The following is a 72,089-nucleotide window of genomic DNA, read 5'->3' on the forward strand; positions in this document are numbered from 1 at the left end:
GAGGGTGACGCTGTGGCACTGGGCAAGAGGGGACATTCCTTGCCAAGAATAAATGACTTTACTGAGGTCAAATGAAATTTTGCCCGGTTCTTTACCCCCATGGAAAACGAAAGTGTCTAATCTACCCTCCAGATGAAGGGCATGGGAGCACAGAGCAGACAGGCAGATTACCCCTAAGTGTTTGAAAAGACCCGTGCAGATGGCAGAGAGAGCTGTGCTCTCCGGCCCCATGTGGTTTTAGACCCCTGAACTCTTCCCTATCCATAGCCTTAAGCTCATGGCCGTGGAAAGAATCAGAATCAGACTTAACATTTTAATCACATCCAGAGGCACGGTAAGCTGGAACTTCAGCCAGAACAGATCTGATTTCCTTCCCAGACTTGACAACTTTGCTTTATAAAATAAGTTCAGTGACATTTCAAGGGTTAATTAGGAGACTTTAGAAATCCTGGACCGGCATTGATCTTTTAAAAATATTTATACAGCTTCACTTTATATGATGCCACGTGTGTGTGTGTGTGCGTGTGTGTGTGTGTGTTAAGAGCTCAAAGCATTTAAGATTTTCTTTCCAAACCCTAAACATTTGCACAAGTACACAGGAAGGTAAGATTTATTAAGCACATTTGGAAGGCTAGGACGTGGACTCACTTTAAAGTTGAAAGGTAGGAGGGTGGCTCACTTACCCCCAGGCCAGGCAGTGGGAGAGAAAAACTAGAGCTCCTGTTTCCAGGAGTCCTGTCTCCAGGACCCCTGTCTCAGCGCACTGCCTCTCCCTTTCAAACCCATTGTGGGAATCCAGAAGGACCAAATGACTCCTCCACTGCTCCTTTGTTAACCCAAGAGCACCTCTCCTACAATGTTTCCTGGCTCCAGATTTCTCTATAAAAAATGCAACCAGACCACATACTCCTCAGCATCCCAGGATTCTATCCCCAGAGCCCAGCTCTCCTCGGGAGGGAGTATGAAACTTGTAGAAGGCATTGGAGGTGAAGGCAAGCTGAAGGGGGCGGGAGGTGAAGGCTCAGAGAGAATGTGCTGTCCATTCTGTCCTCACAGCTCATGGAGGATTCCTGGGTCTCACCATCCTCCCCTCTCCAAGGCTTAGGCTGTTCAGAGATCACTGGGCCTCTTAACCTATTCCTGGGAGTGGCTTTTCTCAAACAGGCACTTTTATTATCAAATGAGTGATGGGGGAGGGGGAGGTGAGGAAAGATAGGAGAAGCTGATGCAGTCTTCTGTCACATCATCAGTTTGTAATGAAAAACCTATGCTGTCTCATCCTTATGGGGACAGAATTCAGTTTTCAAGGGTTGCGAAGATGCAGTATTAAATCAGTGTGTGCACGCATGCGTGCCTGCATGTGTGTGTGTGTGTGTTTTCCCCAGCATCCACTTCAGCAAATATTTTCTCCTTTCCACTTTGAAATATTTTTCCTAAAAAACAAAGTAATGTAGGTTCATTGCAGAAGATTTGGAAATGTGACCCACAAGAAACTGAAATTCACCTATTAATTTTACCATGTAATTTTATCAACATTTTGGTGAATAGCCACAGTCTGTCCTCTATTCTCCTATGGAATAGAAGTCCCAAGAGGGTAGGGATCTTGGTCACATCTGTGACCCAGAGCTCTGAACAGTGCCTCATGCGTGGCAACGTGCAGATATGTCGGTTGAATAAATGCATAATTGTAAAAGAATAATTTGGATTAAAATTAAAATAGGTTGTCACGATGCAACAGGGAACAGAAATAGAGTTGCCTGGATGTGGCAGACTTGGATCCAAGCTGCAGCTAATAATTTATGGTGGCTCCTTGGATATGTCACATCACCTCTCTGGGCCTGAGTTTCTCCTTCAGTCCAATAATCATAGTTAACATTTACTGAGTGCTCACTAGGTGCCGAGCATTATCATAAGCTCTCTCCGTGTTATTTCTCACTGCAGCTCTGTGAAATGGGTACTTTCTGCCCCCATCTGATGCACAAGGAAACAGGCCTGGGGAGGCCGATTTATCACAGCCGCACAGCCAGTAAGTGGAGAGCTGGGCTTGCACTGTGGCATCTGAGTTCTCTTCTCCAGTGGAATGCCTTGGCTATAGGACCAAGTGACTTCCAGGGCCCCTCCCTGCGAAGCTCAACTGCGGAGCAAGGTCCAGATGATTATTACATGGAGATCAGAGAGCAAAGTTCTTAACTAGAGGACTTGCTCCTGAATGTGAAGAGTCCACATGGGCATTCATTCACACAGCGTAATTAGAGACCAGTCTGCTGTTGAAGCAGCGCTCCATCATTCAGAGGCATTACGAGGGCTCGCGTTTTGTCCTGTTCTGGTTCCCAGGGCAGCTGTCCCTAGGACGGTGCACCTAAGTGAGGCAGGCAAGCAAGTAGGACCTGAATCTGATCATTTCTGATGGCTGGCAACCCGGATGCATTAGGCATGGGAGGAGGAAGGGGAATCTCCTTTGATGATTTCAACGGGCAGGGCTCTGTCCTGTTCCCTCGCCCCCTCCTCCCCAGATGTACATTTGGACAGATAAGTTGTGTTTGCCTATGCCCATGGTAACCATGTCTCTTTTTTGGTGAGGAGGAACGGGCTTCGGTAAATAGATCTATTTGTGTGACTCCTAGTACTCATTTGAAGCAATGTCACTCCTTTTTCCACTGTGGTCTGTGTGTGTGTGAGTCAGAGGGAGCCTAAACAGGCTTCTTTGAATTGATGGCTCACTCCCAGCCTCTCTTGACCAACTGCCAACCTAGCAGGGCGTAGCTTACCAACAAATCTTTTTTTTTTTTTTAAAGGCAGACTGATTCATAGAAACTCCTTTAAAACGCAGTGAAAAGAAACCGCCCATCACACACCCCAGCACACTAGCGCTGGAAACTTATAACCTCGGGAGGCAGGTCCCTCCCCTCACTGTGGTCACATACCTTCAGAAGAGCGGACCAGGCAGCCACCAGCTCCTCAGGGCGCCTCTGTCGCTTAGGACCCTCAGGTAGGACAGCTTCCAGCGCTGCGGGGAAGCTTGGCAAACTTTCTTTCCTTCTCTGCTCTCCTTCTTCTGACCTCGTCACCTAAGCTCCGCGTTTTCTTTTTCCCTGTAGCTATTTGTCTATGAGTCTCTGAATTGAACTCTTTGAAACATCTGGCTGAAAGTGGATACTGAGACAACTTTTTCCATAAGGTTCAGAAAAATGCCTTTTGACCGGGAGTTTGGGGGACCCCGGGGTGGAGGGTGGGGGGTAAGTCTGCGGGACTGGGCTGTGATTATGTTTTGCAGTAACTGGGTCCTTGCTCTGAAATGTGGAGGGAGCAGGGATTTTGGAACACGCCAGGATAGGGCATTCTTCATGGGGAAACACTACATGCCTTTGAAAGGGCGCATCGACTTGCCAGATGCTTTCCAGTTTGTCCGTTTGGATTCAATTGCTTCAGGATTTGGGTTGTTTCTCTTGGTCGTTTGCTGGTCTCTTTTGGATGATAGGTAGATACGTGCTTTTCTGTTTATTTTAGTTGTTGCATTTGCTCCTGCTCTTTTAGCTTGTCCATTCACTTCTGTTTAAATGTGTTTTTTCTCCCCACAGGATGGGAGGAGGGGGTTGGTTTGTTTAAAGAAAACAGGGAGGTGGGGGGGGGGGAGCGGGCGGGTTGGGAATCAACTGGTGTGTCAGAGAAAATGCGGGAGAGTTGCGTTTGGTGGAATCAGCCTGATGTGGATTCCAGAGCTCCATGTCTCCTGGCCAGATGTAGAGGATGGGGAGAGGTGGGAGGGAAACTGGGTTTGCAGGAGAGGGTGGGGCAGGGGAACTTCATCTGGTGTAGAAAAATGGTGAATGGCTTTGTGCTTCCACCCCAGAAACAGCTGAACTTTAGTTCTGAGTGGAGAGAAATAATCATTATTATCAGAAATAAGAAAATAATTTTTTTTTTTAGCTGAATGTGGAAGTTTTCGGCATGGAAGGCAGTGATTGCTTTGGAACATTTTATCTTCTCGCTCTTCCAGAATGTGGTTGTGCAAACGCAAACACTAGTATTAATGGTAAAGAGAGTCTGGAGAAAAGAAGAAGGGTGATTTCTATTTGCTTTTTTTTTTTTTAATGTTTATTTATTTTTGAGGGGGGGCGGAGGGTCAGAGAGAGGGAGACACAGAACCTGAAGCAGGATCCAGGCTCTGAGCTGTCAGCACAGAGCCCAATGCAGGGCTCGAACCCATGAACCGTGAGATCATGACCTGAGCCAAAGTCAGACGCTTAACTGACTGAGCCCACCCAGGCGCCCCTGATTTGTTTTATTTTTAAGTTAGCATTTTGGCCTAGGTGTGGCCCATTTCAACATAGATACTGGTTTTATTTTTCCTCCACATAAACAAGATGAGGAAAATGACAGGATTCAGCTTGTCAGATGAAATTAGGCTTTTCCTTTAGAAATGCAATTCGTTGGAAGAGACGATTTCAATGCAATCAGCTTGTGTACATTGTACAGACAAGGCGCCTCGTAAAACTGCCCTCGAGGGGATGATTAACTAAGTGCAAGGGAAACTTTTCAAGATGCAGGGAACTCCCACATTTGCTTAAAATGTTTATTATTTCCAGATTACATGGATGTGGATTCAAGGAAGCCATTATTAAGTTGATAGTAATGGTATTCTATGAATCCAGCATGAATCTTCTCGTAGTTCTGTGTAACTTAAAGCTATAAGCAATATTTATCCAGTCAGCACATAGAAAATACTGACAAATCTGGGAGTGTCGACCATCACAAATTGCATTTTTTTTGTGTGTGTATTTCACATTACACTGTAGTTCTAGCAGTGAGAAAATACGCTGTATGTTATTTCCTGGAGTTTTAGGGCAATTGTTGAAATGCTGTTCTAATTCTTGCCTTTCCCACTGCCTCTAAGAAGTAGTGAGGGAGCTCCCTAGCTGCAGGAGTGTTTCTGGATTTCAGCTCTAAGTCTTTGAAAATACTGAAATGTGAGGGTTATTTTTTCCCCCTGCAGCCTCCCAACCTCAGAGTCGGATTGAATTCCACCACAGACTCTGAAGAATGGGGCGGGGGTGGAGTGCTGTCTGGAGGGCTGCAGGACATCCGGTCTGGCATCCTGGTCAGAGGACCCCCCAGATTTTACATTGTTTGAGGGCACTAAACTGTCCTGAGAGTTGGCACAAGGCCATCAAGGGCCAACCCAGAGCAGATCGCATCCCAGAACAGATGCTGGCTACTTCCCAGGACTACAGGGCACATCTCTGAGGAAAGGAAAGGCATCCCTTCTACTGGCCGCTAGAAAAACTTACTGTGACTTTCTCAACTCTTTCCTGCTTCCTTCTGAGACCAGCTCAGGCCTATCCAGTTCCCAGGGGCCATCCAGACTCCAGGGGGCCTTGTGAGTGGGCTCCATAAAGACCACCCTGGGATGCAGACCCTCTTGGCTTGGTGTGGAGGGTGCAGTGGGGGGTTGGTTCATGCCAGATGCACAGGGATCAATGGAGAGACAGCAGTCAGCGACCTAGAAGGCTTATAGATGAAGCAAAATGTTTTCCTGTAGACTCCTCAGAGCCCGATAGGAAGTATATCCGACAAATGGCCATAGAAAAGGGCACACGGCAAATTTAGTTACACTTTGTCTTTAATTTTGTTCATCAAATTCTCAGTTTGAGGGAGATTCTCAGTCTGAGGATCAATTCATTCATTCTCCACCATATGCAGAAATCCTATTTTTACACCACCTTGGACAGATGGCCACTTTACATTTCCTTAAAATTTCCAGAATAGGGGTGCTCACTACCTCCGAGTGAGAATCTCCATGCTCCCCCACTACCACCCGCCCACTTTGCCAGACAACTCTAATCATTAGAATTTCTTAAATTCAGCACAATTGGCGTCTCTATAACTTCTATACTGTGCTCCTAGTTCTGTTCCTGGGCATGCAGAAAATATCTCTTCCATTTTTGTTGTCGCTCTACTCTTACTCTCTAAACGCTTAACCCTTAATTAATGTTCAATGGATAAAACTTGATGAATTGGTATTATCATTATTACCTAAGACTCCGAGAGAGCAGGAAGCATTTTTAAAACTTTACAACTATGCACGTCGTCAGCCATACCCACAGGATTTGATTCTGAGGGATTTCATTTTCTAAACACATGAATATGGTTTCTTCTTTCACTTACCACGAGTATATCCAAGGCTGCCGAACACAAAAGCTCAGAGACATTTGGGACTCTCGGATGTACAGACCCAGAGGGGACACACCCAGTCGCTACTTATGGAGGTGATGGTTAAATCAATCAATCTAATACCAGAGGCACAGGCTTCGAACTTGGCCTTGCCAGGGTTATCCCGTAACTTGGTTTATAGTTCACGTAGCTCACACCTTTACATTGTTACCACCTGTCATGATAGCTCCAGGAACACGCTGCCAATCCATTATAACCCCAGACTAATTGCTTGGCCAGCACAATGGATGTCAGTCCTGGAGAAGAGCTCATAACCTTTAGCCAGTGTAGATCTGAAAGTTTCTGACCGTGAAATTCTCTTTTCCAAGACTCTTCCCAGTTCTGCTTAGATGATCCCGGATTTCTGTTCAGTAATCAAGGGAGCCTTGATTGCTTGAATTCACAATACCCCACCCCCAAACACATATGTCTTGAGACCACTTTTTGTGATACATCAGTCCCTGGTGCCCTGAAATAATTTCTTTCAATTTAACTGAGAGATCCACTGACACTGAAGCATAAAGATAAAAGTACAAATCCTTGTGGAGATCTCTGTTTCTCTCTCTTCCTTTGAAGAAATATTTGGGTCAGCATTTTCTTCTGGAAATGGGCATTTCCCTGGAACTAAAATGGACTCCCCCGCTCTTGGTACCATTGACTTGATGTGGATGTGGCAGCTTTCGTATTTCCTGAGTCTGTTTCACGAATTCTTCCCTCAAATGGGGTAGTTAAAATTGAGAACACAGGCATAGGTTGAAAGTGGTGGTAAGAATCTCGGGGCAGATGCAACATGGCTGAATAGGGGAGGGAGGGTTGTGGTCTGGTCCCCACTCTGTCCTGTGACCATGGGCAAGTCACTTGTCTTCTTCATGGAGGGAACAGAGCTTGATGGTCTCCACGGCCTCCCTGTGGCTCTGAAATTTTATTGTTCTAAGGTCTTATCATCCCTTTTTGAGGAATCCCTTGGCTCATGCTGATAGTTCAATCCATAAAAGTTGGGAGAAAAGTTAACTGAGGCATCGTGTTGCATCGCAAGGTATTTTACACAAGGTTGAGGGTCCAGGCAGCTTCCTGGGCTCATCTGCTCTGAGATTCCTTTCACCTTGTCATCAGATAGTAATGATTCACCCAGCTCTTGGAAGAAAAGGAAGAGGTTTGACTGATTACACACAAAGGGCGCCAGCTCAGATGAGAAGAGGCAGGCCATAGAAGCCTGTTAAGACACTGACAACAAAAAAGGATTCACCAGTAACCAAACCAGGTTTAGGAAGAAACTGAGCTGGTCCTGGGAAAGGAGCTCCACCCTCTTGTCTGGGAGGGGGACCTTGCAGCGTGAGGGTGTGGCGGTAAAGGTGTGGATGAGAGCGAATCTTAGAATCTTCAAATTCAAATAGTCGAATAGAACAGTCGTAGAGGAGGAAGAGGGAGCGGGTGCAAAGGCAGGTGTTTCCTTAGGCTTGTGTGTTGAGGGAGAAGAAGAAGTGCCACTGGACAGTTCTAGAAGAGGGAGAAAGAGCGCTGCGGAAAGAGAAAGACAGGGAGAAGTGCAGGGAGGATCCCACCCTATTTCCTTCCCTTCTTGTCTGGGGAACACCCCTCCCCCCCTTCAATGTTTCTGAACATTCCTCAGGGTCAAATATTTTGTTCTCTGTCCCCTGTGAAGAACCTTTGTTGCCCAAGCTACAAATGTTGGTCAATACATCCTTGGTGTCATTTGAATTTCCACTGAAAATTTATGCCAACAGGGCAATGATCTCCCTTGATGTTTTTCCTCTTTTCAGAAGGCTCCGATCAGAGCTAAAAGCAAAATGAAGTCCTTGATACTTTGACTTCTCTCAAATAATCAAAGGCCCCTCTTTGGGGGCGGGGGTGCTGGAGATGGGGAACTGGAGAGAGGTTTGGTATCCTGGAATGGTGAGTTAGGCTGGCGGGTGCGTCCCGGCTTCCCTTTGCCGGATGTGGCTTTGGTGGAGAAGGGACGCTTGTGCTGTGGGTGGGGGCCAGGATGGAACGTTGGAAGCGTGTCTTAGAATTTGCAGTGTGGGGATCTGGTCTTGGACTTTTGGTGGTTCTGCTGTGGGCCTCCTTAGCAACATGACAGGAAGAAGCAGCTGCCCCCGGCACTGTTTTGCTGACCCTCTGATGAACCAGGAGGTGGTGGAAGGAACAGAGTGAAGGGTAGCTATGGTAGAAGGTCTAGAACGTCTGCTGAACCCTGAGACAAATACGGGAGAGAGAAGATCATGCTGGAATGGAGGAGGCCCGGCCTGGAGGGTGCGAGACGGTGGGTTTCAGTTCCCTGTTCTGGTTTAGCTCCGGGGAAGGTGCATTTTCTCCTTGGTTCAGGGACTGGACTAAAGAACCTCCACACCTCTAAACAAGCGCTCTCACAACTCACAAAGAGTTAGGAGGCCTGTGCCGCCCCCCCCCCCCCCCCCCCCCCCAGCACACTTGCCTCTGGCGGCCTCCCTCCCGGCCCTGCGGGCTCTCCAGGCAGCTTTGCTGGTTGAAGCATGCTGCCGCCACCTACTGTCGACCCGCCCAAGTGCCCCTGGGCTGGGCCACACCTTGATTTTCTTCCCAGACCCTAGTTATTGTCTTGGCAACCTCTCCCTCAAAGACATTCTGGTGGCCAGGACACTCCTCTTTTGTCAGAAGCAGAAGACAACCACAGCTTCTGTCCTCACCCTGGGGCCTGTCGCCCCAGCGGCCTGGCCAGCTGCGGTCTGGGGGCGTGGGCTGGTCCCCGCATCACAGCCCAGGTCTGGCCTGAGCCTTTGCAGATGTTGCCAGATCCACCCCCTGCTTGGACACAAAGGAGGACAAGAGGAAATGAGAGAGAGAGAGAGAGAGAGAGGCTATTCTCCTTGGGAGCATCTGCAAAAGCAAGATTCATGCTACTTGTTTGTTTTTAGCATAGTCGTCAGCCCTTGGATTCTGCCAGAGAAGTTGAAAGTCCATTTGGCCGGCCTGAGCCTCTCATCTCACGTAAAGGAACAAAAAGAATCCTCAACAGCCATCTAGCCTTTGCTCTGTCAGGCACGAGCCCCTCAATCCTCACGCTAGCCCTCTGAGGTCTACAGATCACGGTTAAGAAGTGCTGCAGTCAACAAATCACCGCAATGTATACTTTACATGTCTTACAATTTCATGTTAATTATACCTCCACAAAACTGAAGTTAAAAACAGAAGGGATGGAATCAGGATTTGAACCTGGAGTCCATGTTCTTTATCACTGCATACTCTTTCTCTGTAGGAGGCACCAACCAGAGAGGTGATGTGATTTTCCCAAAGTCAGAAGTTAGAGGCAGAATTTGTTGGAGATTTTGGTTTTCTAATAGGTGCTTGCCTTTTCCCTTCCTTCTTTCCTTCCTTCCTTCCCTTTTTTTCTTCTTTCTTTCTTTTTCTTCCTTCTTTTTTTCTTTCTTTCTTTTTCTTCTTTCTTTCTTTCTTTTTCCCTTTCTTCCTTCTTTCCTTCTTCCTTCCTTCCTTCCTTCCTTCCTTCCTTCCTTCCTTTTTCTTTCTCTTTCTTTCTTTCTCTTCCTTTCTTTCTTTCTCTTCCTTCTTTTCTTCTTTCTTTCTTTTTCTTCATTCTTTCTTTCTTTCTTTTTCCCTTTCTTCCTTCTTTCCTTCTTCCTTCCTTCCTCTTTCTTTCTTTCTTTCTTTCTTTCTCTTTCTTTTTCCCTTTCTCCCTTTTTTCCTTCTTTCTTCCTTTCTTTCTTCTTTCTTTCTTCTTTTCTCCTTCCTTTTTTTTTCCATACCATGCTTGTTCCCCCACCCCCACCCCCTGGTTCTTCATCCCTAACTATGCAAGAGTTTGTGCTAGTTTATATCAAGGTCAGTCAAAACACTACTCTTTCTCTAATAACCCCCATTTATTATCGATAGACCACGTTTGGGAGATGGAGCCCCCTTTCCTCCAGGACCATGAAAAAAATAGTTGTTTCCCCTAGAGCATGTAGTTTTGCAGCTTGATTCCTGATGTTTCTCCTGGTCATAAGCTGCTCTGCATGTAAAAACATCAGGCCCCGTGATGATGTAGCTATAGTGAGATATAACCTGAAATTCTTTCCTTCCACACCAAACATCAGACATCCAGAGGCAGGAGGAAATGGCCCTTTGGGATCCTTTCTCTCCACATGTTTCCCACGGAGAAATTAACACCGCCCTCTCCCACCCCTACGTAAAAACAATATTTAGAATGGAAAGTACGCTTGACATAAAACAACAATAACAATGGCCAGAAAAGCTCATCTAAGGTCTCATCCACTCAACCTGCTTTTAATCCCAGCCTTTTCCTCCTCCGGACACATCCTCTCCGACTGCTCCCAAAAGAGAGTGTTTCCTTTTCTGCTTTTGTGTTAAATGGACATCCACTTTGCCAACCCAAATGATCCTCGATGGGACACAAACACATCAAAAACAAACCAACCAAAGCAGAATGATCCTGAGGAGGATAGAAAGGCTTGGTGTTGCCACTCTACACAGTGTCCTTACGGAGGAGCAGCAAGCAGCCACCGTTGGGTGTCACGCTAAGGGAGGTGGCGCAGAGATAGAGGCTGACTCAGGGAAATCATGTGATCAAGGGCAGCTTCATCTTTCATCTTTTCTCGTGCCTCGCGGGAAGTACTACGTCTTTGGTCAGATGGTGTGAGAAAGCTTTCTTCAAAGTTTACAGTTACCCAGAAAGGCACGGAGATTTCACAATCAGGAAAACATAATCCAATGAAAAGACAGAGTCATGTCTAAAGTCGAATAAAATCAAGACCGTATTATGACGTGATTGAGATTTAGGGATCTACGGTGATGTCCTTTGGTTACTTCTTTGATAGCATGGAAATGCTGCTTCAAAGGTGACCATTCTAGAGAATGCCTGGAGGCAGCTTTATTTTTTATTTTGTTAAAAAAATTTTTCTTAGTGTTTATTTATTTTTAAGAGAGAGAAAGAGAGGGCAGGGTGGCAGCAGAGAGAGAGGGAGACATAGAATCCGAAGCAGGTTCCAGGCTCTGTGCTGACACGGGGTTCGAACTCACAAACCGTGAGATCATGACCTGAGCCAAAATCGGATGCTTAACCAACTAAGCCACCCAGACGCCCCTGAAGAGGCAGCTTTAGATTAAGGGCAGAACTAAGATAAGGGGTAGGAGTTGCCAAGAGCAGATTCTGATGCATTGTCAGAAGGACGTTTCTAATGGGAGGGTCTTGGCAAGTAGTGAGCTCCCTGTGACTGGAGGAGTTTAAGCACGACTTAGATAGTTCCATGGTATGGATTTGTAGCTGAGGTTCATATATTAGGGAGAAATTTTAAGGCCCCCTTCTCAGTCTAGAGATTCTGTAACTTAAAAAGATAGAAAAGTTAAATCTGTGGACAAATTAGTCGTTAGAAATTTAAGATATTTTCTTTGCATTCACTTATATCCTCTTAAATAAAAGGCAACAAACACATATATACCCTTGTATGTTCAAATGTCAAAATTACTCAGGAAAATATTCGTATGTTTACATAAGTATTTACATAGGAATATATAACATGGAGCTTGCATATAATAATATGCTCAATACGTAGTTATAATCATGTACAAATGATTTCTCAAATTGTAAAAGACTAAAGTTTGTGTATGTAAAATATATATATATATAATATATATATATTTATATATATAAATAAATGCTATTAGGAAGGCTATATATAGCCTTCCTAATAGCATTTATTTGCTAACTGAATGGAAGTTTACTTGATACCTGTCATAGACAAGACTCTCCTTTTGGAAACTTAGAATCTTAGGGGTGAGAGAGCCAAACATTACCATAAGTAATTTTGTTACCAGGCAGATTGCCCCTAGTGGTTTTAATAAAGAGCTATGTAAGGTTATTACACAGTGGGGGAAAATGACTACTTCTGACTTATGTATCCGGGAAGCCTTCTTAGAGAAGGCAGGATTTGAGCTTCTTTGAAAAAATTTTGATAGGTAGTTCCTGGAGGAAGCACACTTGAAAGCAGGGCTCTTTCTTTGGAAATCAAATCCTCAGGATTCCCAGGGCCGGAGTAAGGCGTTTGGAGCCTCTTTTCCAGTGGTTGGTGGAGGGGGTGGTGAGGTGCTTGGAGGATTTTGAGCAGAGGAGTGACAAGGTCAGATAACGAAGTGGCATAGAAGGTACAGCAGAGAAGGAAGAGCTCAGAAGGAGGACCACCGGAGAGGCTGATGCCGTGGTCCAGGTTAGGATCTGAACTGGGCAAGGACAAGGCGAACAGAAAGTAAGGGGTGGATGAGGGATAAATAATGGAGGAAGAACCCATGACCTGACTATGGTTTTTTGAGCTATAAAATAGGGATGAAAGGAAGGAGAGATGGGGAATTTGGCAGCTGGCCATGATTTCTCCCTTCTCCCCAGAGAAGCTTGGGTTATACAAGGCTGTCAGGAAAATGACCAAGCTGTCTTCGTGCTAGGCAGCTGATTCACATGTTCTCAGAAAGCTCTCTTGCACCATCTGGTAAAGGATGCCTCCCTGTGTCTTTGTCCGGGAGAATCTCACTCACTCTCAAATGAATGGGGGACATTTGACCTCTGTGCGACTCCCTCTCTGCTCACATAGCCTCCGACCTCCCCACCCTCCACCCCCATTTCTGATTATGTTGTACCCCCAAGCTCTGGCTAGTTCTTCAGTGATTGAAGCCCAGGATTTCCACCACTTCCTTTGCTGGAAGAGTGGGTTTGTCATTGTCCTATTCTATTGTGTGGCTCCCAGTTATTGTGACTTAGACCACCACCCTTAAAGAACTGCATCCCCCAGACTCTGGTGGTGGCAGTTCAATAAATACACATACACTGTGGTGGGAAGAACTTATCTGACCCAAGCTTAACAACCATGGAGCCAAATTACCAACATCTAAACTCCTCTTCTGTATCTTTAGAAGTCAATTGTTCTCAAAGTCTCTGCAGTATTACGTACCCATCAGAAAAGGAAAGGTGCCCATAGGAGCCTGATTTGTTTCTCGTGGTCAGAGCATCCTAAAAATTAAGGCAAAGCAGTCTCAATAGCTATGTTCCTTTGATTCTTTCATATTTTTTGGGAGTTGGAGGGCATAAAAGGAAGGCAAGAAACCAATAAAGATTTAAGTGGATGGAGACAACCTGGAGACGACAGTTATCCCCCCTACCCCCACCCCACCTTAGGTAGTCATTTAGAGCTCCAATTACCTTATAGAATTTGTAATTCTCAAGGTCATTTCCACTAACTGTGATAATTTTCTTTTAGCAAAGAACTTAATGCAAACCTAGAATGGTGAGTGTTGTGAGATTTGCATTGGGACTAGGAGCATAAAAAAGACTGCCGCTCCTATGTGGGCTGGGCAATTTGAGAAGAAAAGGGGAAGCATGGTCAGGAATAAAAGATGGCGGTGGTGGAAAGGGAACTGGCTGGTCTGTGTGTTTGGGAGAAAAGGAGAGAGAGCTGCTGTGTGGCTCTAAGTCTCAAACTTCCTTTTCTTTTAATACTCAACTTCTCTCTAGAGTCACAATTCATGCCTCCCATGCTTTTCTCAGTTTCCTGCTCAGCCCAATCATATCCCTGAGCACCCCTGTCTCAAGAAATCCTACTCTGCTTACAGTGATGGGTGGAGAAATATGTTTCTTGCAACTCGCATAGAACAGTCAGTGGATGTCCTAGCCTTTAAGAACACAGTGAGTGCACTAGCTCTGTTGGCTTAGGTTTAAGTACCATAAATAATGTTATGGGAGTCCCCAACAACCAACTGACAAACTTTGGGACTGCCCAATGCACCAAATGCTCTGAAGGTTAGGCATTGCACCTAGTTATTTAGAATTGCAATGCTGTTATTTTGTACTTCCTGGTTTGAGCTGCCCAGCTGTGACTAAGAGTATGCTTTCCACTGGAGAGTGCCATCCAAAGCATTTTAGAGAGGTCTGAGGCAGAAGCCAATTATTGTTTTAGTGAAACCAACTGCCAAGGAAAAAAGTTGTAACAGTCAATACTTCCAATGATATGGATATTCAGAAATAGTTTCTTTTCAGTGCTTTTGTATGAAGTGAGATACATACCCAGGTAGGGAATGAGTCTCCTTGCAAGCTGCACTGCTGGTAGAAGGTGGGCGGAAGGTTTAAGAGCACGAGAACTTCTGTTATTTATTCCCATTCTGCTCTGCTATTAGATCTCCAGACATTCACCCATTTGTAGAATGGTTGTCTATGAACACATCAAGATTTCCTCTGCCACCTCACCTCTGGGTGAGGGTTTCTGTGCTGGGGATACTCTAGTATAGGGACTGGGTTACTAGGAACAATCCAGATGAGAAATTTAAGAAGATAGTTTATTCTGTTTCCAAATGTGTTACAGAGGGCCACTGAAAACAATGGAAGCCCTCCTAAGCTGACAATGGATGACACTAATAAAACCTGACGAATTGGGGGCAGTGAAAAAATGGAGAAGTTATATGTATTATGTGCTATCTCCAGCTAAATACCCCTTACTTCTGGTTGGATACAGCAGCCAAAAGCAGAGGAAATTATGTGTTCTATACACTAAGCACTCTTGCTAATTCAAGACGTTTTGCTCCTTTCCTCAGAGGATAGATGTGGCATGATCACAGGAATGTAAGATGAAAGAGAGTCACTTCTTTGCTTGATTCCCCCACCCACTCCTCCGGCTTGCACAGGCAGGGAAATAATGATCAGGTGGGGCTTTGGCTTAGATCAGGAGTGAGATCCAGCCTTGGTTCTGGTGGCAGTGGCTACAGGTCTCATTTCACAAGCAGACCAGAGCACACCTAGTTAAATCACACCACGTTCAGTCCAGGGAGCAAACAATGCTTACAGCAGGCAAGGAGAGCATCTGCAGATGACTGGCCTGAAGGTTAAAGCAGCCAGGAAAAAACAGCAGAGCATACACAAAACACAAGGGAAGGTACCAGTCCCTGGAGAAAGGGAATACTACACGACAAGGCACTATAGGACCTCTCCTTCATAAGGCCATTACCTTCCAGATCAGGAGAGAGATCAAGAGGCTGAGGGGTAAGTTGGGTGGGCTGAGGTGGATGTGCAGTAGGAGGAGGGTGTATGGAATGCAATAATGTTCAAGTCATCAAAATGGAGAGTGTAAGCTGAGCAGGGATGAAAGGAATCAGACTTACTTCGGAGGGTTACATAGCAACCCAAGGGGGCAGAAATTTCTACTGAATTCCCAACAGCATGCAAGGCAGGGAACTTGTGATGTTTCCTCCACCTCTTTTAAGAAGCCTCATTTGGTGTACTGTATTCTGTTCTTGGCCCCTCAATCTTTTCCCACTTTTAGGAGGAGGGTGTTTGTCAATTAGAAGCCAAAGGAATAAAAAAAGCATTTATAGAGCCCAAGGAGGATTAAACATATGACTCGTTATGTAATAATTTGTAATCCCTTGAAGTCAGCCATTTCCTTTCCCCATGAAGGTCAAGATCAGGATCCAGGGATGGTGTGAGCTTTCTCCTTCTGATTCCTGAGGGTGTGTTCTTAGTGGTCTCCCCACTCACGGGGCAGGTATTAGGCATAATGACAGTTTCTAGGAGCCCAAAATGATCTGCACACACTGCCTTGTGATGTACATAGAAGATATCCTACTACTTGTACTTCTCATAGGGCAGCCTAGTGACTGACTGGTTATATTGGCAACAGCCACTCTCAGTTTCATAGAATAATAATAGGAATACTAATAGCCACAACCAAAGCCGCCCTATTAGCACCTGCCATGGGGCAGGCACTGGGCTAGTTTTACTTTCATGATCCAGTTTAACCCTCCTGTCTCCCTGTATAATTAACATTGCAGCCCCCACTTTATATAAGAGGAGACTGAGACTGAAAGGTCAAGTGATCTTATATGATTCTAATTCCACCTGTTTAATTCGGAAACCTCTTTTCACTGTGCATTAAAGTCAAGCAGAAAATTGAGGAGGTATGCACGAACCTGCGAAAAGCAAAAATAAATTTGAATGTGTAGGAAGATTATTAATAGCAGGCATGAAAGCTCCAAGCTCTCCCCTGAAGCGGCAGGATAAACTTCATGATTTTTGTCATTCACAGTGAAATTGGACACATTCCTACAAAGTAGTCTGGGTTGAAGGGAAGTGTTGGGATTGGGAAGGAAGGCAGGGGTTGTTGGAGACAGTTGGGATGCACGGAGGGGAAGCCAGTGTCTGCCTCTCATTCCTGGCCTGTAAAGAGCAAGTCTCCCTCAGTTACATTAGAACATTCTAGACTTTGTGGGGTTTTGTTTGTTTGTTTTAGAACATTGTAGACTTTGAGTACTGACGAGGAAAGTGAGAGGAGATAAAAGGCACCTGAAGTGTTGGGACGATAGCATCAGTGCTGGCCACGAAATACCTGGGACAGCAGGAAAGTGGCTCAAGCACGCTCAAAGCTTCAATTAAATTAGGTGGAGTGAGAGAGAGAAGCAGGACAATTGCAGGATGTGCACAGCCATCCCCTCCTAGGTGGGGACATCCACATATCCACTCTGCTGTGAATAACCTCCAGCCCTTTCCTTTTGAAGTCCCTTGAGCCTATACTGCATCGTAACTATTGTGGGCATGATAAAGCACTCCCTCTGCAGCTGACATAAATCAGAATAGCCACTCCCGTGTGCATCCTGCGTATTTTCTTTATGATCAGTGGGCTCCCTTTTTCTCCTCTGCGGAGATTATGGCTGAACGCTTTTGTTATCCATACCCATTCTTTTTTTTTTTTTTCCCAACGTTTTTTATTTATTTTTGGGACAGAGAGAGACAGAGCATGAACGGGGGAGGAGCAGAGAGAGAGGGAGACACAGAATCAGAAACAGGCTCCAGGCTCCGAGCCATCAGCCCAGAGCCTGACGTGGGGCTCGAACTCACGGACCGCGAGATCGTGACCTGGCTGAAGTCGGACGCTTAACCGACTGCGCCACCCAGGCGCCCCATCCATACCCATTCTTAATGCATATTACTTCCCAGTCCTCCTAGCACGTGATTTATGCATTTGCCTGTCTTCTCCATTGGGTCCTGAAGGATTGGACTTTGTGTAAATGTCATGCACAAATAGATGGCACCTTTAGTGGTGTTTCAGCCTGCATGCTTCTAAAGCCCCAGAATCGACATCATGCATCAACAGAAATACAGCACTGTGCCCTAGACAAATAGCAGAGTCCCTCCCATGAGCCACACACAGCCCAAAGGCTCAGGTGCAGTAACACAAATCTGAAATGTTCAATCAGTAGGTGATCAGACCATTAAACTGTAATTAGGTTGTTATAATTATTGAATACCAAACAACATTATAATAACAGAAGTTGTGGCTCTCACATTTTATAGCTCACCCGGGATCAAATTAGTGGCCTATTCAGTCTCTGGGCATAGTAATAGCTGCTGTTCTGTAGAAGGAATCCACTTCTATTAATATCACTGGCTGAGCAGTTTGATAGAGGCACGGACCCTTCCTCAGTGGAAAATGGAAATTTATATGACATCGTTGCACAGAGACCTGGAAATTACAACTGTGAAAAGGCCTTTTAAAAATCCAAGTTTTACTTTTTGGTGCTTACACCACAAACGAGATAAAACACCAACGGTGATAAAATGTGGGCTTTTCTTTTTTGAAACAGGCTGTATTAGAGAGAGGAGTATATAAATCCTTGAGAAGCGGAATTATGTTTCTATTGAGGTGTATGTAAGCAGACGAATAGGCACTTAGGAAACTAGGTTAATAAGATGTTTCTAGGAATTTATAATGAAATTGTGATGGTTTTTATTGCAGCTCCTCCTGACTTTAGCAGATAGTCCACGCATGTGGGAAAGCTGAATCATCTTACTGAAACTGACAGTAACCTTTTTTCCCCTCCTTTGCCTTCTGTCTTTTCAGAATTCTCTTCGCTCTTGAAGCATCAAAAAGCCAAGATGCTGGTATTACTAGCTGGTATCTTTGTGGTCCACATCGCCACTGTCATCATGTTGTTTGTCTCCACCATTGCCAATGTGAGTAACGTTCTTTTTTTCATTCATTCACCCAGAAGTTATTTGGATACTTATATAAAGCGCTATAAAAGAAGTTTGAGCCACAACCCCTGCCCCTTGTGAATATACAGTTTAGTTGTGGAAAACAATAAACACACACGCGCACTTCCAACGATTAAACAGCGGGGGGATAAAAGCCAGTGTCAACAGCCAGGGCTCTAGGTGTCTAGGGGCTGGAGAAGACAATGAGACTTCTTCAGGCTCTAGCAGAATCTTCTCCGGAGGTGGAGCTTGGAGGATGGGCAGATGGGCGGGGTCTCTTGGCAGGAGATGAATCGAGGAAGGAGTAGCGACGCGTTCCAGGCAGGAGCGCTAGCCAGCCGAGGTGCCTGCCTCCTTGAGGGAGAACCTTTGTTCAGGGCGGAATGAGGACAGCCATGTATGCAGCAGGAGCAGAACTTCTCTTCCGTCTGGGAACCTTGATTAGAAGGATAGATGGGAGAGAGAGGATGAGAAGCTGTGGTTGCCAGACTGATACATTCAAATTCTGAGCTGAGAGTAGCACGTGAAAGTGGCATTTTGCGTGATTAACCTGGCTCCACGGAATTAACTCACTTAAACAAAACAACATAAAAATATGGAGGTAGCAGGAGCCTTTTCTCTCCGAAGCTTGGGCTACTCTGACCTCTAGTGGTAGTCGATAGCATCACATTTGCTTTTGTTGCGCTTTTCTCAGAAAGAGACAAGACAGCTCCTCGCACACAAAAATCAAGGCCACCCGTCACTAGATGGGCCAACGGTGGTTCCAGAATCTCTTTAGGTCCATGTTACAGTTAAAGAACAAATGGGCTTTAAAGTTCAGATAGAAGAGTTTGCTAACATTGGGGGGCGGGGGTGTGTGATCATAAGCAGGGCTAATTTAAGTACAACTCTGATAAGACAGAATCCCCATCCATGAGGCCTTCTCCAGACTGTAGGTTGGCCATTCTATACACCAGCCCCTAAGTCTCTGAGAATAACGACAAGCCCAGTGAACGACTTCAAACCGCAGAAGTGGAGGCCAAGAGTGCTGAATGCCTGAATTATCAGCTCCTAATACAGGGCTTGGCACCTAGCTGCTTCTTGAATCAAGAGCAGGTGATCACACATTCTTGGACGTGCCCTTCCAGCAATGCTCATTCTAACAGGTGCTGTGTGTGGGCAAGTGGATGCTTGTTTTTCAGAAGAAGAATGGTTTTTCTTGGTCCAGGTGGGAAGGGACACCGGCACCACAGTGAGCCTTGGGGAATACGTTTTGGTCACTCTTCTACTTTTAGGGGCCTCGACAGTCTTCTGTTTAGATGAAAGTGGCTTCTTGACACGCAGCCCCAGAGAAGCTGTGTGATTTGTCTTTAGCCACACACTCTTCCATCTTTCCTCTTGGGACCTTTGTGACTTCGGTTTGAGTCACATCTCATTTCCACCAAGGGTTGGGGGTGCTGAGCCGTATTTGTGGCTCAGTACTGTGTATTGCTTAAGATTCGATCCCGGCCCAAATCTGATTTGTTATTTCTTTTTCTTTTAAAGCAGAGGGTGTTTTTCAACCACTGTTTGTTTCCTTTTGGTTTCAGGTCTGGGTGGTTTCAGATGATACAAAAACATCGGTAGGCCTTTGGAAAAACTGTACGGGTGGCAACTGTGATGGAGCCCTGTCGTATGCCGATGAAGGTATGTATTCAAGGTCTGTGCTTGGTCCTGAGGGTTGGCGTGATCAGAGAAAAGTCCAGCCCATCCGGGACGAGTCAGTCTAATACCCTTGTTCTCCTCCTCCTGTGTCCACAGATGCCCTCAAGGCCGTGCAGGCTTTCATGATCCTCTCCATCATCTTCTCCGTCATCTCTCTCGTGGTCTTCGTGTTCCAGCTCTTCACCATGGAGAAGGGAAACCGCTTCTTCCTCTCGGGGGCCACTATGCTGGTGTGCTGTGAGTATCGCAGTGGTGGGCTCCCATTCGTGCAGGAAATGCTTTTATGTGGGTCTTACCGAGGGTGCTCCCGGCAACTCGGACAGACAAGCACATGGCTCAGTGAAGTCACTTTGGACAGCTTTGTCCCCTGGTTGTTTGTTCTCTTTTTGAGAACCCCTGATCGCTGCTTGGAATGAGTGCTGTCAGTTGCTTCATTGTTTAAACCTTGCCCTCCTGGGGCTGCCCTGTCGCTAGTCCTTGTACAGTGGACACTTGAGGGCAGGAAGCTGGTGGTCCTTAGAGAGCCGAAGCCACTGCCTCAGTGCATGGCCTTAGTGCTGTTCTTATTCTTCGTCCTTCTTCCCAAACACACAGAATTTGGTGAGAGGCTGTGTTCTTTTGTATCCTGGGCAGCCTGCCTACATACGCGGGGGGTCCAGAAGGGAAAGCTGAGTGGTGGACATGAAGTTCTGTGTTTTGCTTCACACTTTTAGCTTCTCAGAGCAGTAGAGATATGAGGGCCCAAACACCTCTAGTTTACCAACAAAACCATCGAGGTTGGTCCAGGGCAAATCATAAGAACAACACTTTGGGGCTAAATGGCCAGATTTTATCCTCCCGATGAGGGAAATAGGATCTTTTAAAAACTATACAATCGGGGCGCCTGGGTGGTTCAGTCGGTTAAGCGGCCGACTTCGGCTCAGGTCATGATCTCATGGTCCGTGAGTTCGAGCCCCGCATCGGGCTCTGTGCTAACAGCTCAGAGCCTGGAGCCTGTTTCAGATTCTGTGTCTCCCTCTCTCTGACCCTCCCCCGTTCATGCTCTGTCTCTGTCTCAAAAATAAATAAACGTTAAAAAAAAAATTAAAAAAAATAAATAAAAATTATACAATCTTTTTTCTTTGTTTTAATGTAAACAAACAAACCAACCAACCTAAACTTTTTTTTCCCCCCTTGCAGGGCTGTGCATTATGGTCGGGGTGTCCATCTATACTCATCATTATGCCAGTGGTTACGGAAACCTTTACATGAAGAGTCACCATGGCTATTCCTTCATCCTGACCTGGATCTGCTTCTGCTTTAGCTTCATCATTGGCATTCTCTATCTGGTCCTGAGAAAGAAATAAGGCTGAACAAATTCATGGGGATCCGGGGGGGTGGGGGTGGGGAGAAGGAAGCCGTTGAATCTGGGAGGGAAGTGGACGATGCCATGCAGGAAAAACCAAGAGAGGGGCGGGGGGCGGGGAGGGGAAGTAAGGGTGGGAGAGGCTGAAATCCAAACCATTCCTGAGGAGGTTCTCTATGGTGGAGCCCCTGCCCTTAGGAGAAAGTAATTGGCTAGTACTCTGCTGCTCCCTTGATGCGGGCCCCAGGAGAGCCTCTCTCCAGCCACCACACTTGGCCTCCAACTGTCCTCAGTTACACACGCTGGGGCCCCATCAGCTGCCACACCACTGGCTCCACTCCTGAGGCTGAATTCTGGGTCTCGCACTGCGGTCCTCAGACCTATTGCATCAAGTTAAAATAGCGGTACAAGTTCCAGCAAGAGCAGATCTTGTTCTGGGGTTGAATATGCTAAGCCTGGAAGCCATTCCGCCTTTCTGACCCAAAACAAAACATCACATTCCAGTCTGAAGGACCTACAGGAGGGTTCTGGCCAGTGAGCCATTATCCCTCTTTAGAACAGATATTTAACTCTGTGGAACTCAGTGGTATTTGTGACAAAAATGGGAGAAAGAGATACAGTCCTAAGGCCAAATGGGTGGATTGCTTAAACCAAGAAAGAGAACTTTTCACAGTGGAAGGCCTGGGGGATGGTCAGAACTCAGACAAGACCTCACGCGGCTGTCCCTCATGGAGACCTCTCGCTATGGACTTTGCTAGGCCTCTTGCTTAAAGCCAAAGCAGCTCTTCTGGCGATCTGTAAAGCCACTAGTGACCAATTCAGTGGTGAAAGTACCACACAAGTTATGGGACCAAGGGGCAGTTTTGTGACAGTGCTACAGTAGGGTTATGTTTTTAGGACCCCCTGTCCATACAGTCAGTATTTCTTTTAAGTACATGATGGGAGAGAGATGGACACGGTTCCCTGTGACACGATTTATTACCCTCCCTCTCAATGATAACTTTTGAGGATGTTTTGTCTAATTATACACATTGGGGATCAGGACTCCTAGGCTCAGCGGTGGCTCTCGCTTTGACTCTGCCTGGAGTAGTCACTTTCAGAGGCCCTGCCTATCCCACTTCACAGGTGATGCAGGGCCGTTCTGGAAGCTTAGTAAAACACACACGAACCAAAACCAAATCGATCCTTGGGTTAAAGGTGCTATATAATTGTGAAGTATTAAGCATACTAGATTTCGGTCGTGGTAAGAATACAGGGCCTGCATTCCCAGGAAAGTTAGAAAATTCCCATGAGATAATTAAAAATATAGGTGATGGGCAGATAATTTCTTTAAGGAAAAAAAAAAAAGCAAAAACTCTTGTGGTACCCAATCAGATGGTAACTGGCTGTCTGTTGCCATAGGAGCATTTCTATATAGGACTTAGTTGCAGTATGTTATTCCTGGTTAAGCAGGCATTGCTCTGGCCTGGAGGAGCTGTTTCAAGCCATCTCAGATTCTGTCTAAAGGGGTTGTTATGGGAAGACACTTCCTCTATTGCCTGAGAAGATCTAGCCCAGGGAGAATCTGAGACATCTTGCCTACTTTCCTTCTCCCAGCTCTCTCCTTATCCCGTTTCTCACATGATTTTCCTCTTTGGGGAGTTGTTATGCCATGACTAGTGGTATTTATGTAAAAGGACTATGACTAAGTATATTTCTCTGTGTTCATTCTGGTTAAGGGAGTATTGAGGGCAGGCCACCAGATTATCGTGGCTGGGGGTAGAGAGACGGCAAGCCAAAACTGCGGGACGATGACCTTTTTAATTGTGACTTAATCATCACATGATTAGAGAAGGCTGTCTTATGTGCAGAAACACACTTACATATTAGATATGCCCAAAAGAGATACTTGCATTAGGTTGGAAAGTCGAACTATGACTGGAGTGAACCATGTATTGCCTTGTCTTTTACTTTATTTCTGTGACATTTATGTCTCATGTAATTTGCATTACTTTGGTGGGTTGATCTAGTACTGTATTTGGCTTCTTCTTCAATAGATTGATATTTCATATACTATAATTGTAAATATTTTGATACAAATGTTTATAACTCTAGGGATATAAAAATAGATTCTGATTCCCTTCACCGTGTGAATGTTTTCTTCCTAAAAAATGCAAGAGATGAGGAATAATCATGACATTTATACCTAATTAAGTTGTCAGTCAGTGCGGTTTGGACCACTTGGCATTTATTGGAGACATTAAGTTACCTTCTGGTAATACGTTAGGCATTTCTACAGCAACTCAGCAAGTGAACATTATTAGGTAGTTTTATCTTGCTTTAATTAAACCTCTTCAAGCAAAAACCAGAATTTTGTAAGCTAATACATTAGAGAGATGTTATGATCTTGAATCAGAATGACTTATGACATTAAGAAGTGAGATACTCATAAAGTTTCTTTGAAACACAATTCGTCTAACGTGTCTTCAAAATATAAAGCAATTCACAAAGATAAGCATCACATACATGCCTTTGCAGAAACCCATTCATTGCATAAACTGGGGCATATCTGTAGGAGCCAGATGAGAAAAGGAAAGCTTTACTGCTTTCTGTGAATAATAAAGACTGGAATTAACAGTGGAAAAGCAGGGTAGATACTGTGTATCCTAGCATCATGTCAATACCCATATCATACAAATGATTTTAATGTGGAGTAGGCACTCTGCCAGTCCCCTGCGGTTTTGGATGAGGTAACAACACAAGGAATACCCAGAGAGTATACACAATGGAACCTGAAAATGCAACTTCAACATATCTTCAAGTCAATTAATCAAAGCGCATTGATTATTAATACTCTCTCAGAGACCTATGTAATTTCTTAGATTATTTCTGGGATACTATCATAAGAGGCTATTTCTCTCCCTTAGCTCCCCCTAGCATTCTTTCCCTCATGTCATTTGCCTCGCCGTGGATCAGACCTCCAGAGCATCCTTTTTTTCCCCTTCCTTCTCTAGATCTTTAATCAGAATCTCCAATAAGCTTTCAAAACTTTTCTGCAAGATGAAATCTTCCACCTCAAAGACCTGGATGATGAATGGGAGTGTATTATTCAGGATTCTCCAGAAAAAACAACCAATAGGATGTGTGTGTGTGTGTGTGTGTGTGTGTGTGTGTGTGTAAGTTTATTTTAAAAAATTGGTTCACATGATTATGGAGGCAGGCAAGTTCAAAATCTGCAGTGAGAATAGGGTTGGCAGAGGCTGAAGACCCAGGGAAGAGCCAATGCTGTAGTTCAAATCCAAAGACTGCCTGCCGGAAGAATTCTCCTTTGTTTGGGGGGTGGAGGTGGTCAGTCTTTTGTTCTATTCAACTGATTGAATGAAGCCCACCCGCATTATAGAGGGCAATCTGCTTTACTCAGAGTCCACTAATTTCAATGTTAATCTCATCCAAAACACCCTCACAGAAACATCCAGAATAATGTTTGGCCACATGTCTGGGCACTATGGCTCAGCCAATGTGACACAAAATAAAGCATCACGGGGAAACATTCTTATTAAGGATAAGGCACAAACATTCTCAGAAATAATTTAAAAGAAGCTTGAGCAGTGGAAATCTTTATGTTTACAGTTGATACTTAGTTCAAATAGTGAAAGAGTAAGACACGGGGTTAACTTCAAAGATGATCTTAGATATCCTATGAAAAGACAGGAAGTTGTCAGAGTCCCTTTTATAGTGGAGCTTAATCAACATTTGTTAAGTTCAATGTCTTAGGTAGAGTCAAATTGAATTAAGGTGGTTAAGAAAGTGCTCTTAGGTGAAACTGGTCCAAATTTATGAATATCAGGAAGATAAGCTATAGAGCTCTCCATTACTGCTCAAGAATGGGGGCTGCAGGCAAGTGGCGACGTTTTTATTCATCAAAGTGATAAACGTGAGGTGTCAAATGAGCAATAGATAGCTACACCATTCTACATTGGACTCAGCCATTACAGTCTCTGTGCCAAACCCCACTGACTTTCAGGCACAGAGAGATCTTTCCAGAGGGCCTTGAATGAAGGTATATGAACAGTAAAGAGAGTATTGTGCAGGACTCCATACTTAAACAGAGAAGCTCTCTCCTATGTTTACTAAGAAATAGAATAGACCAAAATACAGACAAAATTCCCTAGCCAAAAAAAAAAAAAAAAAGTACACATGAGGTTAAAAGAAGCCTAGATTTTGGGGAACAGGGGGGAGCGGGGTAAGGTGGTGGGGGGCAGGATGAAAAGAGAAAACTTTGCTGGAAAATTTGGAGTAGATTCTGAAGAGTATCGACTCAATGTAAAGAGGTATTTGCAGTCCAGGGAAACATGCAGCTCTTGAACACAGCAGGTAGGGAAGGATGTCCACTGACTTTGTGGAGCCCAAGGAAAGGAGTGTTTTGGAATGTTACCTAGTCCTGTTTCTGTAAGGGAGACATGTGAAGCCTACTCACGGGGCAGGAAGGTGACCATTAAAACATGTATTGATAAACCACTGGGCACTAGGTGCTGTACCTGGAGGCTAGCAAATGAAAGATTCAGCAGACATGCTTCCTGTCTTCATCTAATTTACAGTCTAGCAGGGCAGTAAGACTCATACCTAGAGAAAATGGAAGGAGACTCTCTGGGAGCACAGAGGAGATGAGAACTTTGCTACCAGGGGGGAGGATAGAAGAGCGATTTTCAGGTCTTCGTCCCTTTCTCATGATCCTTATCCCACCTCGTGAGCAATTAGCTGACAGCCCCTGTGGATTTTACCTCTGCTACCTCTCTTACCTCCCCAAATCCCCCTGCCCCACAGGCCACTCTTTTGTTCCAGGCTCTCCTCGTCTTCCATCTGAATGACTGTAGGTGAGAAACATTCCAGTGGCCTCCATATCTTTACTCTTTCCAGTCTCTCTTTTTGGCTAATGTCCGGATGGATGTTGATGGATGCTTGCATCACCACCAGAGAGCCAATCCAGGGCTGGGAGAACAAGAATTCCCACAGACGATGCCAATGTTTATGGGAGTTCATACTCAGTCTTCGGGTTAACTAATGACCCACAAGGGCTACAGAGTGAGTCCTAAAGCAAGAATGACTGTCTTCATATGGCAAACGAGGGACTTTATTATATTAAGAGATAAACTGAACAAGGGGTGGGGGTGGAAAAACAAAAACAAACTGTTGAGTCTTTCCCACTATAGGGATGGGTTGGGTTCCAAAAGCTATTTTCCTAAGTTGGTTTTTGGGTAAACTCAGAGCATATTTTTCCATGGAGACAATTCAGAATGATTTTACTTATAAAATGGGCTAAAAGGCTTGTATAAGCTAGCATGGAAATAAGCTTAATAATTATTACAGTATTATTATTTTCAGTGGGAATGAGTTAGTTTAAATTCTGGAAACCTAGAACCCTCTGTTGCCTTTCCAAACCTTTCATGGTAAGAGTAGTGTGTCTGATGGAGAGCGGAATGGAGAGTAGATATGGGTCCATATTCCAAAGCCATGGGAGCCTGTGGGCCAGGAAATCCCTTTTCCCTGGCCATGTTCAGAGTTTGTCACTGAGTGCAGGAGAACATGGTGTTTAGCATGACTCTGTCTGTCTAGAAACATACACACTATATAGTTTTTTAAATTGGGTGTTAAGCTGGAATGACTTGCTCCACTCTCTTGATCTCATGGCTCAAAATCAATCTTAATTTTCCCACATGTGTTATCGTATTAGTGGCTTCAATCCAGTCTATCCAGGAACTTTAGAATGATTCTAACTCCTTAGTATAGTTGTTGACACGCTTTTGGGCACTCTGAGATCTTATTGTTTTAGTTTTATTTTACAACTTCTCTTCCCTCTTACAAAATGCTGATATAGGGCACATATATTTATAAGTTTTAAGGTGAATCAAGATCCAACCTGTTTTGACTATTTGGGTATAATTTTGCAATTGCTTTTGAGGTAACTAGGCATTGCAAAATCAAGTTTGAGAATTATAGTACTGGATTTATGAGAGAGGTAGATTATACTAATTAATCTGACATTTAGTCATCTTGTTTTAAAAAGTTACGATCTTTCTGGCAGTAATATTTAAATCCAGATTTCTTTCCATAAGCCAAATTACCAAATTCGCTTCAACCTACTTGCCTACTTGCACTGACTCTGCTAATTTCTCTCCCAGAGTAATTCACATTCTCTACCTCTCATCGTATTTAATACTTGTCAGAGCTCCTCGAAGGACAAGTAAAAGGTCAATGCAGACAACCCTTAAATGTTCCGTTTAAGTTCATTTCAGCTTCCCATTCCTATGACCTTTCCCTGGACATCCCCATTCCAAGAGCTGCTCTTCCTGACTTGGAGGAAGGAGCTCTCCTCCCTCTTTTCTGTGCTCATGCCTATCACCACCGCCACGACAACCACCACCATTTTTTGAATTTCATTCTCTTATGTCCTCAGGGATTTCTTATAGATACCTCTTTTTCCCCTGCATTTCCAATTTCTGTCTCTATCGGAAGTTTTCTCTTGTGCATAAAATGAGCATGAGTTTGTCTCATCGGAAGTGAAACAAAACAAAACGAAACACTTTTTTTCTGTCCTGATACTTTAACCTCTTGCTGTCTCTTCACCTTATTGAAACTGTGGCTTATTGTCTGTGTCTCTAGTGGGCCCCAACGTGACATTCGTGGGGCTTTAGGCGAGAGCAATGGAGGGCTGCACACTGCATATCTAAATATTTAAGTCGTATTCAAGTTAAGAGGCTGGTAAATATATGTGTTCTATTGCTTCGTCTTGAGGAACATACCTAGAAGGTCAGCATCAAATTTAGAATTCTCAGTCCTTGGAGTTCTGGGGTAGAGCATGGTTTTGTAGGGGAAAGCTGGTGCCGTGCCTCCCGCTTACAGCAGGCTTTCCTTGCTGTTCGCTTCTGGCTCCATTCCTCATCATGAGGGACTAAGGCTCATGCATGCAGAGACCCCAGTCCACGTATCCACGATCAGTCCTCACTCTTTCCCCATCCTGCAAATGGCTGCCCCTCAGCCATTCCAGCCTAGGAATGTGCAAACCTGTGACGTGTTTTGACCTCTGAATAGATTGGACTAGACCCAGGGGAAAGAGGACTAGAAGTGAGGATGGGGACTTTGGGCAGGGATTTGGGGTCCTGGATAATCAGAATAAAATCTTGAAGGAGCCTGTGGGCTCCAGTGGGTATGCTCCTTGGCCCCAAGCCCAAGGACTTTTAGTCAATGGGAGGGTTTGGTTGGAGGAGGGTCAGAGTTGAGTCTTGCAGGCACAGGCCTAGTGAAGACCCTCCCACTTGGTCTCTAAGGGAACCGGCCAATTGTTTCATTTCTCATTCATTCTTTCATAGCCAACTTCAAGCAAATCTACTTCTACCCTCACCAATCCAAAGTGATTGCTCTCCCATGGGTATCTTTAGATTCCGTAGCACAGTAAACACTCTTAATCTGTATCTTCTTCTTCCTCTCCTCTTCCTCCTGCTCCTTCTTCTTTTCTTGACCCTCTAGTCATTTTATTTCTGTACTCTGCACGATGACTTAATTAAAACTTATATAATTAATCACCACGTATCTTGTAATGAATCTAAAATTTGCATCTTGACTCAGACCAATTTTCTGGATCCAGGCCCACAAAAACTACAAATTCGACTGAACGCATTAGGTCCTGCCCCTTTCTTTTGTATTCCCGGTCTCAGAAAATAACCACCTATCACTTAGATGTAGAGGCTAGAAACCCAAGTGTCATTCACGATTCCTCCTACCTCATTCTTCACATCTAATTAGTAACTGTATCTTGTTGATTCTACCCCCCTAAAATTTCTAGACTTTTCCCCTACCTTTCTATCCCCTTTGTTGTCATACCAATTTAGACCTTTAATGGCATTAAAAAAAAATAGCTGAATAGTCTCTTAAAAAGTCACTGCTATAACTCATTTTCCACTGTGTTGCAAAAATGATTGTCCTAAAATGCAAATATGATCATGTCCTTTCTCTGCTTTTAATCCTTCGTTGGCCCCTTCATTTTGCTCATGATAAAATTTAGAATCCTAAACCTGTCTATTGCAAACTTCCCTCCCCATGCCATTCTATCCTTGAGAGGAAACATAATACACCATGCTTTTGAAGTGTTTCCACATGCTATTTCTTTTCCCTGAAGATCTTTTCTTTCTCTGGTATCTGGCTATCCCATTTTGATTCCTTAAGACTCAGCACAGATTCCCCATCTCTGAAAAGAAACTCTAACTACCTCAGGCCCTACTAGGATGTCTTTCATCAATGTTTACATAACACCATGTTCATGTTCCATCAGAGTATTTTTCACAAAATATTTTAATTGTGGCATTAACTGAGTGGCACCCTCATTAGACTGAGCTCCACTGGGGCAGGGAACTCATCTTTCATATTCTTTCTTCCAGCATTTAGTATTATGCTTGGCAATTAGCAGATGTTCAATATAATTGTGTGAGAAATACCAGTGAAGGTGCTGGAGATATCATGATGGGTGATAGAGCCCATTCCCTGAGGTGCTTCTTGACTAAAAGGTAATTAGATAAGGGTTTCCAATGCAGGTGAAGTGTTGTTGATGCTGAGAAGGAAGGAGAAAAGATACTTCTGGGTGGGTGTTTCTGTCTTTTAAGGTCATTAAATGGGATAAAATCCATTTCTGCAAAAATGTGTGCGTGTGTGTGTATTTTTTTTTTCATAGAATTTATTACACTCACAAATTTCCCTGGAGCCATCCATGGCTTTCCTAAGTAGTACGACCTGTAGATCTGGGTAACAGTGGCCTCTGCCTTATAGCAACCTGCTCTGGCCCTCATCCACCTGTGCTCCATGGGCACATGCATTTCAGGAGCATTTGAGATGAACTCAAAGGGTGGATACAATTTTGGAAGTTGTACATATGGGAGGAAGAGGGAAACTAGTTCAGAGGCATGAGCCAAAACAACAACAACAACAACAACAACAACAACAACAACAGTATAGGGATGGAAAAGCTCCCCGGGTCAAGTGATGTGTTTGGAAAAATAGATTAGGATCTACAGAACATCCTGACTCTCCAAGTTAGGAGTTTTAAACTGACTTGGTGGGATCGTGGGGGAGTCACTTAATGTTTCTGAGGAGGGCATGATATAATTTGGCAGATTATAGAGTGGGTTCTAGGGGAAGAGAAGGAAGGGTGGGGAGAGGGCTGGGAAGCTATTGCAGTACTTGAGGAAGGAAGTAAAATGGAAGTAACTAAACAAAGCCGTCGGGATGGGAATGGAAGAAATGAATACAAAAGACCTGACTTAGATGCCACATGATTCAGCAAAAATTTGATGAGAGGACATCAGAGAGTATTCTGAGTTACAAGATCGGACAGTGGGAAACTGGCCATGATGCTAATGACGCGGGGAAGCTGGAGGAAGGATTAACGTGAGGGGGATAAGGATGGGCTCAGATCTGGACATGCGAAGTGTAAGGAGCCAGCTGGACATGAAGGTAGCTCTCCCTTCTAAGCCTAAAATGTTCTAGGATAATCTTGAAGGATTCTATTCCAGAGTGGTCCTGGAAGTCCCTGGAGCACCCCAAAATAGAAATCCCTAGGAGGCTGCATATTTCTCATGTTAACTTTAGAGAGTTAAACTTTTCTGGGCACATCCATCATCCTGTGTCAACTCACTTGGGACTGACCCTTCTTACATGTGTTTTAATTCAGCTGTCTCCTCGTTTAAAATGTTACTTTTAAGCTGTTTTATCGCCAAATTTAGCTTCCTCAAATTAGCATCATATCTTCTCTTTATGTTAGTTCTGATGCAGAGCCTGTAGTCCCTTGGAGAACAAGGCCTGGGGTGGGGTGGGCCCGGAGGGCTGACAAGAGGACAGGACATAGATGTGGGTCATGCTTGGAGCTTTAATTTGGTATCCCATGAGACATCTTGTTAAAATCTGATTTTCTTAAATTTGATTTTCAAAAGTGTTGCCTTTTACTAAATTTTCCTTTTGAACATTTTAAACATCTGTTTTCATTTTAAAAATGGTTACATATATATATTCTTAAAGACATCTTTTACTTTTGTCCAAACTTTCTAACCCCTCAAATGGAAATTTCTTTTGGGCCAACTATTTTGATGCTAAGCTCTGAACATCCCTCTTGCCAATGAGAGATCTGGAATGATGTCTGGACACAGGTAACAGTGATCTGGCATCGACATTAGTCAGATGATTATGACAAAGCCCATGTGATACCAGGATGGATGAAGAAATACAAAGATGAGGGGCAATAATTTCTCCATATTCTGAATTAGTCAGATTATAGTCTGAATTGGAGAACTACTCAGTGTTGGTCACCACTGTTCAAAGGGAAGTGAAGAAATTGAAGTGACTGTAGAAACAAGCAACAAGATGATTAAAGGCTTGGAAAATAGGTTCCAGGATGAAAGATGAAAACGTTTTTGATGTCTCAGGAAGGGAAGACAAAGGTGGGACATGATTCTGAAAGTTTTTTTTTTTTTTATAAGGGGATGGTTAATAGGACACTAGAATGTATGATAAAGATTGTGAGCAAACCCCCAAAAAGAAAAAATGCCCTCAGATAATTTAGGCCAGAGTCAACCTTTTACCCTTTCCTGTACCCTTGACAGACATTAATAATTAATCACAACACTCTTTTCTGCAGAGTTTGGATCAATTCTCAAAAATCCTCAACCCAGAATTCCAAGGCAGCCTTTGAAACTTTTACAGAAGATGAAACACATCTGCTAGTCTAGCTTTAGACATTTTGCTTTGTAAGGGCTTGAGACTTTACCAGATGATTTCTCAAAGATTCTTCCAGAACTATGGCTCTACTAAATCATTTGCATCATGAATTTCATGAGGAATAAACTTAATTTATAAACAATGATGGATCTTGACCCTTTGAGCAAACTGGGACATTTTTGGAACGCTTTTAGTGAAGGAATGGGGAATTTTGCTACTATTTTAAAATATAAAGTTTAGTTGTCTTCTCAAACAAGTTCTTCACAGACAGCCTTGATGATCACAGAATCCTGATAAGCTCGAACAAAAAGAAACATATTTCGATGGGACTAGCTATAAGGGAACAGTTTCTACCAGGACTTTATTTTTATTTTTTTAAGCTTATTTATTTTGAGGCATGGGGGAGCACACGCATGCGTGAGTGGGGAGGGGCAGAGGGAGACAGGAAGAGAAAGTTTCCCAAATGGGTTCTGCACTGGTTGCAGAGCCCCATGTGGGGCCTGGAACTCACCAACTATGAGATCATGACCTGAGCTGAAATCAAAAGTTGAACACTTAACCAACTGAGCCACCCGAGCACGCCCAGGACCTTCTCTTCAAAATGTACTATTTGGCCCACGAGAAGAAAATTGGGCTCTGGGTTGACCCTGAACGCTGATTGGCTGAGGAAGGCATCTTTATGCACTAATGAAGCTAATTGAAATCTCTGCCTTTTCTGTAGTTCTTTACGTGTTGTTATGAGGGGGGAAAAAAAACAAAACAAAAAACAAAACCTGATGAACAATGGTATTCTGACGCTGAGTCTCTGGGAGGTAAACAGTGATAAATGGCAGATCAGGAAGATGAAGGGCAGAAATCAATACTTGCTGTTACTCTGTAGTAAATTATGAGACGCTTCGGATGAAAGGGACAGATGTTGTTTTTCAAATCACACTGTTTGAACTTTAGTTGTTTATAAACTTCTTCTTTCCCGGCAGGTCTAAGTTTCTATCTTTGCCATATATACCCTAAACACATGGTGATGTATAGCAGGTCAATTAAAAAGGTGGCAGGTAATTCAACCGTTAATATTTGAATTTTATTCTCTACCATCTAATTTGTCTAACTTTTCTAACCATGGCTAGCATAGTTTCTTCGTTAAAGGAAAGCTTTTGGATTATAAAATCGGTTAAAATAAAATGAAAAGAAATAATTACGCTTAAAAAAAAAACCTTAAGAATTTCCTAATGCTAAGTTTCAAGGGAAGCATTTTTCTCGGTGCCATTTGGCTCAGAAACATACATTCTGGAGTCACTGAATTTGAAACACAAAAATAAGAGGGATTTTAAAAAGCCATTTCTTCCAATGAGGTCAGCAACAATTTTTACCATATTTTAGACTAATTCACCATGTTCTGCCAAGTCAGACATTTACATATACTAACTTGAAATTTCATCCCTGAAACATAATAAAGAAAAAAAAAAATCAGTCTTCAAAGATATTTTTGCTGTTTTTTTTTTTTGTGTGTGTGGTAGTTGTTAACCTTTAGTGTTTATTGATTTTCCTATCTTTTCCTTATCTATAATCTCTTCCTTTTTTTTTTTTTTTTTGAGTGGAATAGCTTCGTGAAATCTGAGCTAATAAGCCGCTGTTAGGAATTTGCTATTTTATAGTTGCCAATGAGGCTGATAGGCCAAAGAAATGTATGCAATCCCATTGGAGGAAACATCTTGTAGCCTGTCACTCGGGTATATGGTGTTTCTATGGCTGTGCCACGTACTTTCTAGGACAAGCTCAGATGGGGTCTCCAGGGTCAAGACTCCAGTTAGAACATAGCCACCACAGTGCCTCTTTTCCCCCAAGAACATTGCAACCACAGAGTGAGGGGTTGATTCTTCTTGTCTCCATCTTGTGGGCCTATGGACTGTAGGCTTACCTGACCAACCTGTAGATCAGAGCTCAGAAGGAAGGGGAGCCTCCTGCCAGACTTGATAATGATTATTTTTGAAAGAGAGACAGAGAGACAGAAAGAGAGCCAGCAACCAGGAGAGACCTCAGTGTTGTAGGGTAGAGAAATGCAATGACGGCTTGAGGGGCTCTGTCCTAAGGCCAGATCATAAATACCATGGAGACAAGATCTAATTAACATCAAGTGTACCACCTTTGGCTTCAAGTACCTTGAGGACTTGTCCCATGACCTTTTCCTCCATTATTCTCCCAGACCCCACACACTACCTGGCTCATAGTAGACAGCAAGTAAACCTGCAGCGAACAAGTTGAATAAGGGAATAAATACAAAAATCTTAAAAGGAGGGAGAAATGGACTTACATTAAAGCATCAGGAATCGGTGAAACTGCAGGGGGATTTCTTGGCAGGGAATATTACTGAAGTCTGTTGTAGGTTACTGAGGAAGTTTTATATAGTTTAGGGAGATGCATGGTCACCGTAGAATTTCGATAATTCTGGGATGATTTCAGTGGACTGCTTGGAGGAAGACATGGATTAACTACTCACGGGCTCTCATCCTTCCCTTGACTTTGATGGTTCTGGTTCCCAGGAAGTTTCCCCCTTCCTCTGCTCCCTCAGTTGACTCTGTCTATTTTCCTGGATGATTGTAATTTCCTTACAGTCACCGAAGTACAGAAGCCACTTATCCTGAAACAGTTTTGAGAGTATGAACCTGGCAAACAGTTTTTCAGAGGAAAGATGATGCCTTCTCAAACAAATTAATGGTGCTACCAGTAACTTGCCTGAAATCCTAAAATGTGAGATGGTCCAATGAGCTCTCTGCTAAAAAAAAAAAAAAATAATGTATCATTATGTCCTGGTGTTAGCTAGCAAGTATTAGAAAACAGAAATCAGAAGCTACTCCCACTTTTTTTTTTTTTTTTGCATTGGCATCTGTTGACCTATATTGTGCATTCTGTGTAAATTCCATATGCCAGAGAAATTCAAGAGTAAAAAGGTCATGTGAAGGTAGCGTGTGGGCTGGGAGGAGACCCAGAATAAAAGGGACCTGGAATAAGAAGGCAGTTTAGCAAGATATGAGCAATGATTTCTGAATTTTTTTTTTAACTGGAAGATAAATAAGCACTGAGGATTTTATATCAGTCTTGGATCAATAAGACATATTTTATAATAAGAAAAATAATGCATTTCCAACTTCTGGATACCTCTTTGCTCCTTCTATCTTGGGGCTCCCTGTGAGTTGGCAAAGCTTCCAGCTGCTTCCTGGTGAACCTTTAGGGCTTTGAGATCGAGAGCCAACCCTTAAGGAGTGCTGCTTGTCAACACAGTTCGCAAATCAGATTGACGTCCTTGTCCTAATGAGTGGTTGTTTTCCAGTCTGTTATTTCACACTTTGACACTAGATGTCAGAGAAAGACTTAGCCTTCTAATTTGTCGGTCTCCTCAGCAGAAAGAAAGGTTGTCTTCTGAGAGAAGTCAGGTATTGAAAATTGGCAAATGTCCCACTGTGAGTCCCTGGGGGGACCAGGGTTCTTATGCCAAAACATCGCTACCCTACTCATGCCTTATTAGACATACTTTCGATACTATTAAATCTCATTTACCAGAACGGGTTGGATCAAGGTCACTTAGAAATAGATTTTTTGGGGGTGGGGAATGAGAACTATCAATTTACTCTTTCAATTTTATTACAAAACGTATTCAATTTTACTTACAAATAAAAGACAGATATAACATGGTCATGTTCTTATAATCCTTTTTATTAGTGAATTAGGAAACAGCCAAACCAATTAAAAATTGCATGAAAGTCTCATAAGATCATTCCAGTGCTCTGTGGTAGTTCCTTTCATTTTGTAAAAATGGCATCTTGTTTTAAATGATATTAAGTAAAAATGTGGTTTTATTAGAGCTGTTATTTTAGTTATATTGCCAAATTCCCAAGGCGTTCAGCCATTTAGCAGGCTTTCTGATGTAATAAAAGAAAAATTGTGTGCTTTTTCATTACTATGGATGGCACATTGAAACAATTTTTTTTCTCTTTTTCTTTTCTTTTGTTTTGCGTTGGTTTTGACCTGACAGAAGGCAATGTGAACAAACTGGAATCAGGCAGGACAGTGGTAAAGGACAGAGCCAGAAAAGGGCACATGGTTTTCCTCATCATGCACATTTTTTCCCTTAATTCCAAAGGGTCACAGCCATCATGTTCTCAACCATCCTTTGGAAATAACTAGTCATCTACCCGCCCAAGGTTAAAAATAGCACTCTTACAGTGAAAGGAGGGTTTACTCAGACATGGTGTAGCAGCCCCGCCTGTGGAAGATATTCCAGGATTTCTCTCGGTGATTCTGGAAGCCATTATGTCATCATCAAAAATAGCATTATTAATATTGCATGGGTGTGTCCTTTATTTATTTGTGAGCTGGGTGCTGTGCAAGGCACAGGGAACATGAAAAGGAAGAGACAGAGCTTCTCTGAAGGCTCCTGATGGAGACAGGAGAGAAACATGCCAACCAATCATTCTAACACCCATGACAATACTTACAATGATCACTGGTTGTCTGGTCAGCAACCTCGACAACCTCAGGCTTTCAGATCAAAGTTGATGATGCGGACAAATAATAAAAACAATTTCCCAGTGTAACTCAGATTAAAGGATAACTCAGGATTAAAATATGGAGGGCTTTCAGTACCGTTAATTATTGATTTGTTGATGATTTATTGATTAAAAAAAACCCCACTCATATGGCACATAGTATGTGCCAGTCATCATTCTAAGAATTTTTTGACTATCAATCTATTTCATCCTTAAAGTAACCCTACTAAATAGGTACTAGTATTAGTCCCATGTTATAGATAAGTAAACTGAGGCACAAAGAGGTTAAGTAGCTTGCCAAGTATTCGCAGCTAGGGCTAGAATCCCGGGGTTGGTGGGGGGGTGGGACTTGTCTCACTTACCTTTTCTTTTTTCCAACTCGAACTCCCAGCTAACAACCTGTGCTTTGTCTCTTCTACCCAGAGAGACAGCACTATAGAGTTTAACAGATTATGATTTTGGAGTCCAGTCTGATCTGTGTTTGACTCTTAGGTCTGCTACTTAATAACTGTGAGTTTGGGTCGGTTTTTAACTTCATTGAGCCTAATATAGGGAACAATGATAACCAATTCCTACAGTTGTTGAGAGAATAAAAGGAAATATCACAGTAAGATTCCATAGATTCGATGCAGGCTCTTGCTTCCTGTGGGAAAGCCAGCTCCAATCACCCCTCCTGGTTCTTGCCTCCTGATGATCATGCCCTGTGGGTTTCCTCTCACTCTGCGTAGGGATGACCTATGTAACCAGTAGGATATTGCAGAAATGTCAGAATGTAACTTCTGAAGCCAGTTCATGAAGGGCATAACAGCTTCTGCCTGGCCCCCTGCTTGATCATCCCGTCTCGGGAAAGTCAACATGGTGCCAGCAGCCTCCCGCCAATAGCCAGCATTGGCCGGCCAGTTGTGGGAGACAGCCACAACTCCTCGAAGCAGACTCTCCAGACTCTCCTAGAAGCAGACTCTCAGCCCCAGTCAAGCCTTCAGGTGATAGCAGCCCTGGCCAAGAGCTTGTCTACAACCTCTAAAAGATCCTGGGCCAGAAGCACCCAGACGAGCCCCTTCCAGATTCCTGACCCACAGAAACTGTTAGAGATAGTGAGTATTTATTGCTGTTTTAGGTCCCTACGTTTGAGATAGTTTGTTATGCAACCATAGGCAACGAATTAATGTACGTTCCCTCATCTGTTCTTTCTCCAATATGTCAGGCTAGGTATTTTTCTTATAGACGCTTCTCAAAGAACATTCTGCTCCAGACATAAATTTAGTGGATGAAGTTTGTCCTGAGAACCCACTTATAGTCTATTTCACCTTTTTTTTTCTGTCAATGAACAATGTCTCCTCCCTGCTGACAGCTGGAAGCTTCTTGACCTCCTCGTGTGGTCAACCAGTCTTCATTGGGATTCAGTTGCCCACTAGGCATTAGTGGATATGAGCTCTCATGTGTCTCTTTGCAGGGATATTTGGACTGTATTAGTGGATATGGATGATAAAAGAGCATCGCTTTTAAGATGATGACTTTCCTGGAAGTTTGAAAAGCCTGTAAAACTGAGAGTTTTCAGCACTTTTGGGGTGGGTACTGTCTGTGTTCCTACATAGATTCTCTTTGGCCAGCTTTCAGTTTAAACCTGGAGCTTATAATGACCACGGTGTTGACCCAGAATGTCTAACCTACCACCATTCAATTCCCCTGTGCTTATGGGATATCCAGACATGTGAGATTTGGTGGACCCACGTTGCTGAGGAGATCCCACTACTGGAACAAACGTGCTTAGTTGAAAGAGCCTGGAATTTGAAGTCAGGCAGACCTGCATAGTGTTCCTTTAGACCTGAACCACCAGTGTCTCTGTCCCGGGCCCTGAAATTCAAGAGGTTCTGTTTGGGGAAGAGTCCAAGGGACCAAGGGGGACATTCTTGTCTGGAGCCCAGAGACCTCCTAGACCACACTTTGGGCACTAGGGTCCTAGGATCTCCTGCTCAAAGATATACAAGCATCCTTCTGGAGTTCTTCCTAAGGGTGGATCACCTGGCTTCCTTGGCTTGAGGAGTGAGCAAGAATGGCTTTTTGGGGTAAGGGAGCAGGGGCAGAGCTTGAACATAAGAGCTAGGGTGTCCACACACGTGAGTGTGAAGTTCTTTGCAGTGCAGGATGGAGCAGAGGGAGAAGAGAAACGTGCTTGGGGCTTCCCTTTAAACTCTTGTCCTGGACCCTGCAAATGTGAGATATAGGCCTGGACCCAAGTTTGAATGATTTCCTGTAAGTTAAAATAAAATTGAAATTCCTGGTAGTAGCCTTTGGGATCTGCCCCCCCCACCCCTCACAATCTCTCCAATTCATCTTTACCAATCTTCCCTTGCTCACTGCACCCAGCCCACTCAGGCCTTTCCATCCTAAGAGAATGTCAAGGCGAATCTCCCATTGGGGCTCTTGTGCTTGCTGTTCTCTCTGTCTGGAATCTTCCTTCCACAGGTCTTCACTTGATTGGTTCATCATCATTCAGATTTAAGCTCAATGGCACCTGCTTGGAGAAGCTTCCATTTATCAAACAGTGTACATGAAATTCTTCCCACCCCCTTCCCTATTATACTTGATGATACTTCCATGCTCTTGATAGCGTTTATCACTGTCTGAATTGTCTCATTCATTTCTTTGTTCACTTGTTTTTTGATCCCCACCCATCTCCCATGTCAAATATGTTTCAGGGTTGTCTTGTTTACTCATTGTATCCCAAATGCTCTGAAGCGTGCTTGGCATATAGTAGTTGCTCAAGAAACGTCTCAGTGAACGAACTTCTCAGACTTCGTTTTGTTGGCTATAAATGAGACAATGCATAGTCATCATGTAGAAGTCATGTATAGATCTGAAGCAATAGAATAGGACCCAGCCCACCTTCCTGGTGTGTATTAGGAACCCAGTAAGTGTTATTTTCCATTCTTTTGCCCACATTGCAAATTCATCTCAAATTCGCTAGAACAATAAGAATCCCATGCCTCTACCCCTGTCTCCCTCTGGACTACTCTACTATCCTCCATATTTTTCCATTCATGTTCTGCTCTAATCCCTGGTGTCTACCCACCCTACCTAGGCTGCTTCTTTTCGGGTCTCTTCCGAAGTTGTTAGTGTAAGCGTGTCCCCTGGTGGCCACATTAGATATGACACATCGTGGAGAAGGGAGGAAGTTTCATTAAGAAGAGACGTACTTAGGGGTCATTCTCAAGCAGTTTCAAGAGCCCCTAGTTCAGATGAAAGTCAGGGCCACAGAAACTGTGGTCTCCATATATATTCATTGCGAAATCCACATCCTCCTCCTAGCATCTCACTGCTCGACCTCAGTTCAGGATCTAGTATCTAATCTGGATCATTGCCTCCTTTCATCTGAAAAACTAGCCTCTAATTGACTTCCCTTCCACAAATTCTCCTTTTTTCAAGGAGACCATCATTTTCCTAAAGTTCAGATTTTCCCAGGTCCTTTTTCCCTCCTCAAAAACATTCAATGGCTCCCTGTCATATAAAGAATAAATTCCCATCTCCTCAGCCTGACATCCCAGATAGACACTTCAAAGTTTTCATTCAACCTGACTTTGAAATTTCATGTTCTCTACCCTTCCCCTTCACCTTCACCTGCTTTTGTTCATGGCATCTTGACCACTTCTCAGAAACACACTTCCAGTTCACTGAAGCCGTGTCGACCTTCGTGCTGTTACCTCCATCTGAAATGCTGTCCCCTTACTTTTCCCATGCTTCTCAAAGCCAGCTCTAGGATCTGACTTCCATGGACTGCCTCCCATTCTCACACTCCTCTTGACATCCACTGTTCCTGTAGACCATTGTTCATGTTTCTGCCACGACAACTGTGCAGGTCTTATCATTGTTTTGATTTTTTTTTACAGGCTTGTCTTTGCCAGGTCTGTAAGTTTCTCTAGGACAGGGATGGTGTTTGATCTACTTTAACACTGTGGCGTGTACAGAGTAGGTCAATAATAGTTGCTGAATGGACAAATGAATATCAAGGCTGAGGCTGGCATCTATGTTTTCTGGAGCCCAGTCAGACAGATCTGAGAAGAGACCACATATGGTGATATTGGGACTGAATCTTTGAAATTGGAACTGCCTTGGGGAATCTTGGATGTATAGTTCCTCTGAACTGGAAGCAGGGTCTCCAATGCAGTTCTGTGAACTGAGTTTTCTTAGGCGAGTGATGCACACGATCATTCCCGAATCCCTTTTTTTATACTGAGAAGTGAAGGTGAACGTCTTGGGATAATGTCTCCTTTACTCTGATATGTCAACATAAAAGGCAAAGTGTAAAAGTTGATATTGTTAAAATATTAATCACATGTATATGAGAAATTGTATTTCTGTAACACAAGGCTTTTCCCAAAATTTAACTGACCTTGTTGCATCCCAAGGTAGTTGTATGTTATAAGTAGTTGAGATGAAAAAGCTGATACTATGATAAAATCTCTTAACTAATTTTGAGACAAAGGACTTAGTAATATCTAATGGACACAACACGGTTCTCAAGAGTCAATAACTAGATACATAAATGTATCTCTTTCCTGAGTCACTTTGTTGTATCTGTTAATGATCTTTTGTCTCATCTGAAATTTGGAGATATCTGATTTCTAATATTATCAACAACTCAGGTGTCCAGTAAATATGAACTGAGTGACACTCATGAAATTGAGCATTTTCCAGAAAAGTGCCAATTGTCTTACAGAAAGTTAAATTCGAAGTTACATACTTGGGACCCATCTTTCTACTCAAAGCCTAAACCCTGAGAACAGCATTCTAGAGTTCATTCATTGTCGTTTGCTGCTCTTCTCTGTTGTTGGGGAGGACATGTGCCTGGTTCAGAGAACCACCTTCCTATATTCCTTTTTTTTTTTTTTTTTTTTTTAACAATTCTTCTTCTTCTTTTTAATATTTATTTATTTTTGAGAGAGAGCGCGCGAGCAGAGGAAGGGCAGAGAGAGAGGGAGATACAGAATCCTAAGCAGGCTCCAGGCTCTGAGCTGTCAGTACAGAGCCCAATGCAGGTCTCAAACTCATGAACCGTGAGATCATGACCTGAGGCGAAGTCAGACACTTAACCGACTGAGCCACCCCGGTGCCCCTATCTTCCTGTATTTTATGATTGATTGAATACCTTAATTTTACACACTAGATCCCCGTCTTGTTCAGACAGCAGCAGGCAGCTAAGTTTGGAATATCTGCTTTCAGGTTCTCTACAGGGGGCTATATCAGGCCACTTCCCAACAACCGAACCTCAAGAGGAGAACCACACCGGCTAAAGAGATTTGTGGGAGCCACTGAGCCAGTCTCTGGGTTTTTGTCTCTATTTCTGGATGGAAGAATATACTTTTTTTGAAAAGGCACCAACCACACTACAGACAACCACCTACATCATGTGGTTTAATAAACAAGATATGCTGTAAATATTTAGTTCTGTGGCTTATTGCAGTGTAAACTAAGTGTGAGAGTGTGATTTTCAGAGTAATTGGGAGTCTGGTGGGTTTGGAGCAGGTTTCCATATTCCCCGGGTTTTTTGGTTTTGTTTTGTTTTGTTTTTTTGAATAATCCTAGGCCAATCTTGGATCTTAATTACTCTAAAGAGTAATTAAGTGGGTTTTGTTTTGTTTTTTTTTTTTTTGAATAATCCTAGGCCAATCTTGGATCTTAATTACTCTAAAGAGTAATTAAGTGGGGCTTGTCCTTGACTGTCCAAAACAAACTTTCATGTGGCACTAATTTGTCAGAGACCTTCAAAGTCATCCTGGAGCCAAGGTTTGGGCGTTTTCTGAGGACGCTATCTAAAAGTTGGTATTCTTAGGCTCACCGTGAGAAAAAAGTGCCCCTAAAGACCCACTATGGGGCAAATCTTTCATACCCATGCCAGCTTGTAGGAGAATTAATCCAACAGCCCCAGCCGCTACTTAGAAGACAGATATAATTATCATGTTCTTGCAAACATATGCCCCTCTGTATGGCTCTGAAGTTTAGACCCCCACCCATAAGAATAAAGCTAAAGCCTGCATCAACAGCCCTGTGTATGCTCCCTGGAAAATAGTTCGTATTTCACTATAGTCTTCTCACAGCCAGGTCAAGTCTGTAAGATAAACAGCCGGTTGCACGATGTATGGTTCTTTGTTTTATTTGAAAGTGTCTTTCAAACACACTACCCACCAGGACTACTACAGGTCCTGGTGTAACTGGGGAAAACCAAATTCAATAGCATTCATGATGCTCCCCAAGTTCAGAGGAGAGTTTGCCCAGCAGGGTACTTTCAGCCATGAGGGAACACACTTGCAGATGAGGCTGGGAATTCAGGCACTAGTGTCCTCTGTCCTGAAAGCGAACAGCGTCTTCCATAATATAGATGCAGCCTTGGCCAAATGTATATTCAGCACTATGTTCCTCTCAACCCTGTTCTAAGGAGATAACGGATAATGCTATTCCACCAGTTGTGTGGGAGAGGGTCAAGAAAGCATTTGCAGCTTAGAGCACAGGCTGTGAGATGCATCCAATCTTAATGCAATCCTAAGTCCCTGGGCAAGAGCCACATGAACGGAATTTGTAACCAGCAAAAACATTTTTTTTAAATTATAAGTTAATTTCTATGGGAGATGGAGCTGGTGTGTGTGAGTGACAGAGAGGTAGAGAGGAAAAGAGGAAGACAGTGAGGGAGGGGAGAGTGAGAAAGACAAAGAGAAAGATGAATGAGAACGAGTAGGGTAGGTAGAGATAAAAGGAAAGCAATATAAAAAGAGAGAGGGTACAAACGGAGTAATAACTTCTGGTGATTGTGGAGATACATCACAAATAGAACTGGGGAAAAGAAGGGATTTAAGACAGTTCACAGGGGAAGTTGGGGGTGTGGCTGTGAACAGAGGAAAGATGAAATGAATAACAGGAAAACAGAAGGGAAAGGCAAAGGCAAACCACTTCAAGAAGTAGGTAGGAAACAAGATGTGCATTTGGAATTTAAGTGCATTATTTTGTCTCCCCAGTTTTTCACTTACAATGCGTTCTGCCGATGACAGTCTAATTCCCAATTAAGATATGCTAATGAGGCTGACCCCGTCCCATAGACTCGTCATGCCTGATAAGCAGCTTATTTTCTTTTTGGGTTGGGGGGAAGGCAGTTATCTAGTCTCTCCACACCTAGCTTTCTCATTGACATTCCTTCTCCAAAGACACAAAATCACCACATATTGTTCTAACAAATATTTATTTTAGTCTAATACACTTTCAGCTCTTGTGAATTGACTACTAACTGCTCATATAAACTTCATATTCTTCCATTGGCTTTCAGTTATTTGGATCAAAAATAAAATTCCCATAAATCTCTTTTATTAATGGGGAACATTGATGTCATTCTGGTTTATCTGTGGACAAGTGTAATTATTTCTCAGTACGGAAAGCATCTTTAGGAGGCTGCAAATATGCCTTAGAGGTAACATGGGGGGTAGGGGAGGGGGGGAAGTTGTGCCACAGAGTCAGCTGGCTGGCTTGCAAATGACAGACGATGAATATGAGCCGAATCGTGGTAATAGAATGAAAATCTGGATTGTCCTTCAAGGGATGTTAGAAAGAGCATTAGGAAGTGGCAGCAAGACCTAACGAATGTAGGCACCAGTTCCCGAGCGTCCAAGCATCGTGAAAGGCGCTGTCTGCACGCCATCACATTTCGCAGAGGTGGAAGTCACCCTTTCCACGTGCACATTTCTCTAGTGACAGTCCCTGCCCCATGGTTCTGCAGGAACGCCAGGGTCCTTCCTGAGGGCCGCTGGCATTCCCAGGAATTGCTTATATTCCCCAAATGTGACTGCCAAGCGCTTGCTTCCCAATTACCCCAGATTTCCTCTGCTGGGCTCATTTTCACCTCTCCGTGGTGCACCAACATCTCCAGTCCACGCCCAAATCTGGGCTCCTTCTCACCTCTCCGTGGTGCACCAATGTCTCCGGTCCAAATGTCATCACAGAGCCTTCCTGTATTTCCCAAGCTGGCGCACCCATACATAAAGATATAGAGACTAGTGGTGGTGAAGATTATGAGCGCTCTAGTCAGACTTCATGAGTTCACATTCAGACTCTGACCCCCTTAAGCACGTTACATAACCTGTCTGTACCTCAGTTTCTTTCTCTGTGAAATGGGGGTAATAATATTTCCTTTTATAGAGTAGCTCTGAGAGTCAACGAGTTAATGATATGTGGGGCACCTAGAAGTGTGCCGGGCACATTGTAAACCCTCCATGAATGTTAGTTATTACTAGTGAGAGGTTGTAACGGTTAAGAAACTTTACCAGAGACTTCAGATTATAAGAAAATTACAGCTTTGGGAAGAACAATGTGAAACTTGATATGAGATATTGTTGCCGCTGTAAACACTGACACAGAGCCTCTGATGGGGTGTTTTCCTCCTCAGTCCTCAGCCTCCACTGTCCTCTGGGATGGAGACATGCTCTTCCTTAGCTCATATTCCTGCCTCATCTCCCAGCCCCACCTCCCATCCTGGACCACAGTCTCTAATCTCAGTCCTGAAGAAGCCCCAGATCAGTAAACAGTACAACAATCTCTTCATTCATGGCAGACAACACTTTCACCTACACTATTTAGAAGCCTTAGGTCTTCATGGGCTTAATCCCTTCCTTCTCAGGGATTGGGCACTGAGCCTTGCATTTGCATAACCATAAATCCCATTCAAGAATTTGCCCCAACAAAACAACAGTCTCTTGCTAAAGATGAATTCTCCTGGCAAGAGGATATAGGGCTGTGGGGAGTGGGAGCCCCTCCTGAGACCCAGGGTTCTTCCACTGGCATTAAAAATATTAAACATGTATCCTTTGACCAAGAAAAGCTTGTTGTGAGCCCATGAAGCGTGTTTGATGTTGTTGACGATCACCGCCTGGAGGAAAAACCCGAGATGTTGCAAGAAATGGTGCAGAAACTGGATGGGTGAAGAGATAAAGTTGGTGACAATGACTGTGAGAACTGTCCCTTGGAAACTGTGATAATGAAGTCGGAAATGGAAAGCAAGGATCACATATTCATTCCATATGCTTCTCCTCACTATAAAACACACCGCCTTTATGTTCTAATCATCCTGGCCTGTATTTCCATCCCTCTGCAGAACAGCTTTCTTGAAAACCGTCAGTATGCTCCAAGTTGCTGTATCCAGTGGCTTTTCTCAACCCACGTCTTCCTCCTCAACTCCCTAGAACATTTGACATGATTGAAATTCTGTTCTCCATTGGGCCTCCTTGTCCTTTATCTCCTGATTTTCCCTGAGCCTCTGGTTCTTTCTCTCCCATTATCATGGTCTTTTCTTCCCACCCCTTTCCCCACAGTTTAGAACCTAAGGCTTTATCCTTTCCCCCGTCCTGTTTCTTACGTTTTCTCCTCCTAGCAACTTTACTCATTCCTGTAGTTTCAAGTGTAATTCCTCTACAGATGAATCCCACATTCCTGTCTTTAGCATTGACATTTCCCCATCTCTGTTTACTTTTTAAACTGCCTTCGTGTTAGATAATTCAGCTGAAACCTTAAACTCAAATTCAAAATCTTCAATGTCAAAACCATTGGCACTTGTTAATCTCTCTCTCTCTTTTAAACTAGAGATTCCACAGTCTTGCATTGATGTGGATTTAAAACTTCTGAGTCAACGTTTCCAACTTTAATTTTTTAATATTTATTTATTTATTTATTTATACCATGATCCACTGTAAGAACTACATTTTATATCTTGACTGGTAAATACACACACACACACACACACACACACACACACACAACTGAAACAAAGTTTCACAGAATTGTACTTGCCTCACTATGTGTGATGCACTCCATTTTATTCTGATCTATTCCATTCTATTAAAAAAATCTGGTTGTAACCCATTAAATTGGTGTCATGACCCACTAAGGAGATATAAATTGCAGTTTTAAAAAGAATGCTTTTAGCATTATAAACAATAGCCAAACCATGGAGAGAGCCCAGATGTCCATCGACAGATGAATGAATAAAAAAGATGTGGTATACGTATAAATGGAGTATTACTCAGCCATCAAAAAGAATGAAATCTCACCACTTACAGTGATGTGGATGGAGCTAGAATATATTATGCTAAGTGAAATAAGTCAATCAGAGAAAAACAAATAACCATATGATTTCATTCACATGTGGAATTTAAGAAACAAACAGATGAACATATGGGAAGGAGGGGAAGAGAAGAAAGGGAAACAAACCACAAGAGACTTGTAATGATAGAGAACAAACTGAGGGTTGGTGGAGGGGAGGTTGATGGGAGATGGGCTAGATGGGTGATGGGTACCAAGGAGGGCACTTGTGATGAGCACTGAGTGTTGTATGTAAGTGATAAATTACTAAAATCTACTTCTGAAAGCAATATTATACTGTATATTAACTATACTGTATATTAACTATATTAACTTTCTCTCTTAACTCCCAAACCTAATTGGTCTTTAAGAAATGAGCTTATTTTCAAAGTGACTTGCATATTCAATCTCTTTTTTTAATTTTCTCTCTGACTTTTAAATATTATCTCCATTGGGAAACCTTCCCAGGTTTCCTCTCCTCCGGCCAATCTTATTCTTCTCTAAGCAACTCTATGTCTTTGGTTGCATCTCTTTTAATTTACTTACCCATCTGACGTATCACACACCATAACTTTCTCTTTTCTTATTTGGTTTTGTTTTTTTCTTTCCTAGACCGTCACTTGACAATAAACAATGCATTTCTATGCTTATTTATTTTCTGTGTCTTTCACTAAAATGTGAGATTGAAGATTCGGTATCCTTAGCACTTGGAACTGAACTGTGCTTAGAGCATGGATCACCAATGAAACAAGGTTGGAGAGAAGAATAAATGAAGGAATGACTCCCAGCAGCAACAGGGACTAATACCTCCTCCAGAGCTAAAGAGGAGATGCCCACAAGCTCTTTTTTTTGTTTTAATTTTTTAATGTTTATTTATTTTTGAGAGAGAGAGAAAAAAAATCAGGGGAGGGGCAGAGAGAGAGGGATACAGAGAATCTGAAGCAGTCTCCAGGCTCTGAGCTGTCAGGACAGAGCCCGATGCGGCACTCCAACCCACGAACTGTGAGATCATGACCTGAGCTGAAGTTGGACACTTAACCTACTGAGCCACCCGGGCACCCCTGTTTTAATTTTTTAATTAAAAAATTTTTTAACCACTTTGGATCCTATGCCCACCCTCATGGCCAAGGGATTGACGTGAGCTGATTGATTTAATGCCTCAGTTTATTGCCCAGTACTGAATCATTCCCTGTGGATGGTTCCAATCAAGCAAGGCACATCCTTGCAGGCAGGAGTGGGATCTATTCAATCCAAACCCCTGGATGTTGCCCAGTAGCAATGGGGGAGGGGTTGGAGTAGATGCTGAGATGCAGTAAGGTAAGGTGTCTGACCCTGAGGAATTCCCAGTTAAGTAGGACAGAAAGACAATGAATTCATACTGATAATCGTACCTGGGGCTGTGTATGTAGCAAGTTAACGGATGAACTGGGATCATGACTCAGGTCTCAGAACTCTCAGTCTAGTACTTTTTTTCATTGCATAGAACTGTCTCTTTCGTTGTAAGAACTGATTTCCTGATGTGTGAAATATAGCTAGTGTATGAGATGTGGCACAGCTAATAAAAATGATTACAGTTCACCTCTTGTGGAAGACTGTTTTGAACAGCCCTAATGAATCATATGAGATAAAAATAATAATCAGACCACTTTTCAAACTATCCTGCAAAATTGCCACTGGTCTTTCTCCCCTCCTAATCACTCAGTAATGCCTCCTCCAAAAGCAGTGGGTAGTCACAGCCTGAAGAATCATGGTATAAGGTCTGTGGTTCATAATTTTAAACTATATTAAAATTCTTCCTTTTGCAGAGTAGCATTTCCTTCTCAGCCAAACTAATTTGCATGGCTTTTTGCTAATCTGCATAGCCGTTGAGTTCCTTTCGAGGGGGCAGGTAGAAGGAAGAAGGCCTAAGGCGATGTCACCTGTCCAGAGCATTGAAGAGCAGCCTGAAGCAATGCCACCAACAGGCAGATGAGAGTAATTCAGAGTCACTGACAACAATTCCATGAGAGTCAGACAGGGCCTTAGCGATCATCCCACCCAATCTTCGCAATATAATGAGGCTCGCTCAGGGCAGTGGAATGAGTCGTCAAAGTCACACAACAGGGGGGTGTCAGAGCCAAGACCAGGTTGAGGCCAAGTCCTAACGTCCAGTTTTTGATCTTGACGCTGCCTTAGCAGGGACAAAGAAACTGTGTCCGTTTGGCCAAGTAGTTTGAGAAGCGACACAGTCTCACAAAGATGGAGGAAGCGATAGGACTTGAGAAATCAATTTTCACAGTAACTATTTCTGGAAGGTCATTGGACCATGGATGGCAAGTTACCTGGGTTGTAGAGTTATACCTCTGGTCTGTCCTTTCACATTCAAATGGTCTCTTACCCCTGAGAGCACATATGCTTAATTTTTTTTTTTTTTTTCATTTTGGATGGGGTGAGTTTTGGTCTCGAAGACGTGATGGAAGCTGTAGACGCTTCCCCCAGATATTTGTACCTGCATTCACAATTTTTCAAGGGCTTCGTGAAATTCTTGAATCTCATTCATGGCACAAGAACAGCACTCAGATAGCTTTAAAGAGACTGTGTGGCTCAGGGAAGCTGACAAGAGGAGATCATGACTCATCTCAGCTGTCTCTGGGAGTCTCTTGAGGGTGGGCAAGAAGGAGTGCTGCCGGCAGACTGCCTTCGGACTCAAACTGCATACATCCTGTTGGTCTTATTTTCTGAAAATCTTGACTGATGCAGATTTTTCCCAAAGGATACTGACGTTGAAATTGTGGCACAGAGAATATGATGTCCAGAGCATGCCTTGTTTCCTGACAGTACTAGCTGTACGTGCTTCTGTCAAGGTGGCACATCAAACGTGCGCTTGTTCCAACTGGTGACTTCAACTGGTGACTGAGACTCATTGTTTTAGGGAAATATAAGCAGCTTATAGACTTTCAGAAGCTCTGGGGGTGGTCAAACAGACTAAAAAGAATAGGTTCCTAGAATCTAGTGTATGGGAGCAAAGCATAGAGTGAGCAGACCAGTCAGTAAAACCGGGCTCCAGAACAGGATTGAATACATTGACTGAACCACGCGTAGCTGCCCAAAGTTGCCACGCAACCTCATGCCTCTGTGCCTTTGCACATGTTGTTCCCTCCGCCTGGCTTATCCTTATTCGTCGTGTGCATTAGTCAGGGTTCTCCAGAGAAACAGAGCCAACACAAATACATAACAGAGATATAAATGTAAATATGTACTTAAATATAAATATATATCTACATATATAAATATAAATATATATATATATATATTTTTCTCTCTCTCTCTACATATATATATGAGAGAGAGAAAATGAGAGGGACAGAGAGAGAATAATTTATGTTAAGGAATTGACTCACATGTCATCGAAGGAGGTGGTCAAGTCCCGAAAGCGCAGGGTAAAGAGTGTTTGGTTCAGTCCAAGCCTGAAGACCATCTGCTGGCAGGATTCTCTCTTGCTTGGGGAAGGTCAATTTTTTCTTCTATTCAAGCCTTTGCTTCACTGGACAAGGCCCAAACACATTAGGGAGGGCAATCTGCTTTACTCAAAATCCATCTCACCTAAAATATCCTCACAGAAACATCCAGAATAATGTTTGAGCCCCTATCTGGGCACCAAGGCCCAGACAAATTGATGCATAAGATTAACCATCACACATTGTTGGCCTGGGAATCTCTCCTAATTTTTTGAGGTTCAGCCTAAACATCTTTCTTCTTCTCTGTTCTGCCACCGGACTCAGCACATTCTTGTATTTTAAACTATATTCCACAGTATGATTATGATTTGATCACATGCCTGTGGTCTCTGTTAGACATTGAGCTTTCTGAGGGCAGGGACTGTGGGGACTATTGGAGATGATATTACAAGTCGATATGCTAGGCCCTACCCAATGCCTAGTATAGAGCTGCTCAGGAATAAGATGATGAATTAACGGAAGGATTCAGAAGTTAGAAACAATAGCACCATTAAATTATTTAATCTCCAAATAATGGGCTTCTTTTCTGAATACGTGTTGCATCAGAGATGCAATAGAGCTTGGTCACCTTGTCCCAAGAACACATGCACACACATACCCATATTCATTTTGACTGACCCTGGAAAGATTTGCCAAGGTTATTAGAGATGCATCCAGTGATTAGCCCTTCCTGCTTTTCTCGGGACAGAATGAAGCAGAGGGAAGAACAAGGTTTATAGCTTCAGGTAGATTTGCCTTTAACTCATGTGGACAGGCCCCCTGCTAACTGCCTGAACTTGGGTGTGATTTGTACGGTCTCAAAAACTTGTACCTTAAAAAAAAAAAAAATCAATCCTATGAGAACAACAACAATAATCCCTACAACAGTGTTAGAAAAATTAAGTGCCAAGCGTGTAGTAAGTACTTAGTAAAAACTGGTCCTCCTTCTCTCTTCCTTATGTATGTTTGAAGTAATATCTAGCACATACTGCATTAACTGTTGAAAGTAACTAAGAACATGTTAATGAGTTCTAAAGGTAGTCTCGAGCTCTCTCAATGTTCTAGGATTTCTTTTTATCTTCTTTCACTTTTTGACCAAAAGAGAAAATGTAGACTGTGTAGATGGTCCCATATGAAAAACAGAGAGAGAGAGAGAGAGAGATGGTTGGTGTGTGTACCATTTTGTTCTTTATTGCTATTGGTAATTCCTAATCTTTTTGGGGAAACAGGCACCTTTGACGATCTTTAGAAGACTAAGGACTCTTCCCCCAGAAAAATACACATACAGGGGACACTTTGCATATAATCTCAGGGAGTTCAGGGATCCCATAGATGCCAGGTTAAGAATTCTATCAAAATCTTCTCATCTGTTGTCTGTCTGTCTTCTGTCTCTTGCCTCACATTCCCTCTGTCTCTCTCTCTCTCTCTTGTCTCTACCTCTATGTCTCTGTTTCTCTATCTGTATTTTTATCTGCTTAACTAATATGTTTAAGGACTGCGGATGGGTAAATGGATGAATGAATAAAGAAGTAGATGATAGTGCTACCATGTCGAATTGTTGTAAGAATGAAACAAACTAAGGCAGATACGGATTTTAGAGTAATATATTTTAGTAAGTGCTCAGTAAAGTGTTAGTTGCTATTATTAATTAATTTATTTAAGTTTATTTATTTATTTTGAGAGAGAGAGAGAGAGAGAAAGAGAGAGCATTCAGGGGAGGAGCTGAGAGAGAGGCAGAGAGAGAGGGAGAGAGAGAGAGAATCCTAAGCAGGCTCCATGCAGCCAGAACAAGAGCCAGACACAGGCTCAAACCCACGAACCATGAGATCATGACCTGAGCTGAAGTCAGGCGCTCAACGGACTGAGCCGCCCAGTGCTCCTTTAGTTGCTATTATTTATTTTGATGATTTAAAATCGCCAATAATATAATTACTTATATACAAAGCATGACAGTACAAATAATAAATTCAACATCGCTAAGGGGAAAACTGCAATTAAGAATTGCCCTTTCAGACAGAAAGAACTTCCCTTCCTTTAAGGTGATTTACTCTCATGTAGGAATTGTGGGCTAACAGGGTAGCTATGATACCATCCTGCACTTTTTCCCTGAGACCCAAAGAGAAGTGAGATCCATTGTCCATAAAATGTTTTTTCTAGGGGCGCTTGGGTGGTTTAATCAGCTAATCATCCAACTCTTGATTTTGGCTCAGGTCACGATCTCGTGGTTCGTGAGTTCAAGCCCCACATCAGGATCTGCACCGATCCCTCCCTCCCTACCCCTCTCCCCCCCACCCCTCTCAAAATAAATAAACTTTCAAAAATTTTTTTAAAAAGATGTTTTTCTATCGTGGCAAGTTCTATTAGGAGAGGACGAGCCGAAATCTACTTCCAGACATCGCTAGGAGGGGTAATGTCCTTTTGTCTCTTCGTTAGGAAAGGTCCCTAGACCAGTAATTATGTTTACACCAATGCAAAAAGATATACCATTATATCAAATTCTAAAGCTGACACTTTCCCATGAGAAGTTGCTTAAGAGAAAAAAAAAAAGAAAAAAGAAATGTAAATGTGCAGTCATCACTGTTAACACTTCACATTTTTAAGGTAAAAGACTGCCTAAAATGGAATTTATTTTCCCTAATTTATAGGTCTTGTTTACATTTGGCCCTTCATTCTTCTCTTACAATGTGTATCTCCTTGCTCTAAAAAAAAAAATTTTTTTTAATGTTTATTTATTTTTGAGAGAGAGCATGAGCTGGGGAGGGGTAGAGAGAGGGAGACACAGAATCCAAAGCAGGCTACAGGCTTTGAGGTGTCAGCACAGAGCGGGATGTGGGGCTCAAACCCACAAACTGTGAGATCATGACCTGAGCTGAAGCCGGATGCTTAACTGACTGAGCCACCCTGGGGCCCCTCTCCTTGCTCCTTGCTTTTTAAAAGGAAAATATGGGGGCACCTGGGTGGCTCAGTCAGTTAAGCGTCCCACTCTTAGTTTAAGCTTAAGTCATGAGCTCATGGTTTGTGAGTTCAAGCCCCACATCAGGCTCCCTGCTGATAGTGCAGAGCCTGCTTGGGATTCTCTCTCTCTCTCTCTCTCTCTCTCTGCCCCTCCCCTGCTCTCTCTCTCTCTCTCTCTCAAAATAAATAAACTTTAAAAAAATTTTTAAAAAGGAAAATATTAACTATTGCAGAACTGCAATAGAACTGTCCAGTTAATGCAGCGTTACCAGGAGGTTAAGGACCATTCACCCTAGGCGGGCTCGTGGCCTACATACAACCCCTTCTCCTGGAAGGGGAAGGTGCAACTGAGTCTGCGTCCAGAAGGTGGCGCTGTCTGCAAAGCCCGTCTGGGAGGGAGGGGTCGCCAGCCTGGGGCGGTCAGGGCAGCTGCAGGCAGCCCGCAGACGCTAGGAAAGAAGAGAAAGGAGGTAGGGGGAGGTGTGGAGGGAGGGCAGAGCGGTGGCAGTGGTCATTTTTCCTAACGTTCCAGAGCTATGAACTGTCAATTTTGAAGGGCGTGTAATTGAATTCTAATTGTAACTGAAGTGGGAGGAGATGCCTGCCTTAAGTCTAAAGACTCTGACAGGTCTGGGAATATCTAAAATTCCGAAGTCTCCTGGTGATCTATTTGCAGGAGAGTCAAGGCTCTCCTGAGATGAAGTCAGCCTAAGGGGAGAGGGAGCAGGTTCTGAGCTGGACCAGTAACAGCGTGGTCCTGGATCACTAAGGGTGAATTGTGCTCCTGAGTCCTGAAGGGGAGTCTGCATCTTGCCGGGAGAGAGGAATTGTGCAAACACCTAAGAGGTGGTGTACTCAAAACCCTAGGCACCAAGGTACAAGCCACAAAACCCTGGGCGTCTCCTGGCACGATGTGCCGCCAGTGGCGGCCCACCAGGCATTGTGCTGTGACTGGGGTGGTAGGGACGTTGCCAGCGATGCTCCTAGCCGCCATGCTCCCAGAACTTACTTTTTGCCTGGCCCTGTGCCAAGTGCTTTAAAGTCTTCTCTCATTTTGGTTTCAAAATAAATCGAGAAGGTAGATTCTATTTCCAGTCTCATTTTACAGAAGAGGACACCGAGGCGGGCTTCACTTGTGGAGATGACAGAGACTGGGTTTGCAGCAGGCTGGGTCCAGCCCAAGCACAGGGCTCCTGCTACTCTTCCCCTTGGTGCCCGTCTGAGCTTCCTGAGGGTGACTTGCCCACAGGACGCGCCCAGAGGAAAGATGGGGTCGTGGTGGAGGGCTCAAAGCAGTGCTGACCAACCGGCATTGTCTTGAGGTCTTTGCGGTGCTCTTGGACTTGAGCCAGGCCTTGAAGGCTTGGATTTGGGAAAGGACTTTCAGGGGCCTAGCGGGAAGAGGGGGTGAGGGCAGGAGAGGGGGAGGCGTGATCAGGGGCAGTGAGAGGCCAGTGTGACCAGGTGAGGGGGAGGGGGTGAAGCCTGTATGGCAGGAGTGGGCTGGGGCTGACGTTGGATGCCATGGACCCACACTGAGGAAGGGTGAGGTGGGCCCAGCCTCCCTGTGGCCCCAGAGACCTTCGGGATTGTCTTTGGTCTGTGGCCTCACTCCCCAAGCTTCGAGTTCTTGGTGCTTGCCAGAAGCCATGGATTTTTTATGGGTCCTGGTCCACCCCCATGAAGCTGGCATCAGAAATAATTTTTTTTTTCCGGAAGAAAGTTGAAGAGAAAATAACTTTATTGTCAGTTCTCACTTATCTGTGAGGAAATAAGGGCAACTGAAATCTACAGATTTCAATAGCCAGTGGTTTTGCCTTGTTTGGCAACTCATGTTTCGCCATGGCTTCCGGAAAACAGCAAAATTGAGTTGTCAGATTTTCACGTTTACTCCTTCACGTCCTCCATCTGAAGTGCTAAGAAGCAGGGAAGTGGCCCAAGTGTGGACAGCAGGAGGGAGAAGAAGGGAAAGCAGGTGTCGTGGTCCATGAATGTCCGCTTACGTGTTCGGTTCCCGAGAAACCCGGAACTGAGCGCTGGGCTCTGTGCGTGCCAGCGCTGCTGTGGCTGACTGCTGGGTGGGAACCTGGACATGGGGTGGGGGACATAGTAGCTGCACATGTCACCGAAGTTCAGAGGTCAAGGGCATCCCACACAAAAGCTACACGTCCTAAGAAGTTTGACAAAATCCCCTGTTGAGGAAACCTACCTGGGGATCAAAGGGACCAAAGTGGGGTGAGCTGACTCCAGCACTTGCTAGCAGGGTGACAGAATTCAGTTGACGTCTCCATGTACCTCATCATTTCTCTTCTGTTCCCCTGGAGAGTGGCTTTGTGTGGTAAATATTTATATGATATCTGAATTATTGGTGATGTCATACATGCCCTTGTATCTGAGAACATACTGTGATTTAGAACTAAAACTCTTTATCATCCCCATTTCTGCTAAGTAGGATCCACTCCTGATGCAGGACCTTGGGAGGAACATTTGGATCCGAGAGAAAAAGGCCTGGTGTGTAATCTCAAGAGCAACCCTCCTTTCTCTTGTAAGCAAGGGCAATGGGTTTGGGCCGAATCAGGAGGTTGTAAGTGGGGGTCATGGGGCAGGGGGTTGGAGGTCAGGTGTTTTCTACCTTTTCTTGGCAGTAGGAACAGACAGAGCTTACCACAGACTGCAGGCAGCTGCCCCAGGGCAGCCGGAGCATGTGGAGGAAGTTGGTGGGAGGAAGATAGGCAGGGATAGCATGGGTTCTGGTGGCTGCAACCTCTTCTCAAACCTCTGTCTACTGTTCTGATACAGCTGCCCGGAGAAAAGGCACCATGACAGCTCCTTTCCCTCGTGTAGCACAACGCCCATTCTTCTGCGGCCTGTGACGTCTCATCCCTGCCCCCCGCCACCCCGGCCTCTTGCCGCCCAAGAGCCCCAGAGCAATGCCCAGCCATTGCTGCTTCATGTCACGCCAGGACCCTGGAGCGTCATCCTCAGAGGAATCCAGATCCTGATGGGGCTATCCACGGGCTGGATGTCTGGGCCACGTATCATGGTGCCTGAAAGCCCAGGAAGAAGGGGACACGTGTAGAGGAGAGAATCCTTGGGGGCAGGTATCCACTGAGACACCTCCCACATTCGGCAGCATCTCATCTTTTATGGGATATGGACGACTATGGTAATGGTGGAAAGACAGAGTTGGGCAGGAAATCTGAATGCTCTTATAATATGGAGAGGGGACTTCTGCATATAAATTTTGGGCAAGTTTACTCCTGTGAGAGCTCTCCAGTAACTGTGTTAACCTACTCTTAGTGCAAAATACCTCCCCCACCCCGGGATTCTGGAAGCAGACATTATCTCTGACCACGACCCTGCTGACCCCAGGGAGACTCGGCCCTCGATTGGCTAGTTTGAAGCCTGTTTTGGTGCTATGTTTCTGGAAAAGCTGGACTTGAAAATGGTGCAGGTATTTACCGGGCTGGCAAGAAGCTTAATGTTTGTTTCTGGCTCCATGTCAGGGGTGTTATTTGGCCACTAATGATACAGTCTTGGAAAAGTCGTATCACCATCCTGACCTCAGTTTCTTCATCCGAGAAAAGAGATAATGTCAAAGGTTATTACTCACCTGGAATAGGCTTTTATTCTAAGTCTCGGAACAGACAACTTAACATTTTTATTTCCTTATCCACAAATGGGGATAATAATACCCACCCTTACCTTCGAATCTATATGAAAACCCTCAGACCTCTGGGGAGGAAAAGCATTATTTAAGCCCAGAGTAGAATTATTATTCTATTCTATTTGCTCTCTCCTAGTCATTCATCACTGCCGTGCTGTACAATTATGCCCTGGGGTGAGTTATGTGAACAGTCACACTGGGCAAGTTTCTTGAGTGATGGGACATTCGGATTGTGCTCTGTGGAAAAGACACCAAAATCTTTTATTTAGTTATTTTAGGTGGAGAGTGCTGTCTAGTTAGTACACAGGCCCAAACTGGAATACATTGCTACCTCTAGAATGTAATATTGGTGGTTATTTCTCCTTTCCAGTGTTGTCTTGCCTTTGAATTTCTGTGGGCATCGTTTGGACCAGTTCTGACCTGGGAAAACACAGCATGAGTCCTCTTTGGCTCCCAGCAAGACCCTGATAATGCCTAAAACTTTGATGCTGCCTGGGGTTTGGAGTGGAACCCGGGTCCCCATGCTTCGAAAATCTGCATAGCCAAATGTGCATAAGTAAAGGTATGCCTCACCTAGCTAAACAAACACGCACAGGCTTATAATTGCTTTTGTATTTTCTCATTGTAGCCACCAGAGGCCTCCCAAATTGTGGTCGATTTTAATGTCAGTGGAAATCTACTGGGAATTAACAAAAAAAAAACCATTTTAAAATTGAATAGAATGCCTACAAAAGTTCAAAGTCTGTTACCTTGTTCATTCAACATCGCTATTCATGCAAAATGTCATGCAAATCAGGCCTTATTTACTGAGTACTTTGCTTCAGTAACCAAAAAAATGCTAAGAAAAAATGGCTTATGTTTAGCCATCTATTTTTCCAAAAATAGGACAGCAATTAAAGTAGTGCCACATGATGTGACTGATGATATCAGTGCAGGAAAAGAACACCATCTCGGTGGCTGATGCTCAGGGCTGAGCATCTGTCCTTCATCAGGGGCTGGGCAGTGTGTCCAGAAGAGAAGTCCTGGGGCCCCAGGGCCATGAGCAATGTGGATGCCATGCCGGGCACAGAATGATGAAAATATCCTTTGTGAGTAAGCGTGATAACTGTGCCTTCCAACAGGGGACTTCAGAGACCCTTTGGGAATCTGATTTCACCTCTATGATGCTCAGTTTCTTCTTGTATAAAAGTGAGAGGTTTGGGCTAGGTGATTTCTAAGTCCTTAAAGGTATATTATTGTCTTCTAAAACATTTAGGACCACTTACTGTGGATCTGTTATACATGATTGCAACACAAAGTGCTTTGCAAACGTTTTCTTATTTAACTCCCATGGCCAGTAAGAATAGCCAGCTTTAATTTACAGATGGTGGAATTAAGCTCAAAGAAGTAAGGTCACTCACCAGTGATCACACAGGTCGTAAGTGACAAAGGCAGAATGCACTCAGATCCGTTTGATTCCTAAATTTCTCACTGTCTACGCCTTTCGTGCATTTCCGGACCGAGAGTATCAACTCAGTTAACCCACATAATTTAACTCCTGAGGTGCAGCATACACATACACAAGTTCATTCTCTCCCATAAGTGTGGAGATAGGTTGTCTAGGGAAGGTCTGATGGTCATGGAATCACCAGTCACCTAAGCTCCTGTCTTTCTGCTCTACTGTATTCTAGCATGTGGATTCCATCCTCTAGGTGGACTTATGATCCAAAATGGCCGATGGAGATCCAACCATCACATTTGGGTTGTAGGCTGGAAGAAGGAGGAAAGCAGAATATGGTTGGCAGGTCCCCAAGTCGAGTTAGCTACATGAAAGCAACATTTCAGAAGTTCCATACAGCCCCTCTGCTTACATCTCAGCAACCAGAATTTAATGACATGGCCATGCATAGGGGTGAAAATGGGAAGCTGACAAATGTAGTCTTTATTCTGGATAGCAAACTGCCCAATTAAATACCAGGGCTTATGGTGTTAAGGAAGAAGAGGAAAATGAGTACTGGAAATCAAATAGCTGTCTTTGCCACCACTATCATCTGCATAGTTACTTCTAGCTCTTTTCTGGTTTTGGAGTCCTGATTTTGTTCAGGTTTCTGCCTCTCCCCAAGTTTCTATGTTAGTCCTGAATGATTACAGCCAGCCATGGTGGTATCACTCCCCTCCCTGTGACTGGTTGTGATTAGGCATATAAACAAGTTCTGGACAATGAGATGTGAAAGGACTTCTGGAAAAGGGTTTTGTGGGTTTTTTTTTTCCTCTTAAAAAAGCAGTGCATCGGAAAAGACTGACTTTTTCTTCTACTACACATTGTAGTGTCTGATAATGACACCTGGAAATATAGCAGCCATTTTATAACACTGTGGAAAACGTACTTCTGAGAACAAAGCTGTCCCCAGAGAATGGTAGAGGGGAGAGACAGAAAGAAGCTGGGTTTTGGGGGATGAACTGACTGACTCTGGAGCTGGCCTACTTCTGGACTTCTTATGAAATACATTTTCATATTGTTTAAGTATGTTGAATTGGTACTTTCTTAGTTGCAGCCAAAGGCATGCTGACTGATATGCAGGAGAAAGAAAGAAAGAGACCCATTCCCTTATGCCCTCAGGATGGCAAACTGGATACCAATCTATGCCTGTCTTTGGACTGAACCCCTGTGTTATTCCATTTCTTATAAGAGGTACCTTTTTTTTTACTTGCCATGGAGAAGATACCTTTCTGTAGAGTATTTAAAAGGCTCTGTGTAGAGGCACTTGTACCCCAATGTTTATAGCAGCACTTTCAACAATAGCTAAATTATGGAAAGAGCCAAAATGTCCATCAACTGATGAATGGATAAAGAAATTGTGGTTTATATACACAATGGAGTACTACATGGCAATGAGAAAGAATGAAATATGGCCTTTTGTAGCAACGTGGATAGAACTGGAGAGTGTTACGCTAAGTGAAATAAGTCATACAAAGACAGATACCATATGTTTTCACTCTTATGTGGATCCTGAGAAACTTAGCAGAAGACCATGGGGGAGGGGAAGGAAAAAAAAAAAGTTAGAGAGGGAGAGAGCCAAACCATAAGAGACTCTTAAAAACTGAGAATAAACTGAGGGTTGATGGGGGGTGGGAGGGAGGGGAAAGTGGGTGATGGGCATTGAGGAGGGCACCTTTTGGGATGAGCACTGGGTGTTGTATGGAAACCAACTTGACAATAAATTTCATATTAAAAAATTTTAAAAAAAGGCTCTGAGTAAAATGAGAATATTTTAGGATTAGAAGAGACTTAACTCCCACTCAGGGCTCAAAGAGAGTCAGCAATTTCTCCATGGTGCTCGGGTCTGAAATGCAAGGTCTGAAATGTTGTGGGTGTGTCTCAGTCACATTTAGAACTCTTCCAAAGAGATGGCCCCTGTGGCCTTGCCTTTCTGCCCCTTCCATATGACCCCTCTAGGCTCCAGGCTCCAGGGCTGGCCATGTTGAGAATGATGACTTAAAATTGTAGGCAGGAGGTATTTTTCACTTTTAGCTGTTGCCAACTGCATCAGCCATGGCTGTCACCCTTCCTGTCTACCTCCTCTTGCCAAATCATTAAGATGGCCATGTCTCTTTCCCTTGAAATCAGACCCCAAAGGGTTTCTGTGCACTCAAGTCCCATCTGCGCTTCATTCCAGACCATATCATGTCACAATTATTCCCAATCATGTTTCATTTGGCCAGCCAGCATGCACCTGACTGGGAGAAATTCCCCCAGTGAGAGTCAGAAGTGTGTGCAGCTGTCCAGGGTGATAGGGGAGATGCTCTGGGACCTAAGTGACAGGCTCAATCATATTATATGGATATTCTCCAAGAGAAGCAGTGTGACAGTGATGGGCTCAGAAGTCCATCCTAGCCAACCTAGCCAGCTAGCCAACCTAGCTCAGCTGCCTACTGGTTGTAAGACCTTGGACAGGCTATTTAAATTCTCTGTGCCTCAGTTTCCTCACCTATAAGTTGAATGTAATAATATCTTTATTATAGAGTTTTAGTAAATACTAAATGATATAATATATTCAAAGTACTTAGACTCTCAATAAGCTATTTAAAGAGTATCTAGAAGGCATTCAATAAGCTGCGGATTAAAAATAAGCTTTTGTCATGGAATTACAATACATTTAGGCTTCAACTCATGCCTTTTTTTTTTTTTCTGAGTTAATGGTCTTTGCTCTTCTGTTCCCTTGCCCCCAGAAAAGAGGTTAAGTGTCCCTCCTCTCCATTCAGAAAGCCTCATAGTTGAAGGGAACTTGGAAGTCTCTATCCTGATTTGCTTGGTCCTGGCCTCTTACTCTTACTGAGCAAACAGGATTAAGACAAAGGAAGTCAATCCAACAGGTAAAGCCCGAGTTGCCATTACGCTGAGAGTTACTGTCATCCTGCCAGAAAAAAAAAAAAATGTCCCAAGAGACTCCTAAGGCATTAGAAATAACACCCTGTTAAGGGCTTATGGTGGAGGTCAGCCTGGCTCTGACCTGTCCTATCTCTGCCTATCCAGGCCATTCTGGGTCTTCTTCAGTTGGGGTTGCTCACTTGTCTCTGAGGTCCCCTCTAGAGGGGACTTTTCAAAGGCTGGACAATTCTAGAGAGAAGGCAGCTCTGGGTATTGCCTTAATCACCCTGAGACAACGATGGAATCAAAGGGATGAACTGGGGTGAATTACAGAAATGTATCCCTTTGGCTCTGTCTAATGAGAGCTCTATCTTCTGATGGGATGACCAACTTTATGGGATCTTAAGAATGTAATATTATCTTTGATGTTTTACCATCCCCCCTGGAGGTGGGGTGAGGGGAACTGAAGCCCTTAAGTTCTCCCAGGAGACTCTTGGATTTGATCAACAATGACCTCATAATAGCTGGTAAATCTGGTTAATTGGATTAGTGTCCTCCATTTAATTGCAGTGGCCACATTACCTTCCTGTTCAAACACAGCCACATCGTTCACCTCTGGCTATTAGTTTCTTGTCTGTACTGATGACTTCGGGACACAGACTCCACTGTGGTGAGCATGATGTCTGCATCAGCACAAGCAATTCTCAAATAAACCCCACCATAATTCCGGGAATGCCTTTTATGTCTTCTGACAGAAAAGAGGAAATGGCACATGAAAAAAAAAAGTCAAAAAGATTCTTAAGGGGAACATTTACTATTTTAAGATCTGAGTAGCAGGAAGATATTTTATGATAAAGTTAGGCAGTCCTCCTATCATGGGGACACTTGAAAAATTCTCATTAGGCACTTGTTCCAGAGATTGGCTTGAATGCATGGAAGAAAATCTGCTGGGGCAGAGATGTCGCTGCAGTGTCAAGGGGCCAGCCCCTGAAGACTTCTGGAAGTCTCTATCCTTTTTTGGCCATCTGGTCTTAAGTTGGTGAAGGATACAGAAGGGTGTCCTTAGAAGCATGGCTCGGGGAGGCTCTTGTGACACAACTGGCTGCCTCCAATTTTCCCCCAGAGATATTCAAATGGCTCTGGATGGCACTGATTTTACCCTGCATCTGCAAGAGCCCTCTTCTTCTCCAACCTCCACACTTCCATTTAGGGCAGTAGATGGCAGGCTGCTTAGACTTGGATTTCCCATCCTTTGCACGCACACACCCTCAGTTCCTTTGTTCTTTGTCTTATTTTTCTCCCAGTGTGTGTTCATTAATGTAGCTCCTTCCTTTTACCTTCATTGTCTCTTTACTTCTCTACTGGATTCTTTATGCTCCAGTTGTCAGCATTTTCTGGCCTCTTCCCCTCATCCTTATCCTCCAACCCACCCTTTCCTCTCTCAAGCTTGCCTTTCCTCTGTTTTCTACCCATTGTTTTATTCTTTGTTCTTTCTCCCTTGCTATCATCCTACTTTCTCCATTCTGTTGCCTTTTTTCTTCTCTACGAAGCATTCTCTGAACACATTTTAAGACAGATGTTAGTGCTCTGATAAATACCAGAACTTGACACAGATATATTTTACCGAGAAACCCTTACCCTCCCCATCCATCTTTAGGCACCATGGCAGCTCACAAGCCCATGTCCCATGTTGTAATTCACCAGGCATATATTTAATGTGTGACTTTACTCCAGACTAAGATTGGTTTTTCACTTTTCTGAAGTGAATCTATTAATTTTTGAAAGTTTATTTATTTATTTTTGGGGGGGGGGAGAGAGACAGAGAGAGAGAGTGCAAGCAGGGGAGGGGCAGAGAGAAGGAAGGAGAGAGAATACCAAGCAGGCTCCCTGCTGTCAGCGCAGAGCCCGATATGGGGCTCGAACTCATGAACCGTGAGATCATGACCTGAGCCGAAATCAGAGTCGGTCACTTAACTGACTGAGCCACCCAGGCATTCCTGAAGTGAATCTATTATTATAGATGAAGAAGCTAGAGTTTGGTGTTATACAAGATACTTAACAATCAGTTTGAAAAGAGTGCTCCTTCAGGTAGCTGGGTTGAGGCTTGGAGGCCAGAGTGTCTGGAACGTTCTCCTTGACCCCCTAAGACAGTTTAGATGCTCCACCTGCATGCCATTGTGCTGTGTGTTCTTCCCCTTGCATAGGCCCCACCACCTGCTTGCGCACTTGGCTCTCTCCCCCATCGATGGTGGGTGCTCAGTGCATGAAGTCCACAGAATACCAGGAGGTCCTAGTGACAGCCTTTCACCTAGGCAGTTTCTTTGCCACCTCACTTGTGGAGTGGTGGGATTTCTGTGAGTGGCCACACTGGGAACTCCCCTTGGTCTGTGAAACCAGAGGACATTTCATTTTGAATAGGTATCCCGATTCATGGTTCAGCATTTCCTTCCAACAAACACTTCCAGGCCTGTGCTAGGAAATTTAGGTTATTAAAAATATCAAAATAAATGAGCATGCTTCCTGTCCTTAAGGAACCAACAGTCTTGTGGTAGGTCCTTCCCCAGTCTTGAGTTGAATTTTTCCCAAATCTCTGATTTTGGCTATCTGTACAGTTGTCTGAAATAGGGAGCCTCCTCAGCTCTGTCCTGCTGGCCCCATTGGCTGTGAGCTTGACATCTGCTGGCGTGGCCCATGGGGCCTAAACAATGGACTCACTTCTGTTGGAATTTTCCAGTGTACAATTAGCCCATGTAAAGTACAAATGCATTTTCCTAACCAGGACTTGTTTAGACTATGTTATCAGGTGCATTGTGTATTTTCTGGAGATTATCATCCCCACATCATTTTTATTTGCAAATAGGTCCAGCGATTGTTTTCTTTTCTTTTTTTTCCCCCCACAATCATTTCCAGAATTGGGAACAGGCTTAAAAAGCACTTGGTTGTAAAGTTACATTTAGTTCACAAAAATGTCATGGAGCTCTGTTACGGTTACCAGAGCCACTCTACGTAAGAGCTGGTCCAATTTAAGGGAATCAAAAACTCACTTACCCCACAGGAGGGACCTTTTGGGCATGACAAATAAGTTTATCATGTTGAGTGTGGAGACGGTTCACAAATTTCTACCTATGCCCAAACCTATCAAATTGTGCACCTTAAATATAAATGGTTTAGTGTATGTCAACTATATGTCAATAAAACTGTTTAAAAAAACTCACTGGGCCCCAAATCTCTCCCTTTCCTCAATCTGAAATTCATCATTTTGTTTTCTGTCACTGTCTTTGACTTCATCTATGAGACAGTCATTTGGTTCTACCAGATTTCATGACGCAAACACAGGTAGGAAGGTAAGAATACAGCCCACAGGTTCTCACACTGTTGCATCAGTAAATCTTGTTCCTTACTTCTTAACTACTGGGGTTCAGAGCTCCAAGTGGACAGAACTGAAGTTCAGATGAGTCAGGCGAAGAAGGAAAAGCAGTTCTGGAGCTTGGGGAAATTTGGAGGAAGAAAGGACATGATAAAGTGACTCTGGTAACCAACCAGATTCTGAGGACTGGGACCCAGGAGAGAAAAGCATTAATTTCTGTGAATCTGTGTCAAAGGTCAACCTTATTAGTGATCTGCTCTCTTCTCCTTCTTCTATTATTAGTGTGAATGGTGGGGCTGCTGGAGGCTTTGAAGTCGTGCAAACATGGGTGTGACTACTCAGTCCACCACTGATTAGATGCTGAAGCTTTGGCAAGTTTTTCAACGGACCTTAACTTCAATTTCCTAGTGTGTAAAAGGGTATAGAATATTTATCTCAATAGGTGTTGTGAGGCCCATACAGGATAATACGAATGGCAAGTTTCACCTGTCTTGCATGTAGTAGCATCTATGTTTCTCCCCATTTCCTTCTAAACTTTTCTTGCTTTGAAAAACATTTTCCTTATTTATTTTGAAGATCCATCAAACCCATTAAAAATGTGTGTATGTATGTCTTTTTTTCTAATTACAGAAGAAATCCTTTCTCATGGGTTTGAAAGAATGCAGGATAGAAAAATCAATGGGGAAAAAAATTCCCCTTCCCTTTGAGTTTTTAAGAGAAAAAAAAATCCCAAAATATAAAAATTCACTGTTACCCTTACAGAGCTCTGTTAAGGGCAAGTAGCTGTGGAGTAGACAGGACATTGTGTCACATGAGTTTGGTTCACTGTCTTCTTACCTTTGGCCAGCTTTTGATTCTAGAAATCGAGGCCGATACTAATTTTCAGAGATACCATTGTCTCATTTGAAACCAAAGGTAAAAGAAAATTTGGCATACTTTTATATTGCAAAGTTCCACAATCCTTGCTCAGCGTTGAGAGGAGAGGGTGGATATACCACGTGACCTGAAGCAGACCTCACAGTTCCGTTCTTTCTTTTATACGAAGGCCAAACCCAGTGCATCCAATCTTACTCTTGACTTGCTGTTTCTTCCAACCTCCAAGAACAACAAAAGTAGCCTCAGAGTTATTGCTGGCCCTTCTGCTTCCCCTCCAGCTCCAGCTCAATCACTAAACCATGTCTGGTCTCTCTACAGTGCACAATCTGCCCCATCATTACTGCTGCCTCTCCGCCATCACACCACCCTCTACACACATAGCCTCTTTTCTCCCTTGCCAACTACTCTACCTCTAGAGTCAACCAACCACTGCTTTAAATTTAGAGTCATGCTCTCAAGAGCTAGAAGAAACCTCGGGGGTTATCTCATCACCTCTCCTCCCACACGGCCTCAATGCCTAGTTGAAGGCTACAGAGCTGGGTGTGCTGCATCTTATATCCTGATGCCCAGGTATGCGTGGCCTGGAATATGCTGGGAGGTTGGGCCAACACGGAGCAAGGAATCAACTGCTGTGTGGTGCAGGCTGGAATCAGCTGGTATCATCATTTTAAAGCAAGGGAAGGTTCAGGAGCCCTTTAATTTTGGGATTTTGTGTATCACCAGGAAAAAAGTCTCTTCTCTACACAGTTTATCTACTTGTGTCTCTCTTAAGCTCACTCCATTAAGGGGACTGATTAAATCCTCTCGGGGTAGTGATCAGAGTCCTCACAGCCTAGGCCAATTCCATGGTGTCCCTGTCCCCAGACACACGTAGCTGACTTTGTAGCTGCACAGAAGCACTTCCTTCTCCACACCTCATGCCTTTGCTCACACTGGTCCCTCTGACTAGAATGTTCTTCCTACTTTTTTCACCTGGAAAATGGCCAGTCCAACCCCTCTTCTGTGACACCTTGACTCCCTCTGTGGTCTCCTTGCCTCTTATCATAATCTTCTTATAACCCTGACAATGGTAATGATAAGGACAACAATGGCAATAAATATCGAGTATGGATTGAGGGCAGGGCAGTATGCTAATACATACTCATTATTTTATTTTTTTTTTAAATTTTTTTTAACGTTTTATTTATTTTTGAGACAGAGAGAGACAGAGCATGAATGGGGGAGGGTCAGAGAGAGGGAGACACAGAATATGAAACAGGCTCCAGGCTCTGAGCCGTCAGCACAGAGCCTGACGCGGGGCTCGAACTCACGGACCGTGAGATCATGACCTGAGCCGAAGTCAGCCGCTCAACCGACTGAGCCACCCAGGCGCCCCAACATACTCATTATTTTAATCATCAGAAACAACTTAGAAGTAAGGAAATTGAATCTTAAAGAGGTTAGTCATTTACCCAGGGTTACAGCTAGGAAATGCTGGCCTGGGGCTCAGACTTAAGTTTGACAGTTTGACTCCTGAGCCCAAACTGTAGTTATGACATCATTTACCATATTGTCTTTTTTTAAAAAGTTTACTTATTTATTTTGAGAGAGAGAGACAGAGAGAGAGAGAGAGTGCAAGCAGGGGAGGAGGAGAGAGAGAGAGGGAGAGAGAGAATTCCAAGCAAGCTCCATACTCTCAGGGCAAGCCCAGTGCAAGGGCGGGGCCAATGTGGGGCTTGAACTCAGGAACCATCATGACCTGAGCCAAAATCAAGAGTCCTAGAGTCCAACGCTTAACCTACCTAGCCACCCAGGCGTCCCACTTACCGTGTTGTCTTAATTATCTGTGAGCAAGTGTTGCTTCTTGAGGACAGGGGCCATGGGCACATCCTCAGTGCCTAAAACAGTACCTGGCATATACTACGTGTTGACTAAATGCTTGTTGAATAAATGAATAGAGAAATGGATTCCAATGGAGGCCTCCCGTCGTCCAATAGTCCTTGAATCAAACCCAGTGACTCGGGTGGAGGCAGGTTTGTCCGTGCCCAAGAGCAGATGCAGGCAGATGGAGCTGCTGGGCTGTGGTCTCCCTGCTGTCCTGCACTGAGCGGTGCTCTCTCCATACCCCTGTCCTCCTCCTCTGAAGAAGCCCGTGTTCTAGGAAATAGCCAAGTGTGGCCACGAGCCTTCCAGCAGGAAACACCTGGATGGTCAAAGGCTTTTGCAAAGCTCTGTTTCCACAATTACCCTTTATCTCCCTCTCCCTCTTAGATTTAATGCAAGCCAACTGGTATTTCTTTTTAAACAGCCGAGAACACCAGATGGAAGGGTAGGGGGAGGTGGGGGCACAGTGAAAGGCAGGAAGGGGACACGCAGGGGCTGTGGATGAGGGGGGAACTTTCGGAAATAGGGGATGTAGGGAAAATGCCAGACAGGTCCATGGAGGTAGGAAAGGGGAAAAGAGCTGTAAAAGCGAGCAGCTACCATATGTGTGCATGCACATACACACAGAGCTTTCAACACACAATTCAAATAGAGGAAGAAACGTTCTGGTTTCCGTAGCAACAAGGCCTATTGGTGCCTCAGCCAGAAAAACTTATTGGAAAAAAAGGCATTTGCCTGTTAAAGAGCCTGATGAATTGGGAGATAATTATACAGCATTCCGCCACCACTAAAGACATACAAATACACTCCAGCAAATTTTTTAAAGAGCACGGATTGTCACAAATCCCATGAAGGCAGGGGATGGGAGTGAGAGGCAGCCAGCAAGGAGAAAAGGCTACTGGAATGATTTTAGGTGAACACCCCAGGGACGCAGGCACTTGCGAGGGTCAAATTAGAACCAGCTTGTGCCTCAGTCATCAGAGATCTAGTGTGAGGCAAAGGCTTGATGTTATTTGTATCCCATCCTAAGGGGTCAGTACATTGAGTTCTCTTCTTCCTTGTCCCTTCAGGAAGTGGGTGGGTGGATCAGTAAAATCTAAACTATTAGATTCAGTATGACAGTTTGTTGACCAGAGTGGTGGGATCCGTGTTTATTAGGGCCCTGTTACTGCAACAGAATGAGCCGCATGAATCTCATAGTACATCTGGTCCCTCAGATGCGGTGGGACAGAAGACGAGATCCTTTCAAATTGAGTAGGGTGATATAGGATCTCGATCAGGGTAGGAGGAAAGGAAATGCATCATTATTTTGTACTCATGGCACAGGACACAGTGCGGGGCATACAACAATTGCTAAATATAATACTTAGTGTATGCAGGAAAGACTGAATGGATAAATGGATGGATGGATGTTATGTAAGTGAACTGATGAGTGAACAGATAAGGAATCATGAGTACCTATGTACCTTTCTTCTTTCCTCTTGCTCATGCGTAGGAATTTATCTGCAACTTCGTTTTGTCCTCCAGAAGATGGCACGGAGCAGGCACACTCTCAGACGTGGAGTCTTTGGAAGTGAGTCATGTCCCGAGACAAGCCCAATGTCATGGGGCTGGAGATGGCCCAGCATCTTCAGGACTATAAGAAGTTGGATAGTGAAATAGAAGAGGAAGTGGTTCTTCCTCACTGAAGATGGTATGCCCTATGATGTACCCTTCTAGTGATACATCCCGATTAGAAAGAAGAGCTTGCCCACCACCATCAAAGACCAAGATACTTTCTGTAGTTCTTGGGCCCTCAACTTTTTGTTGTTGTTGTTGTTTATTTGGTGGTTTTTGTTGTTGTTGTTGGGTTTTGTTTGTTTGTTTTGCAGAGAGAGAGTTGGCAGGGGGAGGAGCAGAGGGAGAGATACAGAGAATCTTAAGCAGGTTCCACCCCCAGTGCAGAGCCCGATGCAGGGCTCGATCCCATGACCCTGGGATCATGACCTGAACTCAGATTAAGAGTCAGATGCTCAACCCACTGAGCCACCCAGGCACCCCTTGGGCCCTCAGCTTGGATCTGAATCAGGTTTCATTCTCTGATTTCCTACAGTGCTAGTGGGCTCCTCATTTGATCCTTCACACGTGCCATTTATAATCATGATTTATTACTTAGTTTTTCCTATGTGTACATCACACCTTTCCAACTAGACTATGCTCCTTAGGAGCAGGGGCCCCTTAGAGAACCTCTTCATCATGCCAGCCCCTGGTGGAGAACACTGCATATCAGACCATTGAATGTTTGCAATGCTAACACCATGGAGAAGGACATTGATGCACAGCCTTTAAGAACTGATGGAAAGCATCAGGCTCCATCCCAAGCTAAGAGCAGCTCCATGCCAAGAAGCTCTTTGCACACCAAACACACCTACACCCACACCTACCATTTTGTGGGTGCTGCCTGGTCTGCTCGCATGTTCGGGCATGGGCTGTGTGAACTGATGGGAAAGAAAGGGAAGGACTCAGGGAAAGTGAGCAAGGATTCATCCCTTTTTCACAGGCGGTTGGCCTATTCTTGAACTGCACGTATCATAGTCATGTCCCAAAGGAGTCCTGCTCGGGAAGAGAATGCAGTAGCAGCATCAGGCAGTTCCTCTGTCCTGGAGAGAGAGGCGAGGATAAGAGTGCCTCAGGCACTACTGCCTCTTTATGGTCACAACCCTGGAGGTGCATTTTGCTTATACTCTGTCTTCCAGGCAAGAAAGAATAGAGGTTCAGAGAGGTCGAGCAAAGTGCTCAAGGTCACGCACTGCGTGACATACACTGGATTTACATTGTGTCTCAAGTGTTCAGGCTCTTAACTCCTATCTTATATTGGCTCTTGTGACTCAGGCTCACTGAAGGCACTGGAGGAAGCCCAAGTATGTTTCATTTCCCTGAATAGATAGGTGCCTCTTCTAGATAGGCAGCCGGTTTGGGAGTATGAAAGAGGAAATCGGATCAGAGCCCGCTGCTAGTTAAAATGAAGATGGAGGAAGCAGAGTTCAAAGCAGGGAAAAACTTATAAGTCTTATTTTGTGTAAGCATCATATCAAACAGATTCCGTTCCAACTATAAACAGATTTTTACATTTCCACCTTCTCCCCTCCAGCAGCCCCCACCATCCCTGACAGATTGTTCCCTTCCTTCTTGTTTAGATTATAAGTAAGCAAAATTGGCTTTCCTTCCTTTCTCCACCCCCTGGCCCTGCACCATCTGGGGGTGCATATTTCTTACCCCAGTTTCTTTTAAAATCCTCCCTTTGCTTTCTGTCCAGCGGCCCGTTCGCTTTTGAAGCTCTGCGGAGAGTTTCTCCGCCGGCCGCCAGGGGTCGCAGTCGAGCAGTCGGAGCCGCCTCTCCGCAGGGGCGCAGGGACCGCTTGCAGGGAATCGCGAGCCCATCTCCTGTATATATCAGCGCACCGCATTAATCAGGCCGCAGCTCTGCAGTGCTTTGCGAGGGGAGTGAGAGACCGGGGTTGGGAACGAGATCGGGCTTTTTCAGGCAACTGGAGACCGGCCGCCTCAACTCTCCTGCCCCAGGCTCAGAGCAAACAGTGCTCAATCAAGTGGAGCAGGAGGGGGGGGGGGGGGTGGTGGGCAGCCACTCGCCCTGGCCCAGGGTCGTGTTGGTTTTTCAGAATACCTTCTGAAAAGGAGAGGAGGAGGTGGTGTTACAGCAGCAGATCTTGATGCAAGGAGAGAGGACATGCCTCCCACCCCTGTCCTCTTGCCTCCCCTACCCCTGTCAGCAGCCCAGGCCCCCAGAAGCAAAGCGCTGCTCTCCTCCTGCACGCACGTGGACGCTCCGGCTCACCAGTGATTTCTCCGTCACCTCAGAGAGACTTGGCCCAGCCTCTCATGGTCTCTGCATGTGCCTGGAAAGCAAGGCCTCTGCCAGAATTTTATCAGATGGCATGCAGAGGAGGGGAGGGGAGCACGTGCTTCCTTTAGCATGAATTTTTCAACATTACATTTTCATTTCTCTGCCCTATTTCTCTCAATTCCTCCCACTGCTCTTTTCAGAGCTGGAGCTGCTTCTTAGGATTTGGTGCAATTACTGGGCATCTAAGATGGAGGCACGGGGGGAAGAAAGGAAGCGAGGAACCCAAGGACAGGGGGAAGGGATGTGCCAGCCCAGGATGCCTGCAGTAAGTCAGTGAGCAGAAGCCAGGGGCTGGCTGGGGCTTTTGCAGCTCTTGGGAAGCACTGTTGAGCAGTTTTATTTAAGCCAGTGTGTGTGTGTTGGAGGGGGGCGGGCGGGTTGGTGGTGGTGAACCAACAGGAGTCCAGGAGGCACCTTTCCTCTTTCCCAGCAGGGGTCCACTTTCCTTCCTCTTTTCTCCTTCCTGCCCCTCCCGTGCCTCTCTCCTTCCCTTTGTTCCTTCTTTGAAGACAGATGCAAGCACACATAGAGACAAATACACATGTGTAAATATTTGCTTATGATACAAGACAGACTTCGATCTATTATAATAAGTTTTAAAGGAATAAGTTTTAAAGGAACAAGTTTCTTGACATCAGTGGGGTTTGGGTTGGATCTTCAGAAATGGGTAGGAATTCCGCAAGAGGGAGGAAGGCATGCCAGGCAGAAAAAAAAAAAAAAAAAAAAAGAGCTTGAACAAAGACCTAAACGCGAGAGATTTCGTAGCATTCGAGGAGAGCTGTTGCCGCAGTGGTTCTGCAAAGATGGGGGGGAAGGGATGCATGGTGTCAGCGTGCAGAGTAGGTTGGATCAGGGATGGGGAATTCTGCGCGCCTAGATGAGGAGGTAGAGGGTTGTGTAAAACAAGCCCATTGAAGCTTCCCACGGCACAGTAGATTTGTGGTCTGCGGGATCCCTCTGAAGGGTGGATAGATAAAGGGTTGGG

General features: G+C 44.1%; 1 protein-coding gene across 1 annotated transcript; it reads left to right on the forward strand.

The window, feature by feature from the left end:
* The first annotated feature begins 2,792 nt into the window (after nucleotides 1-2,792).
* Nucleotides 2,793-23,381, forward strand: EMP1 (epithelial membrane protein 1). The gene is made up of 5 exons (XM_042945856.1): nucleotides 2,793-2,989; nucleotides 18,096-18,208; nucleotides 19,798-19,894; nucleotides 20,009-20,149; nucleotides 21,092-23,381. Exons 2-5 carry the CDS (start codon nucleotides 18,131-18,133, stop codon nucleotides 21,256-21,258), a joined length of 483 nt encoding a protein of 160 aa, XP_042801790.1. The 5' UTR covers nucleotides 2,793-2,989; nucleotides 18,096-18,130; the 3' UTR covers nucleotides 21,259-23,381.
* The last annotated feature ends 48,708 nt before the right edge of the window (nucleotides 23,382-72,089 follow it).

The sequence above is a fragment of the Panthera leo genome, chromosome B4, assembly GCF_018350215.1.
Source record: "Panthera leo isolate Ple1 chromosome B4, P.leo_Ple1_pat1.1, whole genome shotgun sequence".
Classification (NCBI taxonomy): domain Eukaryota; kingdom Metazoa; phylum Chordata; class Mammalia; order Carnivora; family Felidae; genus Panthera; species Panthera leo.

What these genes read in the sequence shown, in the direction of transcription:
- EMP1 (XM_042945856.1), top strand. Translation starts at nt 18,131, where the DNA reads ATGCTGGTATTACTAGCTGGTATCTTTGTGGTCCACATCGCCACTGTC. An exon ending in TTGTCTCCACCATTGCCAAT is followed by an intron (nt 18,209 to 19,797) that starts GTGAGTAACGTT and finishes TTTTGGTTTCAG; the next exon opens with GTCTGGGTGGTTTCAGATGA. An exon ending in GGCCACTATGCTGGTGTGCT is followed by an intron (nt 20,150 to 21,091) that starts GTGAGTATCGCA and finishes CCCCCCTTGCAG; the next exon opens with GGCTGTGCATTATGGTCGGG.